This window comes from Medicago sativa, chromosome 8 (assembly GCF_051527215.1).
Source record: "Medicago sativa cultivar Bolivia chromosome 8, Bolivia_mono, whole genome shotgun sequence".
Classification (NCBI taxonomy): Eukaryota; Viridiplantae; Streptophyta; class Magnoliopsida; order Fabales; family Fabaceae; genus Medicago; species Medicago sativa.
In genome coordinates, this window is record NC_140756.1 from 1,533,005 (window position 1) to 1,605,093 (window position 72,089).

Genomic DNA, 72,089 nt, shown 5'->3' on the forward strand with positions numbered 1-72,089 from the left:
GTCCTAAATTAACGTGGAGATTTTCTTAACCTCCATTTTGGCCGAATTTTTAGAGAATGCAAAAATATCCCATGGAAGTCGTAGTTATGTTGTTTACCTATCCAACGGATTTTCTTAACCTCCATTTTGGCCAAATTTTTAGAGAATGCAAAAATATCCCATGGAAGTCGTAGTTATGTTGTTTACCTATCCAACGAATTGTCACATGCAAAGATTCAATGCAAATCGGCCACTTTATTGACTTCCTAGTAAAAAAGGGTCGAAAACGAGTAATATCCTAAAATAACGAGGAGATTTTCTTAACCTCCATTTTGGCCGAATTTTTAGAGAATGCAAAAATATCCCATTGAAGTCGTAGTTATGTTGTTTACCTATCCAACGAATTGTCACATGCTAAGATTCAATACAAACTAGCCACTTTATGGCCTTCCTAGTAAAAAAGGGTCGAAAACGAGTAATGTCCTAAATTAACGAGTAGATTTTCTTGACCTCCATTTTGGCCGAATTTTTAGAGAATGCAAAGATATCCCATTGAAGTCGTAGTTATGTTGTTTACCTATCCAACGAATTGTCACATGCTAAGATTCAATACAAACCGGCCACTTTATGGCCTTCCTAGTAAAAAAGGGTCGAAAACGAGTAATGTCCTAAATTAACGAGTAGATTTTCTTAACCTCCATTTTGGCCAAATTTTTAGAGAATGTAAAAATATCCCATGGAAGTCGTAGCTATGTTGTTTACCTATCCAACGAATTGTCACATGCTAAGATTCAATGCAAATCGGCCACATTATGGCCTTCCTAGTAAAAAAGGGTTGAGAACGAGTAATGTCGTAAATTAACGAGGAGATTTTCTTAACCTCCATTTTGGCCGAATTTTTAGAGAATGCAAAAATATCCCTTGGAAGTCGTAGTTATGTTGTTTACCTATCCAACGGATTTTCTTAACCTCCATTTTGGCCGAATTTTTAGAGAATGTAAAAATATCCCATGGAAGTCGTAGCTATGTTGTTTACCTATCCAACGAATTGTCATATGCTAAGATTCAATACAAACCGGCCACTTTATGGCCTTCCTAGTAAAAAAGGGTCGAAAACGAGTAATGTCCTAAATTAACGAGTAGATTTTTTTAACCTCCATTTTGGCCGAATTTTTAGAGAATGTAAAAATATCCCATGGAAGTCGTAGCTATGTTGTTTACCTATCCAACGAATTGTCATATGCTAAGATTCAATACAAACCGGCCACTTTATGGCCTTCCTAGTAAAAAAGGGTCGAAAACGAGTAATGTCCTAAATTAACGTGGAGATTTTCTTAACCTCCATTTTGGCCGAATTTTTAGAGAATGCAAAAATATCCCATGGAAGTCGTAGTTATGTTGTTTACCTATCCAACGGATTTTCTTAACCTCCATTTTGGCCAAATTTTTAGAGAATGCAAAAATATCCCATGGAAGTCGTAGTTATGTTGTTTACCTATCCAACGAATTGTCACATGCAAAGATTCAATGCAAATCGGCCACTTTATTGACTTCCTAGTAAAAAAGGGTCGAAAACGAGTAATATCCTAAAATAACGAGGAGATTTTCTTAACCTCCATTTTGGCCGAATTTTTAGAGAATGCAAAAATATCCCATTGAAGTCGTAGTTATGTTGTTTACCTATCCAACGAATTGTCACATGCTAAGATTCAATACAAACTGGCCACTTTATGGCCTTCCTAGTAAAAAAGGGTCGAAAACGAGTAATGTCCTAAATTAACGAGTAGATTTTCTTAACCTCCATTTTGGCCAAATTTTTAGAGAATGCAAAAATATCCCATAGAAGTCGTAGTTATGTTGTTTACCTATCCAACGAATTGTCACATGCTAAGATTCAATACAAACTGGCCACTTTATGGCCTTCCTAGTAAAAAAGGGTCGAAAACGAGTAATGTCCTAAATTAACGAGTAGATTTTCTTGACCTCCATTTTGGCCGAATTTTTAGAGAATGCAAAAATATCCCATAGAAGTCGTAGTTATGTTGTTTACCTATCCAAGAATTGTCACATGCAAAGATTCAATGCAAATCGGCCACTTTATTGACTTCCTAGTAAAAAAGGGTCGAAAACGAGTAATATCCTAAAATAACGAGGAGATTTTCTTAACCTTCATTTTGGCCGAATTTTTAGAGAATGCAAAAATATCCCATTGAAGTCGTAGTTATGTTGTTTACCTACCAACGAATTGTCACATGCTAAGATTCAATACAAACTGGCCACTTTATGGCCTTCCTAGTAAAAAAGGGTCGAAAACGAGTAATGTCCTAAATTAACGAGTAGATTTTCTTAACCTCCATTTTGGCCAAATTTTTAGAGAATGCAAAAATATCCCATAGAAGTCGTAGTTATGTTGTTTACCTATCCAACGAATTGTCACATGCTAAGATTCAATACAAACTGGCCACTTTATGGCCTTCCTAGTAAAAAAGGGTCGAAAACGAGTAATGTCCTAAATTAACGAGTAGATTTTCTTGACCTCCATTTTGGCCGAATTTTTAGAGAATGCAAAAATATCCCATAGAAGTCGTAGTTATGTTGTTTACCTATCCAAGAATTGTCACATGCTAAGATTCAATACAAACCGGCCACTTTATGGCCTTCCTAGTAAAAAAGGGTCGAAAACGAGTAATGTCCTAAATTAACGAGTAGATTTTCTTAACCTCCATTTTGACCAAATTTTTAGAGAATGTAAAAATATCCCATGGAAGTCGTAGCTATGTTGTTTACCTATCCAACGAATTGTCACATGCTAAGATTCAATGCAAATCGGCCACATTATGGCCTTCCTAGTAAAAAAGGGTTGAGAACGAGTAATGTCGTAAATTAACGAGGAGATTTTCTTAACCTCCATTTTGGCCGAATTTTTAGAGAATGCAAAAATATCCCTTGGAAGTCGTAGTTATGTTGTTTACCTATCCAACGGATTTTCTTAACCTCCATTTTGGCCGAATTTTTAGAGAATGTAAAAATATCCCATGGAAGTCGTACCTATGTTGTTTACCTATCCAACGAATTGTCATATGCTAAGATTCAATACAAACCGGCCACTTTATGGCCTTCCTAGTAAAAAAGGGTCGAAAACGAGTAATGTCCTAAATTAACGAGTAGATTTTCTTAACCTCCATTTTGGCCGAATTTTTAGAGAATGTAAAAATATCCCATGGAAGTCGTAGCTATGTTGTTTACCTATCCAACGAATTGTCATATGCTAAGATTCAATACAAACCGGCCACTTTATGGCCTTCCTAGTAAAAAAGGGTCGAAAACGAGTAATGTCCTAAATTAACGTGGAGATTTTCTTAACCTCCATTTTGGCCGAATTTTTAGAGAATGCAAAAATATCCCATGGAAGTCGTAGTTATGTTGTTTACCTATCCAACGGATTTTCTTAACCTCCATTTTGGCCAAATTTTTAGAGAATGCAAAAATATCCCATGGAAGTCGTAGTTATGTTGTTTACCTATCCAACGAATTGTCACATGCAAAGATTCAATGCAAATCGGCCACTTTATTGACTTCCTAGTAAAAAAGGGTCGAAAACGAGTAATATCCTAAAATAACGAGGAGATTTTCTTAACCTCCATTTTGGCCGAATTTTTAGAGAATGCAAAAATATCCCATTGAAGTCGTAGTTATGTTGTTTACCTATCCAACGAATTGTCACATGCTAAGATTCAATACAAACTAGCCACTTTATGGCCTTCCTAGTAAAAAAGGGTCGAAAACGAGTAATGTCCTAAATTAACGAGTAGATTTTCTTGACCTCCATTTTGGCCGAATTTTTAGAGAATGCAAAAATATCCCATTGAAGTCGTAGTTATGTTGTTTACCTATCCAACGAATTGTCACATGCTAAGATTCAATACAAACCGGCCACTTTATGGCCTTCCTAGTAAAAAAGGGTCGAAAACGAGTAATGTCCTAAATTAACGAGTAGATTTTCTTAACCTCCATTTTGGCCAAATTTTTAGAGAATGTAAAAATATCCCATGGAAGTCGTAGCTATGTTGTTTACCTATCCAACGAATTGTCACATGCTAAGATTCAATGCAAATCGGCCACATTATGGCCTTCCTAGTAAAAAAGGGTTGAGAACGAGTAATGTCGTAAATTAACGAGGAGATTTTCTTAACCTCCATTTTGGCCGAATTTTTAGAGAATGCAAAAATATCCCTTGGAAGTCGTAGTTATGTTGTTTACCTATCCAACGGATTTTCTTAACCTCCATTTTGGCCGAATTTTTAGAGAATGTAAAAATATCCCATGGAAGTCGTAGCTATGTTGTTTACCTATCCAACGAATTGTCATATGCTAAGATTCAATACAAACCGGCCACTTTATGGCCTTCCTAGTAAAAAAGGGTCGAAAACGAGTAATGTCCTAAATTAACGAGTAGATTTTTTTAACCTCCATTTTGGCCGAATTTTTAGAGAATGTAAAAATATCCCATGGAAGTCGTAGCTATGTTGTTTACCTATCCAACGAATTGTCATATGCTAAGATTCAATACAAACCGGCCACTTTATGGCCTTCCTAGTAAAAAAGGGTCGAAAACGAGTAATGTCCTAAATTAACGTGGAGATTTTCTGAACCTCCATTTTGGCCGAATTTTTAGAGAATGCAAAAATATCCCATGGAAGTCGTAGTTATGTTGTTTACCTATCCAACGGATTTTCTTAACCTCCATTTTGGCCAAATTTTTAGAGAATGCAAAAATATCCCATGGAAGTCGTAGTTATGTTGTTTACCTATCCAACGAATTGTCACATGCAAAGATTCAATGCAAATCGGCCACTTTATTGACTTCCTAGTAAAAAAGGGTCGAAAACGAGTAATATCCTAAAATAACGAGGAGATTTTCTTAACCTCCATTTTGGCCGAATTTTTAGAGAATGCAAAAATATCCCATTGAAGTCGTAGTTATGTTGTTTACCTATCCAACGAATTGTCACATGCTAAGATTCAATACAAACTGGCCACTTTATGGCCTTCCTAGTAAAAAAGGGTCGAAAACGAGTAATGTCCTAAATTAACGAGTAGATTTTCTTAACCTCCATTTTGGCCAAATTTTTAGAGAATGCAAATATATCCCATGGAAGTCGTAGCTATGTTGTTTACCTATCCAACAAATTGTCACCTGCTAAGATTCAATGCAAATCGGCCACATTATGGCCTTCCTAGTAAAAAAGGGTTGAGAACGAGTAATGTCGTAAATTAACGAGGAGATTTTCTTAACCTCCATTTTGGCCGAATTTTTAGAGAATGCAAAAATATCCCTTGGAAGTCGTAGTTATGTTGTTTACCTATCCAACGGATTTTCTTAACCTCCATTTTGGCCGAATTTTTAGAGAATGTAAAAATATCCCATGGAAGTCGTAGCTATGTTGTTTACCTATCCAACGAATTGTCATATGCTAAGATTCAATACAAACCGGCCACTTTATGGCCTTCCTAGTAAAAAAGGGTCGAATACGAGTAATGTCCTAAATTAACGAGTAGATTTTCTTAACCTCCATTTTGGCCGAATTTTTAGAGAATGTAAAAATATCACATGGAAGTCGTAGCTATGTTGTTTACCTATCCAACGAATTGTCATATGCTAAGATTCAATACAAACCGGCCACTTTATGGCCTTCCTAGTAAAAAAGGGTCGAAAACGAGTAATGTCCTAAAATAACGAGGAGATTTTCTTCACCTCCATTTTGGCCGAATTTTTAGAGAATGCAAAAATATCCCATGGAAGTCGTAGTTATGTTGTTTACCTATCCAACGAATTGTCACATGCTAAGATTCAATGCAAATCGGCCACATTATGGCCTTCCTAGTAAAAAAGGGTCAAAAACGAGTAATGTCCTAAATTAACGAGTAGATTTTCTTAACCTCCATTTTGGCCGAATTTTTAGAGAGTGTAAAAATATCACATGGAAGTCGTAGCTATGTTGTTTACCTATCCAACGAATTGTCATATGCTAAGATTCAATACAAACCGGCCACTTTATGGCCTTCCTAGTAAAAAAGGGTCGAAAACGAGTAATGTCCTAAAATAACGAGGGGATTTTCTTAACCTCCATTTTGGCCGAATTTTTAGAGAATGCAAAAATATCCCTTGGAAGTCGTAGTTATGTTGTTTACCTATCCAACGGATTTTCTTAACCTCCATTTTGGCCGAATTTTTAGAGAATGTAAAAATATCCCATGGAAGTCGTAGCTATGTTGTTTACCTATCCAACGAATTGTCATATGCTAAGATTCAATACAAACCGGCCACTTTATGGCCTTCCTAGTAAAAAAGGGTCGAAAACGAGTAATGTCCTAAATTAACGAGTAGATTTTCTTAACCTCCATTTTGGCCGAATTTTTAGAGAATGTAAAAATATCCCATGGAAGTCGTAGCTATGTTGTTTACCTATCCAACGAATTGTCATATGCTAAGATTCAATACAAACCGGCCACTTTATGGCCTTCCTAGTAAAAAAGGGTCGAAAACGAGTAATGTCCTAAATTAACATGGAGATTTTCTTAACCTCCATTTTGGCCGAATTTTTAGAGAATGCAAAAATATCCCATGGAAGTCGTAGTTATGTTGTTTACCTATCCAACGGATTTTCTTAACCTCCATTTTGGCCAAATTTTTAGAGAATGCAAAAATATCCCATGGAAGTCGTAGTTATGTTGTTTACCTATCCAACGAATTGTCACATGCAAAGATTCAATGCAAATCGGCCACTTTATTGACTTCCTAGTAAAAAAGGGTCGAAAACGAGTAATATCCTAAAATAACGAGGAGATTTTCTTAACCTCCATTTTGGCCGAATTTTTAGAGAATGCAAAAATATCCCATTGAAGTCGTAGTTATGTTGTTTACCTATCCAACGAATTGTCACATGCTAAGATTCAATACAAACTGGCCACTTTATGGCCTTCCTAGTAAAAAAGGGTCGAAAACGAGTAATGTCCTAAATTAACGAGTAGATTTTCTTGACCTCCATTTTGGCCGAATTTTTAGAGAATGCAAAAATATCCCATAGAAGTCGTAGTTATGTTGTTTACCTATCCAAGAATTGTCACATGCTAAGATTCAATACAAACCGGCCACTTTATGGCCTTCCTAGTAAAAAAGGGTCGAAAACGAGTAATGTCCTAAATTAACGAGTAGATTTTCTTAACCTCCATTTTGGCCAAATTTTTAGAGAATGTAAAAATATCCCATGGAAGTCGTAGCTATGTTGTTTACCTATCCAACGAATTGTCACATGCTAAGATTCAATGCAAATCGGCCACATTATGGCCTTCCTAGTAAAAAAGGGTTGAGAACGAGTAATGTCGTAAATTAACGAGGAGATTTTCTTAACCTCCATTTTGGCCGAATTTTTAGAGAATGCAAAAATATCCCTTGGAAGTCGTAGTTATGTTGTTTACCTATCCAACGGATTTTCTTAACCTCCATTTTGGCCGAATTTTTAGAGAATGTAAAAATATCCCATGGAAGTCGTAGCTATGTTGTTTACCTATCCAACGAATTGTCATATGCTAAGATTCAATACAAACCGGCCACTTTATGGCCTTCCTAGTAAAAAAGGGTCGAAAACGAGTAATGTCCTAAATTAACGAGTAGATTTTCTTAACCTCCATTTTGGCCGAATTTTTAGAGAATGTAAAAATATCCCATGGAAGTCGTAGCTATGTTGTTTACCTATCCAACGAATTGTCATATGCTAAGATTCAATACAAACCGGCCACTTTATGGCCTTCCTAGTAAAAAAGGGTCGAAAACGAGTAATGTCCTAAATTAACGTGGAGATTTTCTTAACCTCCATTTTGGCCGAATTTTTAGAGAATGCAAAAATATCCCATGGAAGTCGTAGTTATGTTGTTTACCTATCCAACGGATTTTCTTAACCTCCATTTTGGCCAAATTTTTAGAGAATGCAAAAATATCCCATGGAAGTCGTAGTTATGTTGTTTACCTATCCAACGAATTGTCACATGCAAAGATTCAATGCAAATCGGCCACTTTATTGACTTCCTAGTAAAAAAGGGTCGAAAACGAGTAATATCCTAAAATAACGAGGAGATTTTCTTAACCTCCATTTTGGCCGAATTTGTAGAGAATGCAAAAATATCCCATTGAAGTCGTAGTTATGTTGTTTACCTATCCAACGAATTGTCACATGCTAAGATTCAATACAAACTGGCCACTTTATGGCCTTCCTAGTAAAAAAGGGTCGAAAACGAGTAATGTCCTAAATTAACGAGTAGATTTTCTTGACCTCCATTTTGGCCGAATTTTTAGAGAATGCAAAAATATCCCATAGAAGTCGTAGTTATGTTGTTTACCTATCCAAGAATTGTCACATGCTAAGATTCAATACAAACCGGCCACTTTATGGCCTTCCTAGTAAAAAAGGGTCGAAAACGAGTAATGTCCTAAATTAACGAGTAGATTTTCTTAACCTCCATTTTGGCCAAATTTTTAGAGAATGTAAAAATATCCCATGGAAGTCGTAGCTATGTTGTTTACCTATCCAACGAATTGTCACATGCTAAGATTCAATGCAAATCGGCCACATTATGGCCTTCCTAGTAAAAAAGGGTTGAGAACGAGTAATGTCGTAAATTAACGAGGAGATTTTCTTAACCTCCATTTTGGCCGAATTTTTAGAGAATGCAAAAATATCCCTTGGAAGTCGTAGTTATGTTGTTTACCTATCCAACGGATTTTCTTAACCTCCATTTTGGCCGAATTTTTAGAGAATGTAAAAATATCCCATGGAAGTCGTAGCTATGTTGTTTACCTATCCAACGAATTGTCATATGCTAAGATTCAATACAAACCGGCCACTTTATGGCCTTCCTAGTAAAAAAGGGTCGAAAACGAGTAATGTCCTAAATTAACGAGTAGATTTTCTTAACCTCCATTTTGGCCGAATTTTTAGAGAATGTAAAAATATCCCATGGAAGTCGTAGCTATGTTGTTTACCTATCCAACGAATTGTCATATGCTAAGATTCAATACAAACCGGCCACTTTATGGCCTTCCTAGTAAAAAAGGGTCGAAAACGAGTAATGTCCTAAATTAACGTGGAGATTTTCTTAACCTCCATTTTGGCCGAATTTTTAGAGAATGCAAAAATATCCCATGGAAGTCGTAGTTATGTTGTTTACCTATCCAACGGATTTTCTTAACCTCCATTTTGGCCAAATTTTTAGAGAATGCAAAAATATCCCATGGAAGTCGTAGTTATGTTGTTTACCTATCCAACGAATTGTCACATGCAAAGATTCAATGCAAATCGGCCACTTTATTGACTTCCTAGTAAAAAAGGGTCGAAAACGAGTAATATCCTAAAATAACGAGGAGATTTTCTTAACCTCCATTTTGGCCGAATTTGTAGAGAATGCAAAAATATCCCATTGAAGTCGTAGTTATGTTGTTTACCTATCCAACGAATTGTCACATGCTAAGATTCAATACAAACTGGCCACTTTATGGCCTTCCTAGTAAAAAAGGGTCGAAAACGAGTAATGTCCTAAATTAACGAGTAGATTTTCTTGACCTCCATTTTGGCCGAATTTTTAGAGAATGCAAAAATATCCCATAGAAGTCGTAGTTATGTTGTTTACCTATCCAAGAATTGTCACATGCTAAGATTCAATACAAACCGGCCACTTTATGGCCTTCCTAGTAAAAAAGGGTCGAAAACGAGTAATGTCCTAAATTAACGAGTAGATTTTCTTAACCTCCATTTTGGCCAAATTTTTAGAGAATGTAAAAATATCCCATGGAAGTCGTAGCTATGTTGTTTACCTATCCAACGAATTGTCACATGCTAAGATTCAATGCAAATCGGCCACATTATGGCCTTCCTAGTAAAAAAGGGTTGAGAACGAGTAATGTCGTAAATTAACGAGGAGGTTTTCTTAAACTCCATTTTGGCCGAATTTTTAGAGAATGCAAAAATATCCCTTGGAAGTCGTAGTTATGTTGTTTACCTATCCAACGGATTTTCTTAACCTCCATTTTGGCCGAATTTTTAGAGAATGTAAAAATATCCCATGGAAGTCGTAGCTATGTTGTTTACCTATCCAACGAATTGTCATATGCTAAGATTCAATACAAACCGGCCACTTTATGGCCTTCCTAGTAAAAAAGGGTCGAAAACGAGTAATGTCCTAAATTAACGAGTAGATTTTTTTAACCTCCATTTTGGCCGAATTTTTAGAGAATGTAAAAATATCCCATGGAAGTCGTAGCTATGTTGTTTACCTATCCAACGAATTGTCATATGCTAAGATTCAATACAAACCGGCCACTTTATGGCCTTCCTAGTAAAAAAGGGTCGAAAACGAGTAATGTCCTAAATTAACGTGGAGATTTTCTTAACCTCCATTTTGGCCGAATTTTTAGAGAATGCAAAAATATCCCATGGAAGTCGTAGTTATGTTGTTTACCTATCCAACGGATTTTTTTAACCTCCATTTTGGCCAAATTTTTAGAGAATGCAAAAATATCCCATGGAAGTCGTAGTTATGTTGTTTACCTATCCAACGAATTGTCACATGCAAAGATTCAATGCAAATCGGCCACTTTATTGACTTCCTAGTAAAAAAGGGTCGAAAACGAGTAATATCCTAAAATAACGAGGAGATTTTCTTAACCTCCATTTTGGCCGAATTTTTAGAGAATGCAAAAATATCCCATTGAAGTCGTAGTTATGTTGTTTACCTATCCAACGAATTGTCACATGCTAAGATTCAATACAAACTGGCCACTTTATGGCCTTCCTAGTAAAAAAGGGTCGAAAACGAGTAATGTCCTAAATTAACGAGTAGATTTTCTTAACCTCCATTTTGGCCAAATTTTTAGAGAATGCAAATATATCCCATGGAAGTCGTAGCTATGTTGTTTACCTATCCAACGAATTGTCACATGCTAAGATTCAATGCAAATCGGCCACATTATGGCCTTCCTAGTAAAAAAGGGTTGAGAACGAGTAATGTCGTAAATTAACGAGGAGATTTTCTTAACCTCCATTTTGGCCGAATTTTTAGAGAATGCAAAAATATCCCTTGGAAGTCGTAGTTATGTTGTTTACCTATCCAACGGATTTTCTTAACCTCCATTTTGGCCGAATTTTTAGAGAATGTAAAAATATCCCATGGAAGTCGTAGCTATGTTGTTTACCTATCCAACGAATTGTCATATGCTAAGATTCAATACAAACCGGCCACTTTATGGCCTTCCTAGTAAAAAAGGGTCGAAAACGAGTAATGTCCTAAATTAACGAGTAGATTTTCTTAACCTCCATTTTGGCCGAATTTTTAGAGAATGTAAAAATATCACATGGAAGTCGTAGCTATGTTGTTTACCTATCCAACGAATTGTCATATGCTAAGATTCAATACAAACCGGCCACTTTATGGCCTTCCTAGTAAAAAAGGGTCGAAAACAAGTAATGTCCTAAAATAACGAGGAGATTTTCTTCACCTCCATTTTGGCCGAATTTTTAGAGAATGCAAAAATATCCCATGGAAGTCGTAGTTATGTTGTTTACCTATCCAACGAATTGTCACATGCTAAGATTCAATGCAAATCGGCCACATTATGGCCTTCCTAGTAAAAAAGGGTCAAAAACGAGTAATGTCCTAAATTAACGAGTAGATTTTCTTAACCTCCATTTTGGCCGAATTTTTAGAGAATGTAAAAATATCACATGGAAGTCGTAGCTATGTTGTTTACCTATCCAACGAATTGTCATATGCTAAGATTCAATACAAACCGGCCACTTTATGGCCTTCCTAGTAAAAAAGGGTCGAAAACGAGTAATGTCCTAAAATAACGAGGAGATTTTCTTAACCTCCATTTTGGCCGAATTTTTAGAGAATGCAAAAATATCCCATGGAAGTCGTAGTTATGTTGTTTACCTATCCAACGGATTTTTTTAACCTCCATTTTGGCCAAATTTTTAGAGAATGCAAAAATATCCCATGGAAGTCGTAGTTATGTTGTTTACCTATCCAACGAATTGTCACATGCAAAGATTCAATGCAAATCGGCCACTTTATTGACTTCCTAGTAAAAAAGGGTCGAAAACGAGTAATATCCTAAAATAACGAGGAGATTTTCTTATCCTCCATTTTGGCCGAATTTTTAGAGAATGCAAAAATATCCCATTGAAGTCGTAGTTATGTTGTTTACCTATCCAACGAATTGTCACATGCTAAGATTCAATACAAACTGGCCACTTTATGGCCTTCCTAGTAAAAAAGGGTCGAAAACGAGTAATGTCCTAAATTAACGAGTAGATTTTCTTAACCTCCATTTTGGCCAAATTTTTAGAGAATGCAAATATATCCCATGGAAGTCGTAGCTATGTTGTTTACCTATCCAACGAATTGTCACATGCTAAGATTCAATGCAAATCGGCCACATTATGGCCTTCCTAGTAAAAAAGGGTTGAGAACGAGTAATGTCGTAAATTAACGAGGAGATTTTCTTAACCTCCATTTTGGCCGAATTTTTAGAGAATGCAAAAATATCCCTTGGAAGTCGTAGTTATGTTGTTTACCTATCCAACGGATTTTCTTAACCTCCATTTTGGCCGAATTTTTAGAGAATGTAAAAATATCCCATGGAAGTCGTAGCTATGTTGTTTACCTATCCAACGAATTGTCATATGCTAAGATTCAATACAAACCGGCCACTTTATGGCCTTCCTAGTAAAAAAGGGTCGAAAACGAGTAATGTCCTAAATTAACGAGTAGATTTTCTTAACCTCCATTTTGGCCGAATTTTTAGAGAATGTAAAAATATCACATGGAAGTCGTAGCTATGTTGTTTACCTATCCAACGAATTGTCATATGCTAAGATTCAATACAAACCGGCCACTTTATGGCCTTCCTAGTAAAAAAGGGTCGAAAACAAGTAATGTCCTAAAATAACGAGGAGATTTTCTTCACCTCCATTTTGGCCGAATTTTTAGAGAATGTAAAAATATCACATGGAAGTCGTAGCTATGTTGTTTACCTATCCAACGAATTGTCATATGCTAAGATTCAATACAAACCGGCCACTTTATGGCCTTCCTAGTAAAAAAGGGTCGAAAACAAGTAATGTCCTAAAATAACGAGGAGATTTTCTTCACCTCCATTTTGGCCGAATTTTTAGAGAATGCAAAAATATCCCATGGAAGTCGTAGTTATGTTGTTTACCTATCCAACGAATTGTCACATGCTAAGATTCAATGCAAATCGGCCACATTATGGCCTTCCTAGTAAAAAAGGGTCAAAAACGAGTAATGTCCTAAATTAACGAGTAGATTTTCTTAACCTCCATTTTGGCCGAATTTTTAGAGAATGTAAAAATATCACATGGAAGTCGTAGCTATGTTGTTTACCTATCCAACGAATTGTCATATGCTAAGATTCAATACAAACCGGCCACTTTATGGCCTTCCTAGTAAAAAAGGGTCGAAAACGAGTAATGTCCTAAAATAACGAGGAGATTTTCTTAACCTCCATTTTGGCCGAATTTTTAGAGAATGCAAAAATATCCCATGGAAGTCGTAGTTATGTTGTTTACCTATCCAACGGATTTTTTTAACCTCCATTTTGGCCAAATTTTTAGAGAATGCAAAAATATCCCATGGAAGTCGTAGTTATGTTGTTTACCTATCCAACGAATTGTCACATGCAAAGATTCAATGCAAATCGGCCACTTTATTGACTTCCTAGTAAAAAAGGGTCGAAAACGAGTAATATCCTAAAATAACGAGGAGATTTTCTTATCCTCCATTTTGGCCGAATTTTTAGAGAATGCAAAAATATCCCATTGAAGTCGTAGTTATGTTGTTTACCTATCCAACGAATTGTCACATGCTAAGATTCAATACAAACTGGCCACTTTATGGCCTTCCTAGTAAAAAAGGGTCGAAAACGAGTAATGTCCTAAATTAACGAGTAGATTTTCTTAACCTCCATTTTGGCCAAATTTTTAGAGAATGCAAATATATCCCATGGAAGTCGTAGCTATGTTGTTTACCTATCCAACGAATTGTCACATGCTAAGATTCAATGCAAATCGGCCACATTATGGCCTTCCTAGTAAAAAAGGGTTGAGAACGAGTAATGTCGTAAATTAACGAGGAGATTTTCTTAACCTCCATTTTGGCCGAATTTTTAGAGAATGCAAAAATATCCCTTGGAAGTCGTAGTTATGTTGTTTACCTATCCAACGGATTTTCTTAACCTCCATTTTGGCCGAATTTTTAGAGAATGTAAAAATATCCCATGGAAGTCGTAGCTATGTTGTTTACCTATCCAACGAATTGTCATATGCTAAGATTCAATACAAACCGGCCACTTTATGGCCTTCCTAGTAAAAAAGGGTCGAAAACGAGTAATGTCCTAAATTAACGAGTAGATTTTCTTAACCTCCATTTTGGCCGAATTTTTAGAGAATGTAAAAATATCACATGGAAGTCGTAGCTATGTTGTTTACCTATCCAACGAATTGTCATATGCTAAGATTCAATACAAACCGGCCACTTTATGGCCTTCCTAGTAAAAAAGGGTCGAAAACAAGTAATGTCCTAAAATAACGAGGAGATTTTCTTCACCTCCATTTTGGCCGAATTTTTAGAGAATGCAAAAATATCCCATGGAAGTCGTAGTTATGTTGTTTACCTATCCAACGAATTGTCACATGCTAAGATTCAATGCAAATCGGCCACATTATGGCCTTCCTAGTAAAAAAGGGTCAAAAACGAGTAATGTCCTAAATTAACGAGTAGATTTTCTTAACCTCCATTTTGGCCGAATTTTTAGAGAATGTAAAAATATCACATGGAAGTCGTAGCTATGTTGTTTACCTATCCAACGAATTGTCATATGCTAAGATTCAATACAAACCGGCCACTTTATGGCCTTCCTAGTAAAAAAGGGTCGAAAACGAGTAATGTCCTAAAATAACGAGGAGATTTTCTTAACCTCCATTTTGGCCGAATTTTTAGAGAATGCAAAAATATCCCATGGAAGTCGTAGTTATGTTGTTTACCTATCCAACGGATTTTTTTAACCTCCATTTTGGCCAAATTTTTAGAGAATGCAAAAATATCCCATGGAAGTCGTAGTTATGTTGTTTACCTATCCAACGAATTGTCACATGCAAAGATTCAATGCAAATCGGCCACTTTATTGACTTCCTAGTAAAAAAGGGTCGAAAACGAGTAATATCCTAAAATAACGAGGAGATTTTCTTATCCTCCATTTTGGCCGAATTTTTAGAGAATGCAAAAATATCCCATTGAAGTCGTAGTTATGTTGTTTACCTATCCAACGAATTGTCACATGCTAAGATTCAATACAAACTGGCCACTTTATGGCCTTCCTAGTAAAAAAGGGTCGAAAACGAGTAATGTCCTAAATTAACGAGTAGATTTTCTTAACCTCCATTTTGGCCAAATTTTTAGAGAATGCAAATATATCCCATGGAAGTCGTAGCTATGTTGTTTACCTATCCAACGAATTGTCACATGCTAAGATTCAATGCAAATCGGCCACATTATGGCCTTCCTAGTAAAAAAGGGTTGAGAACGAGTAATGTCGTAAATTAACGAGGAGATTTTCTTAACCTCCATTTTGGCCGAATTTTTAGAGAATGCAAAAATATCCCTTGGAAGTCGTAGTTATGTTGTTTACCTATCCAACAGATTTTCTTAACCTCCATTTTGGCCGAATTTTTAGAGAATGTAAAAATATCCCATGGAAGTCGTAGCTATGTTGTTTACCTATCCAACGAATTGTCATATGCTAAGATTCAATACAAACCGGCCACTTTATGGCCTTCCTAGTTAAAAAGGGTCGAAAACGAGTAATGTCCTAAATTAACGAGTAGATTTTCTTAACCTCCATTTTGGCCGAATTTTTAGAGAATGTAAAAATATCACATGGAAGTCGTAGCTATGTTGTTTACCTATCCAACGAATTGTCATATGCTAAGATTCAATACAAACCGGCCACTTTATGGCCTTCCTAGTAAAAAAGGGTCGAAAACAAGTAATGTCCTAAAATAACGAGGAGATTTTCTTCACCTCCATTTTGGCCGAATTTTTAGAGAATGCAAAAATATCCCATGGAAGTCGTAGTTATGTTGTTTACCTATCCAACGAATTGTCACATGCTAAGATTCAATGCAAATCGGCCACATTATGGCCTTCCTAGTAAAAAAGGTTCAAAAACGAGTAATGTCCTAAATTAACGAGTAGATTTTCTTAACCTCCATTTTGGCCGAATTTTTAGAGAATGTAAAAATATCACATGGAAGTCGTAGCTATGTTGTTTACCTATCCAACGAATTGTCATATGCTAAGATTCAATACAAACCGGCCACTTTATGGCCTTCCTAGTAAAAAAGGGTCGAAAATGAGTAATGTCCTAAAATAACGAGGAGATTTTCTTAACCTCCATTTTGGCCGAATTTTTAGAGAATGCAAAAATATCCCATGGAAGTCGTAGTTATGTTGTTTACCTATCCAACGGATTTTTTTAACCTCCATTTTGGCCAAATTTTTAGAGAATGCAAAAATATCCCATGGAAGTCGTAGTTATGTTGTTTACCTATCCAACGAATTGTCACATGCAAAGATTCAATGCAAATCGGCCACTTTATTGACTTCCTAGTAAAAAAGGGTCGAAAACGAGTAATATCCTAAAATAACGAGGAGATTTTCTTAACCTCCATTTTGGCCGAATTTTTAGAGAATGCAAAAATATCTCATTGAAGTCGTAGTTATGTTGTTTACCTATCCAACGAATTGTCACATGCTAAGATTCAATACAAACTGGCCACTTTATGGCCTTCCTAGTAAAAAAGGGTCGAAAACGAGTAATGTCCTAAATTAACGAGTAGATTTTCTTAACCTCCATTTTGGCCAAATTTTTAGAGAATGCAAATATATCCCATGGAAGTCGTAGCTATGTTGTTTACCTATCCAACGAATTGTCACATGCTAAGATTCAATGCAAATCGGCCACATTATGGCCTTCCTAGTAAAAAAGGGTTGAGAACGAGTAATGTCGTAAATTAACGAGGAGATTTTCTTAACCTCCATTTTGGCCGAATTTTTAGAGAATGCAAAAATATCCCTTGGAAGTCGTAGTTATGTTGTTTACCTATCCAACGGATTTTCTTAACCTCCATTTTGGCCGAATTTTTAGAGAATGTAAAAATATCCCATGGAAGTCGTAGCTATGTTGTTTACCTATCCAACGAATTGTCATATGCTAAGATTCAATACAAACCGGCCACTTTATGGCCTTCCTAGTAAAAAAGGGTCGAAAACGAGTAATGTCCTAAATTAACGAGTAGATTTTCTTAACCTCCATTTTGGCCGAATTTTTAGAGAATGTAAAAATATCACATGGAAGTCGTAGCTATGTTGTTTACCTATCCAACGAATTGTCATATGCTAAGATTCAATACAAACCGGCCACTTTATGGCCTTCCTAGTAAAAAAGGGTCGAAAACAAGTAATGTCCTAAAATAACGAGGAGATTTTCTTCACCTCCATTTTGGCCGAATTTTTAGAGAATGCAAAAATATCCCATGGAAGTCGTAGTTATGTTGTTTACCTATCCAACGAATTGTCACATGCTAAGATTCAATGCAAATCGGCCACATTATGGCCTTCCTAGTAAAAAAGGGTCAAAAACGAGTAATGTCCTAAATTAACGAGTAGATTTTCTTAACCTCCATTTTGGCCGAATTTTTAGAGAATGTAAAAATATCACATGGAAGTCGTAGCTATGTTGTTTACCTATCCAACGAATTGTCATATGCTAAGATTCAATACAAACCGGCCACTTTATGGCCTTCCTAGTAAAAAAGGGTCGAAAACGAGTAATGTCCTAAAATAACGAGGAGATTTTCTTAACCTCCATTTTGGCCGAATTTTTAGAGAATGCAAAAATATCCCATGGAAGTCGTAGTTATGTTGTTTACCTATCCAACGAATTGTCACATGCTAAGATTCAATGCAAATCGGCCACATTATGGCCTTCTTAGTAAAAAGGGTCGAAAACGAGTAATGTCCTAAATTAACGAGGAGATTTTCTTGACCTCCATTTTGGCCGAATTTTTAGAGAATGCAAAAATATCCCATGGAAGTCGTAGTTATGTTGTTTACCTATCCAACGAATTGTCACATGCTAAGATTCAATGCAAATCGGCCACATTATGGCCTTCTTAGTAAAAAGGGTCGAAAACGAGTAATGTCCTAAATTAACGAGGAGATTTTCTTGACCTCCATTTTGGCCGAATTTTTAGAGAATGCAAAAATATCCCATGGAAGTCGTAGTTATGTTGTTTACCTATCCAACGAATTGTCACATGCTAAGATTCAATGCAAATCGGCCACATTATGGCCTTCCTAGTAAAAAAGGGTCAAAAACGAGTAATGTCCTAAATTAACGAGTAGATTTTCTTAACCTCCATTTTTGCCGAATTTTTAGAGAATGTAAAAATATCACATGGAAGTCGTAGCTATGTTGTTTACCTATCCAACGAATTGTCATATGCTAAGATTCAATACAAACCGGCCACTTTATGGCCTTCCTAGTAAAAAAGGGTCGAAAACGAGTAATGTCCTAAAATAACGAGGAGATTTTCTTAACCTCCATTTTGGCCGAATTTTTAGAGAATGCAAAAATATCCCATGGAAGTCGTAGTTATGTTGTTTACCTATCCAACGAATTGTCACATGCTAAGATTCAATGCAAATCGGCCACATTATGGCCTTCTTAGTAAAAAGGGTCGAAAACGAGTAATGTCCTAAATTAACGAGGAGATTTTCTTGACCTCCATTTTGGCCGAATTTTTAGAGAATGCAAAAATATCCCATGGAAGTCGTAGTTATGTTGTTTACCTATCCAACGAATTGTCACATGCTAAGATTCAATGCAAATCGGCCACATTATGGCCTTCCTAGTAAAAAGGGTTGAAAACGAGTAATGTCCTAAATTAACGAGGAGATTTTCTTGACCTCCATTTTGGCCGAATTTTTAGAGAATGCAAAAAAATCCCTTGGAAGTCGTAGTTATGTTGTTTACCTATCCAACGGATTTTCTTAACCTCCATTTTGGCCGAATTTTTAGAGAATGTAAAAATATCCCATGGAAGTCGTAGCTATGTTGTTTACCTATCCAACGAATTGTCATATGCTAAAATTCAATACAAACCGGCCACTTTATGGCCTTCCTAGTAAAAAAGGGTCGAAAACGAGTAATGTCCTAAAATAACGAGGAGATTTTCTTCACCTCCATTTTGGCCGAATTTTTAGAGAATGCAAAAATATCCCATGGAAGTCGTAGTTATGTTGTTTACCTATCCAACGAATTGTCACATGCTAAGATTCAATGCAAATCGGCCACATTATGGCCTTCCTAGTAAAAAAGGGTCAAAAACGAGTAATGTCCTAAATTAACGAGTAGATTTTCTTAACCTCCATTTTGGCCGAATTTTTAGAGAATGTAAAAATATCACATGGAAGTCGTAGCTATGTTGTTTACCTATCGAACGAATTGTCATATGCTAAGATTCAATACAAACCGGCCACTTTATGGCCTTCCTAGTAAAAAAGGGTCGAAAACGAGTAATGTCCTAAAATAACGAGGAGATTTTCTTAACCTCCATTTTGGCCGAATTTTTAGAGAATGCAAAAATATCCCATGGAAGTCGTAGTTATGTTGTTTACCTATCCAACGAATTGTCACATGCTAAGATTCAATGCAAATCGGCCACATTATGGCCTTCCTAGTAAAAAGGGTCGAAAACGAGTAATGTGCTAAATTAACGAGTGTCATACCCCAATTTTTGACCTAAGGCCCCACTGACACGCGTCACGTGACCCTAATCGATCTGATACTTCAGTTAAAATTTCGGCAGAGAGGTATTTTAAAATACCTCATATGTCGGTTCCGAGTCGGGCCCTCTTTCTCTCTATCATTTTTATTCTTTATTCTTTATTAATTAATTAATTTTAATTTTAATTTTAGTTTTTAGTTTTTTTATTTAGTCATTATTTCTTCAAAATTCATTTGTTATTTTCCTTTTTAGATAAATCCGTTTTTATTTACTTATTACCTAGAAAATAAAAATCAAAAAAATATGTATGTATTTATCCATTTCTTTATTTATTTATTAAGTGTTAAATTCAAAATGGTCTCAATCCAAAAAAAATAGTCTGTCACACGCTTCAAGCTAGCCAAGTACGTGTTCGTCGATCAGTCCAAATTCAGTTCGGAATATTTCCTCAATCGAAGTCCAAGTTCATTCACATGTTCATCCTCATCAACCCAGCAACGGCATTCTCGTTTCCTCCTCCCCAAGTCGCAGTACTTCTGCAGGTTTTAAACAAACCCTAAATTCCCAATCCTGCACTATAAATACACCTGCACACACACAGAAATAGGGGAGAACGGAAGCAAGGAGGATTGCAGACGCACACACGAGTAGGAGAGACGCAGGTACAGACACACGCACAAAATAGGCAGGCACAACAGAAGCAGACACGGTAACAACACCCAACACAGTAGCAGAATCAAATTCACCACCACAGGAAGCAGATCGAGCCATAATCCGAAACGGCAGCTGAACCAACAATCAACAAGTTCGACTCTGTACAAAGTTTTGTCCCAGTTTCGAATCAAGCCCATCTAGACGGTACAACGGTCGATCCAAACCAAAGAAGAGGGAAAGGTAGTTTCTTTTTGTCATTTGTGTCGTTTGTATATATATAGTTTGATTTACAAGGGTTTGAGAGTTACTGGTAAAAAAAAATCATAAAAAAAAACAGTAGGAAGAAGTATCCATTTCTCTTGTATTATCTTTTAGATCTAGAAACCTAGGGTTAGTATTTGGAAATTTTAGGTGTGGAAACAGAAATAGGGTACGAAATAGAGTAGGGATAGCGGAAAAAATATAAAAAAGAAGAGGTTCTTAAGCTTCCGGCGGCGGCGCCGCCACTCAGGGCCGGCCAACCGCCGCCACACTTCATCGAAGAAGAAACAAAGAAAGATGAGAGAGGATAGAGGAGAAGAGAGAGAAAGATCTGTCAAAATGAAAGAAAATTAGGGTTACACCCTATTTATACCCCTTTAAACCGGTTCGGTTCACCTGGAAACGGTCTAGGGTTGAACCGAACCGACCCCAACCCAATCTGCTTGGCCCATCGCCCCTTAACACTTTGAAGCCCAATTTCACTTGTTCTATTTCTTACACCACGTGCTTACTGCCTGCGCACCCCCCTCCTGTATTCGTCTTTTTATTTTTGATTATTCTTTCATGCATTTATTTAGATTCATTTCAGTTCATTTAAGTTTTAATTTTATCTCATGCATTTGTTTAGTTTATCTAGGGTTTTAATTTTACTTCATGCGTTTGTTTAGTTTACTCTAGTTTATATAGGTTTTAATTTCCTCATACATTTTGATTTCGTCTTGCGTTTTTATTATTATTAATTCTGGTGCATTTTTATTATTCTTATATTTGTTAGACTAGGCAACATATCTATCATTCATTTATCTATTGCATACATATTTATTTTATGTCATTTTATTTCTTGTCATATGGAATTTAGAATGTACATATAGGTTTGATGTAAATAATGCATATTTATTTTTTTCGCACATAATTTAGAATGTAAATATAGGCTTAATGTAATTTATTTATTTTTCTCGCAGACCATAGAATGTATTAATAGGTATTTGTGTAATAGTTAGGTGCATGTGTGCGTGTGTGGGTGTATGCTTTACTTTCATGCTCTAGCTTAGGTTAACGGTCTTTGTGGTGATCCAACGTCACCACAAAGTGCTACGCTTTATTTTCTTGCTCCGATAGTTTTAGTTTTTAGTATTATTATTCAAAAAAAAAAAAAACAAAAACAGAACACAAAAAAATATTTTTAAAATAAACCTTGATCTTAAATCAAGTGACGTCTCTTTTTATTTTCTTTCCTTAATTAAACTTCAATCAATTTAATCGTACTTCAAGTCATTTTTCTCTAATATAAAAAACACAAACAAATTCATTTTACCATTTGGCTTTTCCATTTTAAAACCTTTTTCAAACTAATAAAAAAAACACACAACCAATCAAACGTCAGTTTTTTTTTAACCCCGAACTACGAGGTTTTGATCCCTCACGGGTACGTAGGCAGAGGACTTTGTCCTTCCAAATCAATAAAATGTAGATAATTAGGTCCTCCTTTATTAATCATTTCAAATTCTTTTTTCTTCAAAAAATAAGCAAGTTATAGCACATTATTTAAATAAAACTAAAAGGTTCCCGTAGAGTACTACGGACATAAAGGGTGCTAACACCTTCCCTTTATGTAACCAACCCCCGGACCCCCAATTTAAATAAATTTTTTTCAAAGTCGTGAAATGAAAGTGAGTCAATAAGCTAATCAAATAGCCTTGATCTCCGAAAAATAACGCGACAGAAATGGCGACTTCACTGGGGAAAGTCCTAAGAGGGTTGAGCCTAACTTGGTCTTATTTAACTATTGTGCTATAACTTGCTTTGAAAAACAAAAATAAAAGATGGAAATACGTGTATATCTGTTCATCCTTCTTCTTTCTCCTTTCTAACGTGAGTGGTGAGATAAGTCCTACACCCGGACTTGAGTGAAATTTAAGATAGGACGGTGGTATAATCATAGTGCCTTGCCAAGAGTGAATTTTGGTTTGTGACACATGTGATAACCCCACTCAACTTAGGAATCTTGGAAGTATACTATGTTGGCATGAGTATTCGTGTTTGACATGTTATTTTCAAGTGACTGTCGAAAGTTGAGGACCTTTAGTTACCTTTAACCCCTCTCGGCCTTTTAGGACGTGGTGCGGTGGCTAATCATGAGTAATCTTGGTTTAGTTGACACGTGATACCACACTCAGACGAGACTTTCTTACGAATATTATTGGAACGGAAGTATTTCCGTAACCTGATAGTGTTCGGAAGTGGTTGATAACTCTGGGAACTTGGTAGAACCCGTGATACAGGTACATTTGAAAACCATAGTCCTCACCAATGGCGTTTTTTCCCTTGACTCCATCATTATGGGCCTAACCTCACTGTGTTTTCACCGTTTGTGTAACATATTCATGCATACATGCATTCATTCATAAAACCTTCTTTTTCATCATCAAAATATCGAAGGACTTATATGAACTTTTTTTTCTTTTGTAAACATCATAGATGGAAATTCCTACAAGAAACACTAGGAAGTATACTTTCCAGAAGCCAGATGTGGCTAAATTAAGGGAGCTAGGGAGGAAGGTAGCTAGCCAGGATGATTTTCGCGAACTTCATGGGAAACTGCTGGATATCCTCAAGGTAGATGTTACAAAAGGCGTCTTGGAGACTTTGGTTCAATTTTATGACCGTCATTGTCACTGTTTTACTTTCCCAGACTATCAGCTTGTCCCTACACTAGAAGAGTACTCTCATTTGATAGGTATAACCGTGCTTAACAAAGTACCTTTCAGCGGCCTTGAACCCAATCCCAAAGCCACAACCATTGCTAAAGCCCTCCATCTTGAAGCCTCCATCGTAAGAGATAATCTTATTGTCCAAACCAAAGGGGGTCCCTCAGGTTTCTCCACCGATTTCCTCTACGATCAGGCTTCCATTTTTGAACAGTCTGGCGCCAACCATGCCTTTTACTCTGTCTTAGCCTTACTTATCTATGGTCTTGTGCTTTTCCCGAACATTCCTAATTTTGTTGACATCCGTGCCATCCAAGTTTTTCTTACCAAAAACCCCGTCCCTACTCTTCTAGCAAACACCTACCATTCCATCCATGATCGAACTCTTGCAACTCGTGGAGCTATCCTTTGTTGTGCACCTTTACTCTACAAATGGTTCATCTCTCATCTACCTCAACCCCGCTCTTTCATAACCAACCTTGAAGGTACTCCCTGGTCTAAAAAAATCATGGCCTTGACAACAGCTGATATAGTTTGGTACCATCCAACCTGGGATGATGGGACAGTCATTATCAGATGTGGTGACTATCCCAATGTACCTCTCATTGGTATGGAGGGAGGAATTAGCTACAATCCCGTCCTTGCCCGACATCAATTGGGATACCCGATGAAGACACAACCAAGTAACCTTGCTTTAACCAATGAGTTCTACTGCAATGACGGTAATCACCTGGGTAAAAGGGAGGAATTTGTACAAGCTTGGCGGAGTATTCACAGACTTAACAGGAACCAACTGGGAAAAAGGGACAATTTTCTGCATGGATCTTACACTCAGTGGGTCATCAGTAAAGCTATCCAGAATCAGATGCCTTACACGGTACCGAGGCTCGTATCCGCAACAATTCCATCTTCATCATTACCTTTACCCTCTAAAACTCTGGGAGAGCACCAAGAACGATTGGCTGATAAAGACCGAGAAATTGCCACTTGGAAAAGGAAATATGACGAGGCTATGCTCATGATAGAAGATAAGAATGAAGAAATAAGGAAGCAGGAAAGTGTGATTCTCAAATTAGGGCAACAGATGATCGAGAGAAATGATCTACTCCAGGAGAAGGACAGGCTGCTTAAAAAGCATATCACTAAGAAGCAGCGTATGGATTCCATGGATTTGTTTGACGGTCCACATCCAGATTTCGAAGAGTAGTCTGCTATAGGAGTTCAAGAGTATTTTAGTTGTTTCACCACTTTATGTTATTTCCTAGCTTTTTTGTGATGTACTTTGGAGTCTATCCCTTGGCTCAGTTTTGTTAAAGGGGAATTATTTTAGTACTTTAATTAATTATTCAATAAATTTTCAGTTATGATGTTTACAAATTTGCTTTTATAAGTCCTTCGATAAATAAAAATGTGTCTATTTTTGCATAACATCATGCATCATTTTGCATTTCACAGTCTCAAATCCAAAGTCTCACACAAATTTTCTTTTCCAGAAAAAGGTTAGCTCGTTTCAAAAGGTGGCCCCACGTATCCTCTACAAGCCTACCCGCACTATCTACACTCGAGCAAACGTGAAAAAGAAGATGGATTTTCTCGAACAAGAAAACCAAGTGCTCCGTGGAGAAATAACAACCATGCAGACTAAGATGGACGAAATGGCTGAAGTGATGAAGACAATGGCGGAAGCACAGGTTCGAGCTCAAGCACAAGCTGAAGCGCAAGCTCAAGCATTAGCCCAAGCACAAGCTCAAGCTCAAGCACTAGCACAAGCTCAAGCACAGGCACAAGCACCACCGCCTCCTCCTCCAGTCAGAACTCAGGCCGAAACATCCGCCTCTGCTGCCGCCTCTACCCCTGGATGGACAATATGTGCAGATACTCCGATACACTCTGCTCCGCAACGTTCTGCGCCTCGGTTCTCGCCTTTCACTGCCGGCGAAATACTCCGTCCCATTGTGTGTGAAGCTTCAAGTTCTATGCCGGAAGGTCGTTCTTGGGGTGTGCCAGTTTGCCTCAGTGAAGTATTCCGCCCTATCATGACCGAGGTTCCGATGCCTGCAACTCATGTTCCTCCACCTCTAGTAGGAGCTCCTCCAGCAGCTATGACCTATTCGGCTCCGATGATGCATACCATTCCACAAGATGAAGAACCTATATACCATTCAGGGAACATGGAGAACTATGACAGAGTGAATGACTTGCAAGAAAAATACGATGAGATGCAACGAGAGATGAGAGCTCTCCATGGAAGGAAGATGTTTGGGAAGACTGCTTACGATCTATGTTTAGTGCCGGACGTCCAAGTACCCCACAAGTTCAAGGTACCGGAGTTCGAGAAGTATAAAGGGAACTCCTGTCCTGAGGAGCATCTAACAATGTATGTGAGAAGGATGTCTGCCTATGCCAAAGATGACAAAGTCCTTATCTATTTTTTCCAAGAAAGTTTGGCTAGTCCTGCCTCAAAGTGGTACATGAATCTGGACAAAACAAAGATTCAAACCTTCCGTGACCTGTGTGATGCTTTCGTAGAACAATACAGTTACAATGTGGATATGGCCCCAGACCGAAGTGATCTTCAGGCTATGACACAAGGGGACAAGGAAACGTTCAAAGAGTATGCCCAGCGATGGAGAGATGCTGCTGCCCAAGTCAGCCCGCGCGTAGAAGAGAAGGAGATGACCAAGCTCTTCTTAAAAACTCTCAGTCAGTTCTATTATGTAAACATGGTCGGAAGTACTCCCAATAACTTTGCTGAGATGGTTGCTACGGGTGTACGGTTGGAAGAAGGAGTCCGAGAAGGACGCTTAGTAAAAGAAGGGACATCTGCAAGTGGAACCAAGAAGTCTGGGAACCACCTCCCGAAAAAGAAAGAACAAGAGGTTAGTATGGTGGCTCATGGGAGGCCTCAATCAAATTATTTACCCTACCAACACGTTGCTGCCATCACGCCTGCTGCCAATACCATCTAACCACCAAATAGCCAACTCCAATTCCAACAATATCATCAACCACAATACCCTCAACAACATCCTCAACCATATCCTCAACAACCATATCTTCAACAACCATATCCCCAACAATACCATCATCCACAACCATATCCTCAACAACAACAATTCCTACAATATCCCCAACAACCATACCAACAATACCCACAACGACCATATCAACAACAACAGCCTCGACCACAGAATACCAAATTGCAAATTGACCCAATTCCCGTGACATATGCAGAGTTACTCCCAGGGTTGCTCAGTAAAAATTTGATTCAACTTAGAGCACCTCTTCCAGTGCCAGAGAAACCGCCAGCATGGTATAAACCTAACCAGACTTGTGCTTTCCATCAGGGGTCCCCAGGTCATAGTATTGAGGATTGTTATGCCATGAAGAATGCAGTTCAGAGGCTAATCAATGAAAAAAAGATAACCTTTACGGACTCAGCACCAAATGTTCGAACCAATCCGTTGCCAAACCATGGTGCCGCAACTGTCAACATGGTCGAAGATTGCCAGGAGACTCATTTCATCCTGAACGTCCAACACATCCGGACACCTTTGGTCCCTATACATGCCAAGATGTGTCAAGCGTCTCTCTTTGAACATGATCATGCCGCCTGTGAAGTGTGTCTTCTAGATCCTCAAGGTTGTCAGAAAGTAAAAGATGATATCCAAGGACTTTTAGACCAAGGAGAACTTGTTGTTGAAAGAAAGTGTGATGATGTATGTGTTATAACGTCGGAGGGGCCTTTGGAGATATTCTACGACAGTCGGAAGTCAGTTGCTGCTCCTTTAGTGATCTGTTTGCCTGGTCCGATGCCTTATGCTTCTGAGAAAGCCATTCCTTATAAGTACAATGCCACTATGATAGAGGATGGTCGTGAAGTTCCAATACCACCTTTGCCGTCTGTAGGAAATGTCGCTGAAGTCAGTAGAGTGCTAAGAAATGGGCGTATTGTTCCTGTGGTGCCCCCAAAGAAAGCTAGTGCTCCGGTAATCGAGGAGACCCAAGCTAAAGATCCCAGTGCAGTCAAAGATATTGGTCAGTCTAGTGGGACCAATGCAAATTCTGAGATTGATGAGATTCTTAAGCTAATCAAGAAGAGTGAGTATAAAGTGGTTGATCAATTGATGCAGACCCCATCAAAGATATCCATAATGTCTCTACTGTTGAATTCTGATGCTCATAAGGAGGCTCTAATGAAGGTCCTGGAACAAGCTTTTGTGGACTACGATGTGACTGTTGGTCAATTTGGAGGAATAGTGGGGAACATCACTGCATGCAACAATCTGAGTTTCAGTGATGAAGAGCTTCCGAAAGAAGGAAGGAACCATAATCTGGCTCTCCATATATCTGTGAACTGCAAGACAGATGTTTTGTCAAATGTGCTAGTAGATACTGGGTCGTCCTTAAACGTAATGGCCAAAACAACTTATGATCAACTTTCTTACAAGGGTACACCTTTGAGACGGAGTGATGTAATGGTGAAAGCTTTCGACGGTTCAAGGAAGAATGTTCATGGGGTGGTGGATCTGCCTATTACAATTGGTCCACATGTTTTTCAAATTACCTTTCAAGTGATGGACATCCAAGCATCGTACAGTTGTCTGTTGGGCCGGCCCTGGATTCATGAAGCTGGGGCAGTAACCTCTACATTGCATCAAAAGTTAAAATTTGTGCAGAATGGAAAGCTAGTAACTGTGGATGGTGAGGAAGCTTTGCTAGTGAGCCATTTGTCGTCTTTCTCTTTCATCGGGGCTGACAATGTTGAGGGGACATCATTCCAAGGACTCGCTGTGGAGGAAGAGAATACCAGGAAGAGTGGGGCATCTATTTCCTCTCTAAAAGATGCTCAGAATGTGATACAAGCTGGAGGGTCTGCAAGTTGGGGAAAGTTGATAGAATTGCCAGAGAACAAGCGCCGAGAAGGACTGGGTTTCTCCCCGTCAACTGATTTGCCCTGGAACGTCGTCGTGCCAACAAGAGGTACTTTTCACAGCGCTGGCTTTATCAATGCCCTGTCAGAAGCCAATGCTATCATAGAGGACAGCTCTGAGGGGATACCACAAAGTTTCGTGACTCACGGAGGGACTAGCCACAATTGGGTTGCTGTAGATGTTCCTTTTGTTGCTCACTTGTCCAAGTAATGCATTTGTTCGTTTTATGTTTTTTCAAAAAATCCTTTCGCCTCGCCCCAAGCGAAAGTGAATCTATCAAGGGCCATTTGCTTCAAAAATTATCATCAATTAAATAAAAATGTCGTTTTGTTCCCGACTTTTGTTTTATTTTTTTTCTTTTGTGCTTTTTTCTGAAAAATGGTAATACAAAAAACCAAAAAAATATGATCACCTTCGAAAAATCTGCATTTACTTATTTTCTAAAATCATCAATCATATCTGCAGATTAAACATCAATGAACTCTTTGAACAACATACCCCTATGATCTCTCCCAACTTTGAATCCCCTGTGTATGAGGCGGAAGAGGAAGAGAATGAAGAGATTCCCGACGAAATCTCTCGGCTACTTGAACGAGAAAGAAGAGCCATTCAGCCTTATGGGGAGGTAATAGAGGTCATCAACTTGGGTACTGAAGAAGACAAGAAAGAGGTCAAGATTGGGGCATCACTTGAAGCAAGTGTCAAGAAGCGAGTGATAGAACTTCTCAGAGAATATGTTGATATATTTGCTTGGTCGTACAAAGATATGCCCGGCCTGGATACTGATATTGTGGTGCACCGTCTGCCATTGAAGCCCGAATGTCCACCAGTCAAGCAGAAGTTGAGAAGAGCCCGTCCTGATATGGCCCTCAAGATTAAAGAAGAAGTACAGAAACAGATTGATGCAGGTTTCCTTGTCACATCAGAATACCCGCAGTGGCTTGCCAACATTGTGCCTGTTCCGAAGAAGGATGGTAAAGTCAGAATGTGTGTTGATTACCGTGATTTGAACAAAGCTAGTCCCAAAGACGATTTTCCACTACCTCACATTGATGTATTAGTTGACAACACTGCAAAGTCCAAAGTTTTCTCCTTCATGGATGGTTTTTCCGGTTACAATCAAATCAAAATGGCACCAGAAGATAGAGAGAAGACATCTTTCATTACCCCTTGGGGCACTTTTTGTTACAGAGTAATGCCGTTTGGGTTAATAAATGCAGGTGCTACTTATCAGAGAGGTATGACTACTCTCTTCCACGACATGATGCACAAAGAGATTGAGGTTTATGTAGATGATATGATTGTCAAGTCAGGTACTGAAGATGAACATGTCGAGCATCTGCTGAAGATGTTCTAACGACTGAGAAAGTATCAACTCCGTCTGAATCCTAACAAGTGCACCTTTGGCGTCAGATCCGGAAAGCTTTTGGGCTTCATTGTCAACCAGAAAGGTATTGAAGTAGATCCCGACAAGGTCATAGCTATCAGAGAGATGCCCGCTCCGCAAACAGAAAAACAAGTAAGAGGGTTTCTCGGACGACTGAATTACATTTCCCGTTTTATTTCTCATATGACTGCCACATGTGGGCCGATATTCAAGCTGCTCCGCAAAGAACAAGGTATCGTGTGGACAGAAGAGTGCCAGAAAGCCTTTGACAGCATCAAAGAGTATTTGCTAGAACCTCCAATCCTTATCCCTCCAGTTGAAGGAAGACCTCTGATTATGTACCTGACTGTGCTAGAAGATTCTATGGGTTGTGTACTCGGGCAACAAGATGAAACCAGAAGAAAGGAGCACGCTATTTATTACTTAAGCAAGAAGTTTACTGATTGTGAGTCTCGATATTCCATGCTTGAAAAGACATGTTGTGCTCTAGCTTGGGCTGCCAAACGCCTTCGTCACTATATGATTAATCATACTACTTGGTTGATTTCTAAAATGGATCCGATCAAGTACATCTTCGAGAAGGCTGCAGTAACAGGAAGAATCGCCCGGTGGCAGATGTTGTTATCTGAATATGACATCGAGTATCGTACCCAGAAAGCAATCAAAGGGAGTATCATTGCAGATCATTTAGCTCACCAACCAGTTGAGGATTATCAGCCTATCAAGTTTGACTTTCCTGATGAAGAGATCATGTATCTGAAAATGAAAGATTGTGATGAACCGTTATTCGGAGAGGGTCCAGGTCCTGAATCAAGATGGGGTCTCATATTTGACGGAGCTGTTAATGTGTATGGTAGCGGAATTGGGGCAATCATTATTACTCCTAAAGGTACACATATCCCCTTCACTGCCAGGCTGACATTTGACTGTACAAATAATATGGCAGAGTACGAAGCATGCATCATGGGTCTCGAAGAAGCTATTGATCTGAGAATCAAGATCCTCGACATTTATGGTGACTCAGCCCTCGTAATCAATCAAATCACAGGAGAATGGGAGACTCGCCACCCTGGCTTGGTCCCCTACAAAGACTATGCAAGACGATTATTGACCTTCTTCAACAAAGTCGAGCTGCACCACATTCCTCGTGATGAAAACCAGATGGCAGATGCTCTAGCTACCTTGTCTTCCATGTACCAAGTAAATCGTTGGAATGAAGTGCCATTGATCCGTATCAGACATCTTGAGAGACCTGCTCATGTATTTGCTACTGAAGAAGTTGTTGATGATAAGCCATGGTTCCATGATATCAAGTGTTTCCTTCAGAGTCAAGAGTATCCGCCCGGAGCTTCCAATAAAGACAAGAAGACACTAAGAAGACTGTCTGGCAATTTCTTCCTGAACGGGGACGTTTTGTATAAAAGAAACTTTGACATGGTGTTACTCAGATGTGTGGACAAGCGCGAGGCAGATTTATTGATGCATGAAATACACGAAGGCTCCTTCGGAACTCATTCTAGCGGGCACACAATGGCTAAGAAGTTATTGAGAGCGGGTTACTACTGGTTAACAATGGAAGCTGATTGTTACAAGCACGCCAGAAAATGTCATAAGTGTCAGATCTATGCCGATAAGATTCATGTGCCGCCAACTGCACTCAATGTTCTTTCGTCTCCCTGGCCTTTCTCTATGTGGGGCATTGACATGATTGGAAGGATTGAACCAAAAGCGTCAAACGGACACCGCTTCATTCTAGTGGCTATTGACTATTTCACCAAGTGGGTTGAAGCTGCATCCTATGCTAATGTGACTAAGCAAGTGGTGGTCAAGTTTATCAAGAATCATATCATCTGCCGTTACGGTGTCCCTAGCCGGATCATTACAGACAATGGGACGAATCTGAACAACAAGATGATGAAAGAGTTGTGTAATGATTTCAAGATCGAGCATCATAATTCTTCGCCTTACAGACCTCAAATGAATGGTGCTGTCGAAGCTGCAAATAAGAACATAAAGAAGATCGTCCAGAAGATGGTGGTGACTTATAAAGATTGGCATGAGATGCTTCCCTTTGCATTACACGGATATCGTACTTCCATACGCACGTCGACAGGGGCAACCCCCTTCTCTTTGGTATATGGTATGGAGGCTGTACTCCCCGTAGAAGTTGAGATTCCTTCAATGAGAGTTCTGATGGAAGCTGAGTTATCAGAGGCTGAATGGGTTCAAAGTAGATATGATCAATTAAATCTGATTGAGGAAAAGCGTATGACCGCCCTATGTCATGGTCAACTATATCAGAAGAGGATGAAGCAGGCTTTCGACAAGAAAGTTCGTCCCCGTGAATTCAAAGAAGGTGATCTTGTGCTCAAAAAGATTTTGACTTTCCAGCCCGACTCCAGGGGCAAGTGGACGCCTAATTATGAAGGTCCATATGTTGTCAAAAGAGCCTTCTCCGGTGGTGCCATGACTCTTCAAACCATGGATGGTGAAGAGCTTCCACGTACTGTGAACACGGATGCAGTCAAGAAATACTTTGTCTAAAAATCATAAGAACAGCTCGGTAAGTCGAAAACCCGAAAAGGGCGGCTTAGGCAAAAATGAGCGTCTCGGTGGACTGAAAACCCGAAAGGGCGGTCCAGGCAAAAATTAGAGACAATAAACAGAAAATCATTATCCTGATAAGCTGAAAACCCGAAAGGGCGACCTATGCAAAAGTTAAGGATTAAAAAAAAAAAAGAGACAAAGACAAAGTAACTGCATCCGATCTGGCACACCCACTTGGGGCATACCTGCTATCAAAGAATCTCCAATCTGAAGCGTCAAAAGCAGCGGGATTCAAAGTTGTTAGGGAAGATAGGGTTATGAAGTTCAAAGTACCTCTCCATTTTAAATTACCATTTTTCCAAATTTTGTAAATATCTATGGAGTCGCGCCTTTAGCGGACCACCATTCAATCAATAAAATTTGAGCCTTTGCCTTTTACTTGGAATTCTCATTTATTTCATTTTTCCAAAATTTCTTCTATTTCTTTGATGATAATATTTTGAAGCAAAATTCTTAAAACTTTTTTCACATCTCTAAAAGGCATAAACGAATAAGTGCATTATAAAGCTCGAGAGTAAAAGAAGTGTGCATCGACACTCCCCTCAAGGGTGGTTAAATCCTACTAAAACGGGCATATGGCTAGACACTGTGGGAAGCCTTCAAAAAAAAAAAAAAAATCAAGCTCGCTAAGTCGAAAACCTGAAAAGGCGACTTAGGCAATAGAGAGCGTCCCGGTGGACTGAAAACCCGAAAGGGCGGTCCAGGCAAAAATTAGGGGCACAAAAAAAAGGAATATATTCCCGGTGGATTGAAAACCCGAAAGGGCGATCCAGGCAAAAGTTAGGGATTTTAAAAAAAAAAAAAAAAAAAAAAAAAAGGGGAAAAGGCACGACGACTAAAAACGCCAATAGAAGAGCATTCTGTGTCGGCTTACAAAATGGCGATTTCTTTCCAGGCTTGTAATGGGTTCTTCCCCCTAGAAGGCATCAGTTATTACTTTGTCCCCAATGAGGTCATCTCCAAGGAAGTTTGCCGAGTGTTCAGTACTGCATGGTCCATTTCCCACCTTACCAGTCCTGTCTCATTTCATCGAGTCGTCTTTCATACAATCATACAAGTTACATTCATGCATCCATACAATCATACATTCATACAATCATACATAAATACCTTCACTTATTCATACATGCATACATATCATATACGCAATATCAATTCATACATGATTGCATTGGTCACCAGAATCTTGTTTCGGTCATGTCTTTTCAATTTGGCCTCTATTTATCATCGTGTCAAGCCGCAAGTTTCTACACACGAACGTCTGACATTTACCTTCTCGTCATCAAAAGTATCATCCCCAGTGTGCCTGGTCAGGAGATGTCACCCGTCAGTGTCAAGTGGCCAGTCCTAAACAACGGACAGCTTGAGTCTATTTTTTATCTTGTGTCAAGTGGCAAGTCCTAAACAACGGACAGCTTGAGTCTATTTTTTATCTTGTGTCAAGTGGCAAGTCCTAAACAACGGACAGCTTGAGTCTACATTTTATCTTGTGTCAAGTGGCAAGTCCTAAACAACGGGCAGCTTGAGTCTACATTTTATCTTATTTCAAGTGGCAAGTCCTAAACAACGGACAGCTTGGGTCTATCTTTTATCTTGTGTCAAGTGGCAAGTCCTAAACAACGGACAGCTTGAGTCTACCTTTACCTTTTTTCAAGTGGCAAGTCCTAAACAACGGACAGCTTGAGTCTATCTTTATCTTGCTTCAAGTGGCGAGTCCTAAACAACGGACAGCTTGAGTCTATCTTTTATCTTGTTTCAAGTGGCGAGTCCTAAACAACGGACAGCTTGAGTCTACATTTTATCTTGTTTCAAGTGGCAAGTCCTAGACAACAGACAGCTTGAGTTTATCTTTATCTTGTTTCAAGTGGCGAGTCCTAAACAACGGACAGCTTGAGTCTATCTTTTATCTTGTTTCAAGTGGCGAGTCCTAAACAACGGACAGCTTGAGTTTACCTTTATCTTGTTTCAAGTGGCAAGTCCTAAACAACGGACAGCTTGAGTCTACCTTTCGTCATGTTTCAGTTTGAAATCACATTTTATTTTCTTCAAGTGTCATCCCCAATTTAGCCGTTCAAGTGATGTCGCTAAAAAGTTTCCTTTCATTTGTCTTCATACCAAACCAATACGGTAATAGACAATCTTCCCCCAGTGAAACTACATTCCCCCTAGCGGAGTCGGATCCCATTCTTCAACGAATTTGGGTATCCCGTTGTTGTTTCCCGCCTCAGTCAAGTCATATTTGTCGTCCTGCATTCATACAAGCATTTCACAATCATTCATAGCATCTTAGGTCCAAAATTGGTGTACTTTGTATTTAAGTCTCTTCGGTCCGATCGAATTAAAGATTTCATCTTCAAATCTCCGGACGAAGAAACTTAAATAGGGGCATCTGTCATACCCCAATTTTTGACCTAAGGCCCCACTGACACGCGTCACGTGACCCTAATCGATCTGATACTTCAGTTAAAATTTCGGCAGAGAGGTATTTTAAAATACCTCATATGTCGGTTCCGAGTCGGGCCCTCTTTCTCTCTATCATTTTTATTCTTTATTCTTTATTAATTAATTAATTTTAATTTTAATTTTAGTTTTTAGTTTTTTTATTTAGTCATTATTTCTTCAAAATTCATTTGTTATTTTCCTTTTTAGATAAATCCGTTTTTATTTACTTATTACCTAGAAAATAAAAATCAAAAAAATATGTATGTATTTATCCATTTCTTTATTTATTTATTAAGTGTTAAATTCAAAATGGTCTCAATCCAAAAAAAATAGTCTGTCACACGCTTCAAGCTAGCCAAGTACGTGTTCGTCGATCAGTCCAAATTCAGTTCGGAATATTTCCTCAATCGAAGTCCAAGTTCATTCACATGTTCATCCTCATCAACCCAGCAACGGCATTCTCGTTTCCTCCTCCCCAAGTCGCAGTACTTCTGCAGGTTTTAAACAAACCCTAAATTCCCAATCCTGCACTATAAATACACCTGCACACACACAGAAATAGGGGAGAACGGAAGCAAGGAGGATTGCAGACGCACACACGAGTAGGAGAGACGCAGGTACAGACACACGCACAAAATAGGCAGGCACAACAGAAGCAGACACGGTAACAACACCCAACACAGTAGCAGAATCAAATTCACCACCACAGGAAGCAGATCGAGCCATAATCCGAAACGGCAGCTGAACCAACAATCAACAAGTTCGACTCTGTACAAAGTTTTGTCCCAGTTTCGAATCAAGCCCATCTAGACGGTACAACGGTCGATCCAAACCAAAGAAGAGGGAAAGGTAGTTTCTTTTTGTCATTTGTGTCGTTTGTATATATATAGTTTGATTTACAAGGGTTTGAGAGTTACTGGTAAAAAAAAATCATAAAAAAAAACAGTAGGAAGAAGTATCCATTTCTCTTGTATTATCTTTTAGATCTAGAAACCTAGGGTTAGTATTTGGAAATTTTAGGTGTGGAAACAGAAATAGGGTACGAAATAGAGTAGGGATAGCGGAAAAAATATAAAAAAGAAGAGGTTCTTAAGCTTCCGGCGGCGGCGCCGCCACTCAGGGCCGGCCAACCGCCGCCACACTTCATCGAAGAAGAAACAAAGAAAGATGAGAGAGGATAGAGGAGAAGAGAGAGAAAGATCTGTCAAAATGAAAGAAAATTAGGGTTACACCCTATTTATACCCCTTTAAACCGGTTCGGTTCACCTGGAAACGGTCTAGGGTTGAACCGAACCGACCCCAACCCAATCTGCTTGGCCCATCGCCCCTTAACACTTTGAAGCCCAATTTCACTTGTTCTATTTCTTACACCACGTGCTTACTGCCTGCGCACCCCCCTCCTGTATTCGTCTTTTTATTTTTGATTATTCTTTCATGCATTTATTTAGATTCATTTCAGTTCATTTAAGTTTTAATTTTATCTCATGCATTTGTTTAGTTTATCTAGGGTTTTAATTTTACTTCATGCGTTTGTTTAGTTTACTCTAGTTTATATAGGTTTTAATTTCCTCATACATTTTGATTTCGTCTTGCGTTTTTATTATTATTAATTCTGGTGCATTTTTATTATTCTTATATTTGTTAGACTAGGCAACATATCTATCATTCATTTATCTATTGCATACATATTTATTTTATGTCATTTTATTTCTTGTCATATGGAATTTAGAATGTACATATAGGTTTGATGTAAATAATGCATATTTATTTTTTTCGCACATAATTTAGAATGTAAATATAGGCTTAATGTAATTTATTTATTTTTCTCGCAGACCATAGAATGTATTAATAGGTATTTGTGTAATAGTTAGGTGCATGTGTGCGTGTGTGGGTGTATGCTTTACTTTCATGCTCTAGCTTAGGTTAACGGTCTTTGTGGTGATCCAACGTCACCACAAAGTGCTACGCTTTATTTTCTTGCTCCGATAGTTTTAGTTTTTAGTATTATTATTCAAAAAAAAAAAACAACAAAAACAGAACACAAAAAAATATTTTTAAAATAAACCTTGATCTTAAATCAAGTGACGTCTCTTTTTATTTTCTTTCCTTAATTAAACTTCAATCAATTTAATCGTACTTCAAGTCATTTTTCTCTAATATAAAAAACACAAACAAATTCATTTTACCATTTGGCTTTTCCATTTTAAAACCTTTTTCAAACTAATAAAAAAAACACACAACCAATCAAACGTCAGTTTTTTTTTAACCCCGAACTACGAGGTTTTGATCCCTCACGGGTACGTAGGCAGAGGACTTTGTCCTTCCAAATCAATAAAATGTAGATAATTAGGTCCTCCTTTATTAATCATTTCAAATTCTTTTTTCTTCAAAAAATAAGCAAGTTATAGCACATTATTTAAATAAAACTAAAAGGTTCCCGTAGAGTACTACGGACATAAAGGGTGCTAACACCTTCCCTTTATGTAACCAACCCCCGGACCCCCAATTTAAATAAATTTTTTTCAAAGTCGTGAAATGAAAGTGAGTCAATAAGCTAATCAAATAGCCTTGATCTCCGAAAAATAACGCGACAACGAGGAGATTTTCTTGACCTCCATTTTGGCCGAATTTTTAGAGAATGCAAAAATATCCAATGGAAGTCGTAGTTATGTTGTTTACCTATCCAACGAATTGTCACATGCTAAGATTCAATGCAAATCGGCCACATTATGGCCTTCCTAGTAAAAAGGGTTGAAAACGAGTAATGTCCTAAATTAACGAGGAGATTTTCTTGACCTCCATTTTGGCCGAATTTTTAGAGAATGCAAAAAAATCCCTTGGAAGTCGTAGTTATGTTGTTTACCTATCCAACGGATTTTCTTAACCTCCATTTTGGCCGAATTTTTAGAGAATGTAAAAATATCCCATGGAAGTCGTAGCTATGTTGTTTACCTATCCAACGAATTGTCATATGCTAAGATTCAATACAAACCGGCCACTTTATGGCCTTCCTAGTAAAAAAGGGTCGAAAACGAGTAATGTCCTAAATTAACGAGTAGATTTTCTTAACCTCCATTTTGGCCGAATTTTTAGAGAATGTAAAAATATCACATGGAAGTCGTAGCTATGTTGTTTACCTATCCAACGAATTGTCATATGCTAAGGTTCAATACAAACCGGCCACTTTATGGCCTTCCTAGTAAAAAAGGGTCGAAAACGAGTAATGTCCTAAAATAACGAGGAGATTTTCTTAACCTCCATTTTGGCCGAATTTTTAGAGAATGCAAAAATATCCCATGGAAGTCGTAGTTATGTTGTTTACCTATCCAACGAATTGTCACATGCTAAGATTCAATGCAAATCGGCCACATTATGGCCTTCCTAGTAAAAAGGGTCGAAAACGAGTAATGTCCTAAATTAACGAGGAGATTTTCTTGACCTCCATTTTGGCCGAATTTTTAGAGAATGCAAAAATATCCCATGGAAGTCGTAGTTATGTTGTTTACCTATCCAACGAATTGTCACATGCTAAGATTCAATGCAAATCGGCCACATTATGGCCTTCCTAGTAAAAAGGGTTGAAAACGAGTAATGTCCTAAATTAACGAGGAGATTTTCTTGACCTCCATTTTGGCGAAATTTTTAGAGAATGCAAAAAAATCCCTTGGAAGTCGTAGTTATGTTGTTTACCTATCCAACGGATTTTCTTAACCTCCATTTTGGCCGAATTTTTAGAGAATGTAAAAATATCCCATGGAAGTCGTAGCTATGTTGTTTACCTATCCAACGAATTGTCATATGCTAAGATTCAATACAAACCGGCCACTTTATGGCCTTCCTAGTAAAAAAGGGTCGAAAACGAGTAATGTCCTAAATTAACGAGTAGATTTTCTTAACCTCCATTTTGGCCGAATTTTTAGAGAATGTAAAAATATCACATGGAAGTCGTAGCTATGTTGTTTACCTATCCAACGAATTGTCATATGCTAAGATTCAATACAAACCGGCCACTTTATGGCCTTCCTAGTAAAAAAGGGTCGAAAACGAGTAATGTCCTAAAATAACGAGGAGATTTTCTTAACCTCCATTTTGGCCGAATTTTTAGAGAATGCAAAAATATCCCATGGAAGTCGTAGTTATGTTGTTTACCTATCCAACAAATTGTCACATGCTAAGATTCAATGCAAATCGGCCACATTATGGCCTTCCTAGTAAAAAGGGTCGAAAACGAGTAATGTCCTAAATTAACGAGGAGATTTTCTTGACCTCCATTTTGGCCGAATTTTTAGAGAATGCAAAAATATCCCATGGAAGTCGTAGTTATGTTGTTTACCTATCCAACGAATTGTCACATGCTAAGCTCAATGCAAATCGGCCACATTATGGCCTTCCAAGTAAAAAAGGGTCGAAAACGAGTAATGTCCTAAATTAACGAGGAGATTTTCTTGACCTCCATTTTGGCCGAATTTTTAGAGAATGCAAAAATATCCCATGGAAGTCGTAGTTATGTTGTTTACCTATCCAAGAATTGTCACATGCTAAGATTCAATACAAACCGGCCACTTTATGGCCTTCCTAGTAAAAAAGGGTCGAAAACGAGTAATGTCCTAAATTAACGAGTAGATTTTCTTTACCTCCATTTTGGCCGAATTTATAGAGAATGTAAAAATATCCCATGAAAGTCGTAGCTATGTTGTTTACCTATCCAACGAATTGTCACATGCTAAGATTCAATACAAACCGGCCACTTTATGGCCTTCCTAGTAAAAAAAAGGGTCGAAAACGAGTAATGTCCTAAATTAACGAGGAGATTTTCTTAACCTCCATTTTGGCCGAATTTTTAGAGAATGAAAAATATCCCATGGAAGTCGTAGCTATGTTGTTTACCTATCCAACGAATTGTCATATGTTAAGATTCAATACAAATCGGCCACTTTATGGCCTTCCTAGTAAAAAAGGGTCGAAAACGAGTAATGTCCTGAATTAACGAGGAGATTTTCGTTACCTCCATTTTAGCCGAATTTTTAGAGAATGAAATAATATCCCATGGAAGTCGTAGTTATGTTGTTTACCTATCCAACGAATTGTCACATGCTAAGATTCAATGCAAATCGGCCACTTTATTGACTTCCTAGTAAAAAAGGGTCGAAAACGAGTAATGTCCTAAATTAACGAGTAGATTTTCTTAACCTCCATTTTGGCCGAATTTTTAGAGAATGTAAAAATATCCCATGGTCCAACGAATTGTCATATGCTATGATTCAATACAAACCGGCCACTTTATGGCCTTCCTAGTAAAAAAGGGTCGAAAACGAGTAATGTCCTAAATTAACGAGGAGATTTTCTAAACCTCCATTTTGGCCGAATTTTTAGAGAATGCAAAAATATCCCATGGAAGTCGTAGTTATGTTGTTTGCCTATCCAACGAATTGTCACATGCAAAGATTCAATGCAAATCGGCCACTTTATTGACTTCGTAGTAAAAAAGGGTCGAAAACGAGTAATGTCCTAAAATAACGAGGAGATTTTCTTAACCTCCATTTTGGCCGAATTTTTAGAGAATGCAAAAATATCCCATGGAAGTCGTAGTTATGTTGTTTACCTATCCAACGAATTGTCACATGCTAAGATTCAATGCAAATCGGCCACATTATGGCCTTCCTAGTAAAAAGGGTCGAAAACGAGTAATGTCCTAAATTAACGAGGAGATTCTCTTGACCTCCATTTTGGCCGAATTTTTAGAGAATGCAAAAATATCCCATGGAAGTCGTAGTTATGTTGTTTACCTATCCAACGAATTGTCACATGCTAAGCTCAATGCAAATCGGCCACATTATGGCCTTCTAAGTAAAAAAGGGTCGAAAACGAGTAATGTCCTAAATTAACGAGGAGATTTTCTTGACCTCCATTTTGGCCGAATTTTTAGAGAATGCAAAAATATCCCATGGAAGTCGTAGTTATGTTGTTTACCTATCCAAGAATTGTCACATGCTAAGATTCAATACAAACCAGCCACTTTATGGCCTTCCTAGTAAAAAAGGGTCGAAAACGAGTAATGTCCTAAATTAACGAGTAGATTTTCTTTACCTCCATTTTGGCCGAATTTATAGAGAATGTAAAAATATCCCATGGAAGTCGTAGCTATGTTGTTTACCTATCCAACGAATTGTCACATGCTAAGATTCAATACAAACCGGCCACTTTATGGCCTTCCTAGTAAAAAAGGGTCGAAAACGAGTAATGTCCTAAATTAACGAGTAGATTTTCTTAACCTCCATTTTGGCCGAATTTTTAGAGAATGTAAAAATATCCCATGGTCCAACGAATTGTCATATGCTATGATTCAATACAAACCGGCCACTTTATGGCCTTCCTAGTAAAAAAGGGTCGAAAACGAGTAATGTCCTAAATTAACGAGGAGATTTTCTAAACCTCCATTTTGGCCGAATTTTTAGAGAATGCAAAAATATCCCATGGAAGTCGTAGTTATGTTGTTTGCCTATCCAACGAATTGTCACATGCAAAGATTCAATGCAAATCGGCCACTTTATTGACTTCGTAGTAAAAAAGGGTCGAAAACGAGTAATGTCCTAAAATAACGAGGAGATTTTCTTAACCTCCATTTTGGCCGAATTTTTAGAGAATGCAAAAATATCCCATGGAAGTCGTAGTTATGTTGTTTACCTATCCAACGAATTGTCACATGCTAAGATTCAATGCAAATCGGCCACATTATGGCCTTCCTAGTAAAAAGGGTCGAAAACGAGTAATGTCCTAAATTAACGAGGAGATTCTCTTGACCTCCATTTTGGCCGAATTTTTAGAGAATGCAAAAATATCCCATGGAAGTCGTAGTTATGTTGTTTACCTATCCAACGAATTGTCACATGCTAAGCTCAATGCAAATCGGCCACATTATGGCCTTCTAAGTAAAAAAGGGTCGAAAACGAGTAATGTCCTAAATTAACGAGGAGATTTTCTTGACCTCCATTTTGGCCGAATTTTTAGAGAATGCAAAAATATCCCATGGAAGTCGTAGTTATGTTGTTTACCTATCCAAGAATTGTCACATGCTAAGATTCAATACAAACCAGCCACTTTATGGCCTTCCTAGTAAAAAAGGGTCGAAAACGAGTAATGTCCTAAATTAACGAGTAGATTTTCTTTACCTCCATTTTGGCCGAATTTATAGAGAATGTAAAAATATCCCATGGAAGTCGTAGCTATGTTGTTTACCTATCCAACGAATTGTCACATGCTAAGATTCAATACAAACCGGCCACTTTATGGCCTTCCTAGTAAAAAAGGGTCGAAAACGAGTAATGTCCTAAATTAACGAGGAGATTTTCTAAACCTCCATTTTGGCCGAATTTTTAGAGAATGCAAAAATATCCCATGGAAGTCGTAGTTATGTTGTTTGCCTATCCAACGAATTGTCACATGCAAAGATTCAATGCAAATCGGCCACTTTATTGACTTCGTAGTAAAAAAGGGTCGAAAACGAGTAATGTCCTAAAATAACGAGGAGATTTTCTTAACCTCCATTTTGGCCGAATTTTTAGAGAATGCAAAAATATCCCATGGAAGTCGTAGTTATGTTGTTTACCTATCCAACGAATTGTCACATGCTAAGATTCAATGCAAATCGGCCACATTATGGCCTTCCTAGTAAAAAGGGTCGAAAACGAGTAATGTCCTAAATTAACGAGGAGATTCTCTTGACCTCCATTTTGGCCGAATTTTTAGAGAATGCAAAAATATCCCATGGAAGTCGTAGTTATGTTGTTTACCTATCCAACGAATTGTCACATGCTAAGCTCAATGCAAATCGGCCACATTATGGCCTTCTAAGTAAAAAAGGGTCGAAAACGAGTAATGTCCTAAATTAACGAGGAGATTTTCTTGACCTCCATTTTGGCCGAATTTTTAGAGAATGCAAAAATATCCCATGGAAGTCGTAGTTATGTTGTTTACCTATCCAAGAATTGTCACATGCTAAGATTCAATACAAACCAGCCACTTTATGGCCTTCCTAGTAAAAAAGGGTCGAAAACGAGTAATGTCCTAAATTAACGAGTAGATTTTCTTTACCTCCATTTTGGCCGAATTTATAGAGAATGTAAAAATATCCCATGGAAGTCGTAGCTATGTTGTTTACCTATCCAACGAATTGTCACATGCTAAGATTCAATACAAACCGGCCACTTTATGGCCTTCCTAGTAAAAAAAGGGTCGAAAACGAGTAATGTCCTAAATTAACGAGGAGATTTTCTTAACCTCCATTTTGGCCGAATTTTTAGAGAATGAAAAATATCCCATGGAAGTCGTAGCTATGTTGTTTACCTATCCAACGAATTGTCATATGCTAAGATTCAATACAAATCGGCCACTTTATGGCCTTCCTAGTAAAAAAGGGTCGAAAACGAGTAATGTCCTGAATTAACGAGGAGATTTTCGTAACCTCCATTTTGGCCGAATTTTTAGAGAATGAAATAATATCCCATGGAAGTCGTAGTTATGTTGTTTACCTATCCAACGAATTGTCACATGCTAAGATTCAATGCAAATCGGCCACTTTATTGACTTCCTAGTAAAAAAGGGTCGAAAACGAGTAATGTCCTAAATTAACGAGTAGATTTTCTTAACCTCCATTTTGGCCGAATTTTTAGAGAATGTAAAAATATCCCATGGTCCAACGAATTGTCATATGCTATGATTCAATACAAACCGGCCACTTTATGGCCTTCCTAGTAAAAAAGGGTCGAAAACGAGTAATGTCCTAAATTAACGTGGAGATTTTCTAAACCTCCATTTTGGCCGAATTTTTAGAGAATGCAAAAATATCCCATGGAAGTCGTAGTTATGTTGTTTTCCTATCCAACAAATTGTCACATGCAAAGATTCAATGCAAATCGGCCACTTTATTGACTTCGTAGTAAAAAAGGGTCGAAAACGAGTAATGTCCTAAAATAACGAGGAGATTTTCTTAACCTCCATTTTGGCCAAATTTTTAGAGAATGCAAAAATATCCCATGGAAGTCGTAGTTTTGTTGTTTCCCTATCCAACGAATTGTCACATGCTAAGATTCAATGCAAATCGGCCACATTATGGCCTTCCTAGTAAAAAGGGTCGAAAACGAGTAATGTCCTAAATTAACGAGGAGATTTTCTTGACCTCCATTAAGGCCGAATTTTTAGAGAATGAAAAAATATCCCATGGAAGTCGTAGTTATGTTGTTTACCTATCCAACGAATTGTCACATGCTAAGCTCAATGCAAATCGGCCACATTATGGCCTTCCAAGTAAAAAAGGGTCGAAAACGAGTAATGTCCTAAATTAACGAGGAGATTTTCTTGACCTCCATTTTGGCCGAATTTTTAGAGAATGCAAAAATATCCCATGGAAGTCGTAGTTATGTTGTTTACCTATCCAAGAATTGTCACATGCTAAGATTCAATACAAACCGGCCACTTTATGGCCTTCCTAGTAAAAAAGGGTCGAAAACGAGTAATGTCCTAAATTAACGAGTAGATTTTCTTTACCTCCATTTTGGCCGAATTTATAGAGAATGTAAAAATATCCCATGGAAGTCGTAGCTATGTTGTTTACCTATCCAACGAATTGTCACATGCTAAGATTCAATACAAACCGGCCACTTTATGGCCTTTCTAGTAAAAAAAGGGTCGAAAACGAGTAATGTCCTAAATTAACGAGGAGATTTTCTTAACCTCCATTTTGGCCGAATTTTTAGAGAATGAAAAATATCCTATGGAAGTCGTAGCTATGTTGTTTACCTATCCAACGAATTGTCATATGCTAAGATTCAATACAAATCGGCCACTTTATGGCCTTCCTAGTAAAAAAGGGTCGAAAACGAGTAATGTCCTGAATTAACGAGGAAATTTTCGTAACCTCCATTTTGGCCGAATTTTTAGAGAATGAAATAATATCCCATGGAAGTCGTAGTTATGTTGTTTACCTATCCAACGAATTGTCACATGCTAAGATTCAATGCAAATCGGCCACTTTATTGACTTCCTAGTAAAAAAGGGTCGAAAACGAGTAATGTCCTAAATTAACGAGTAGATTTTCTTAACATCCATTTTGGCCGAATTTTTAGAGAATGTAAAAATATCCCATGGTCCAACGAATTGTCATATGCTATGATTCAATACAAACCGGCCACTTTATGGCCTTCCTAGTAAAAAAGGGTCGAAAACGAGTAATGTCCTAAATTAACGAGTAGATTTTCTTAACCTTCATTTTGGCCGAATTTTTAGAGAATGTAAAAATATCCCATGGTCCAACGAATTGTCATATGCTATGATTCAATACAAACCGGCCACTTTATGGCCTTCCTAGTAAAAAAGGGTCGAAAACGAGTAATGTCCTAAATTAACGTGGAGATTTTCTAAACCTCCATTTTGGCCGAATTTTTAGAGAATGCAAAAATATCCCATGGAAGTCGTAGTTATGTTGTTTCCCTATCCAACGAATTGTCACATGCTAAGATTCAATGCAAATCGGCCACATTATGGCCTTCCTAGTAAAAAGGGTCGAAAACGAGTAATGTCCTAAATTAACGAGGAGATTTTCTTGACCTCCATTTAGGCCGAATTTTTAGAGAATGCAAAAATATCCCATGGAAGTCGTAGTTATGTTGTTTACCTATCCAACGAATTGTCACATGCTAAGCTCAATGCAAATCGGCCACATTATGGCCTTCCAAGTAAAAAAGGGTCGAAAACGAGTAATGTCCTAAATTAACGAGGAGATTTTCTTGACCTCCATTTTGGCCGAATTTTTAGAGAATGCAAAAATATCCCACGGAAGTCGTAGTTATGTTTTTTACCTATCCAAGATTTGTCACATGCTAAGATTCAATACAAACCGGCCACTTTATGGCCTTCCTAGTAAAAAAGGGTCGAAAACGAGTAATGTCCTAAATTAACGAGTAGATTTTCTTTACCTCCATTTTGGCCGAATTTATAGAGAATGTAAAAATATCCCATGGAAGTCGTAGCTATGTTGTTTACCTATCCAACGAATTGTCACATGCTAAGATTCAATACAAACCGGCCACTTTATGGCCTTTCTAGTAAAAAAAGGGTCGAAAACGAGTAATGTCCTAAATTAACGAGTAGATTTTCTTTACCTCCATTTTGGCCGAATTTATAGAGAATGTAAAAATATCCCATGGAAGTTGTAGCTATGTTGTTTACCTATCCAACGAATTGTCACATGCTAAGATTCAATACAAACCGCCCACTTTATGGCCTTTCTAGTAAAAAAAGGGTCGAAAACGAGTAATGTCCTAAATTAACGAGGAGATTTTCTTAACCTCCATTTTGGCCGAATTTTTAGAGAATGAAAAATATCCCATGGAAGTCGTAGCTATGTTGTTTACCTATCCAACGAATTGTCATATGCTAAGATTCAATACAAATCGGCCACTTTATGGCCTTCCTAGTAAAAATGGGTCGAAAACGAGTAATGTCCTGAATTAACGAGGAAATTTTCGTAACCTCCATTTTGGCCGAATTTTTAGAGAATGAAATAATATCCCATGGAAGTCGTAGTTATGTTGTTTACCTATCCAACGAATTGTCACATGCTAAGATTCAATGCAAATCGGCCACTTTATTGACTTCCTAGTAAAAAAGGGTCGAAAACGAGTAATGTCCTAAATTAACGAGTAGATTTTCTTAACCTCCATTTTGGCCGAATTTTTAGAGAATGTAAAAATATCCCATGGTCCAACGAATTGTCATATGCTATGATTCAATACAAACCGGCCACTTTATGGCCTTCCTAGTAAAAAAGGGTCGAAAACGAGTAATGTCCTAAATTAACGAGTAGATTTTCTTAACCTTCATTTTGGCCGAATTTTTAGAGAATGTAAAAATATCCCATGGTCCAACGAATTGTCATATGCTATGATTCAATACAAACCGGCCACTTTATGGCCTTCCTAGTAAAAAAGGGTCGAAAACGAGTAATGTCCTAAATTAACGTGGAGATTTTCTAAACCTCCATTTTGGCCGAATTTTTAGAGAATGCAAAAATATCCCATGGAAGTCGTAGTTATGTTGTTTCCCTATCCAACGAATTGTCACATGCTAAGATTCAATGCAAATCGGCCACATTATGGCCTTCCTAGTAAAAAGGGTCGAAAACGAGTAATGTCCTAAATTAACGAGGAGATTTTCTTGACCTCCATTTAGGCCGAATTTTTAGAGAATGCAAAAATATCCCATGGTCCAACGAATTGTCATATGCTATGATTCAATACAAACCGGCCACTTTATGGCCTTCCTAGTAAAAAAGGGTCGAAAACGAGTAATGTCCTAAATTAACGAGTAGATTTTCTTAACCTTCATTTTGGCCGAATTTTTAGAGAATGTAAAAATATCCCATGGTCCAACGAATTGTCATATGCTATGATTCAATACAAACCGGCCACTTTATGGCCTTCCTAGTAAAAAAGGGTCGAAAACGAGTAATGTCCTAAATTAACGTGGAGATTTTCTAAACCTCCATTTTGGCCGAATTTTTAGAGAATGCAAAAATATCCCATGGAAGTCGTAGTTATGTTGTTTCCCTATCCAACGAATTGTCACATGCTAAGATTCAATGCAAATCGGCCACATTATGGCCTTCCTAGTAAAAAGGGTCGAAAACGAGTAATGTCCTAAATTAACGAGGAGATTTTCTTGACCTCCATTTAGGCCGAATTTTTAGAGAATGCAAAAATATCCCATGGTCCAACGAATTGTCATATGCTATGATTCAATACAAACCGGCCACTTTATGGCCTTCCTAGTAAAAAAGGGTCGAAAACGAGTAATGTCCTAAATTAACGAGTAGATTTTCTTAACCTTCATTTTGGCCGAATTTTTAGAGAATGTAAAAATATCCCATGGTCCAACGAATTGTCATATGCTATGATTCAATACAAACCGGCCACTTTATGGCCTTCCTAGTAAAAAAGGGTCGAAAACGAGTAATGTCCTAAATTAACGTGGAGATTTTCTAAACCTCCATTTTGGCCGAATTTTTAGAGAATGCAAAAATATCCCATGGAAGTCGTAGTTATGTTGTTTCCCTATCCAACGAATTGTCACATGCTAAGATTCAATGCAAATCGGCCACATTATGGCCTTCCTAGTAAAAAGGGTCGAAAACGAGTAATGTCCTAAATTAACGAGGAGATTTTCTTGACCTCCATTTAGGCCGAATTTTTAGAGAATGCAAAAATATCCCATGGAAGTCGTAGTTATGTTGTTTACCTATCCAACGAATTGTCACATGCTAAGCTCAATGCAAATCGGCCACATTATGGCCTTCCAAGTAAAAAAGGGTCGAAAACGAGTAATGTCCTAAATTAACGAGGAGATTTTCTTGACCTCCATTTTCGCCGAATTTTTAGAGAATGCAAAAATATCCCACGGAAGTCGTAGTTATGTTGTTTACCTATCCAAGAATTGTCACATGCTAAGATTCAATACAAACCGGCCACTTTATGGCCTTCCTAGTAAAAAAGGGTCGAAAACGAGTAATGTCCTAAATTAACGAGTAGATTTTCTTTACCTCCATTTTGGCCGAATTTATAGAGAATGTAAAAATATCCCATGGAAGTCGTAGCTATGTTGTTTACCTATCCAACGAATTGTCACATGCTAAGATTCAATACAAACCGGCCACTTTATGGCCTTTCTAGTAAAAAAAGGGTCGAAAACGAGTAATGTCCTAAATTAACGAGGAGATTTTCTTAACCTCCATTTTGACCGAATTTTTAGAGAATGAAAAATATCCCATGGAAGTCGTAGCTATGTTGTTTACCTATCCAACGAATTCTCATATGCTAAGATTCAATACAAATCGGCCACTTTATGGCCTTCCTAGTAAAAAAGGGTCGAAAACGAGTAATGTCCTGAATTAACGAGGAGATTTTCGTAACCTCCATTTTGGCCGAATTTTTAGAGAATGAAATAATATCCCATGGAAGTCGTAGTTATGTTGTTTACCTATCCAACGAATTGTCACATGCTAAGATTCAATGCAAATCGGCCACTTTATTGACTTCCTAGTAAAAAAGGGTCGAAAACGAGTAATGTCCTAAATTAACGAGTAGATTTTCTTAACCTCCATTTTGGCCGAATTTTTAGAGAATGTAAAAATATCCCATGGTCCAACGAATTGTCATATGCTATGATTCAATACAAACCGGCCACTTTATGGCCTTCCTAGTAAAAAAGGGTCGAAAACGAGTAATGTCCTAAATTAACGAGTAGATTTTCTTAACCTCCATTTTGGCCGAATTTTTAGAGAATGTAAAAATATCCCATGGTCCAACAAATTGTCATATGCTATGATTCAATACAAACCGGCCACTTTATGGCCTTCCTAGTAAAAAAGGGTCGAAAACGAATAATGTCCTAAATTAACGTGGAGATTTTCTAAACCTCCATTTTGGCCGAATTTTTAGAGAATGCAAAAATATCCCATGGAAGTCGTAGTTATGTTGTTTGCCTATCCAACGAATTGTCACATGCAAAGATTCAATGCAAATCGGCCACTTTATTGACTTCGTAGTAAAAAAGGGTCGAAAACGAGTAATGTCCTAAAATAACGAGGAGATTTTCTTAACCTCCATTTTGGCCAAATTTTTAGAGAATGCAAAAATATCCCATGGAAGTCGTAGTTATGTTGTTTCCCTATCCAACGAATTGTCACATGCTAAGATTCAATGCAAATCGGCCACATTATGGCCTTCCTAGTAAAAAGGGTCGAAAACGAGTAATGTCCTAAATTAACGAGGAGATTTTCTTGACCTCCATTTAGGCCGAATTTTTAGAGAATTCAAAAATATCCCATGGAAGTCGTAGTTATGTTGTTTACCTATCCAACGAATTGTCACATGCTAAGCTCAATGCAAATCGGCCACATTATGGCCTTCCAAGTAAAAAAGGGTCGAAAACGAGTAATGTCCTAAATTAACGAGGAGATTTTCTTGACCTCCATTTTGGCCGAATTTTTAGAGAATGCAAAAATATCCCACGGAAGTCGTAGTTATGTTGTTTACCTATCCAAGAATTGTCACATGCTAAGATTCAATACAAACCGGCCACTTTATGGCCTTCCTAGTAAAAAAGGGTCGAAAACGAGTAATGTCCTAAATTAACGAGTAGATTTTCTTTACCTCCATTTTGGCCGAATTTATAGAGAATGTAAAAATATCCCATGGAAGTCGTAGCTATGTTGTTTACCTATCCAACGAATTGTCACATGCTAAGATTCAATACAAACCGGCCACTTTATGGCCTTTCTAGTAAAAAAAGGGTCGAAAACGAGTAATGTCCTAAATTAACGAGGAGATTTTCTTAACCTCCATTTTGGCCGAATTTTTAGAGAATGAAAAATATCCCATGGAAGTCGTAGCTATGTTGTTTACCTATCCAACGAATTGTCATATGCTAAGATTCAATACAAATCGGCCACTTTATGGCCTTCCTAGTAAAAAAGGGTCGAAAACGAGTAATGTCCTGAATTAACGAGGAGATTTTCGTAACCTCCATTTTGGCCGAATTTTTAGAGAATGAAATAATATCCCATGGAAGTCGTAGTTATGTTGTTTACCTATCCAACGAATTGTCACATGCTAAGATTCAATACAAACCGGCCACTTTATGGCCTTCCTAGTAAAAAAGGGTCGAAAACGAGTAATGTCCTAAATTAACGAGTAGATTTTCTTTACCTCCATTTTGGCCGAATTTATAGAGAATGTAAAAATATCCCATGGAAGTCGTAGCTATGTTGTTTACCTATCCAACGAATTGTCACATGCTAAGATTCAATACAAACCGGCCACTTTATGGCCTTTCTAGTAAAAAAAGGGTCGAAAACGAGTAATGTCCTAAATTAACGAGGAGATTTTCTTAACCTCCATTTTGGCCGAATTTTTAGAGAATGAAAAATATCCCATGGAAGTCGTAGCTATGTTGTTTACCTATCCAACGAATTGTCATATGCTAAGATTCAATACAAATCGGCCACTTTATGGCCTTCCTAGTAAAAAAGGGTCGAAAACGAGTAATGTCCTGAATTAACGAGGAAATTTTCGTAACCTCCATTTTGGCCGAATTTTTAGAGAATGAAATAATATCCCATGGAAGTCGTAGTTATGTTGTTTACCTATCCAACGAATTGTCACATGCTAAGATTCAATGCAAATCGGCCACTTTATTGACTTCCTAGTAAAAAAGGGTCGAAAACGAGTAATGTCCTAAATTAACGAGTAGATTTTCTTAACCTCCATTTTGGCCGAATTTTTAGAGAATGTAAAAATATCCCATGGTCCAACGAATTGTCATATGCTATGATTCAATACAAACCGGCCACTTTATGGCCTTCCTAGTAAAAAAGGGTCGAAAACGAGTAATGTCCTAAATTAACGAGTAGATTTTCTTAACCTCCATTTTGGCCGAATTTTTAGAGAATGTAAAAATATCCCATGGTCCAACGAATTGTCATATGCTATGATTCAATACAAACCGGCCACTTTATGGCCTTCCTAGTAAAAAAGGGTCGAAAACGAGTAATGTCCTAAATTAACGTGGAGATTTTCTAAACCTCCATTTTGGCCGAATTTTTAGAGAATGCAAAAATATCCCATGGAAGTCGTAGTTATGTTGTTTGCCTATCCAACGAATTGTCACATGCAAAGATTCAATGCAAATCGGCCACTTTATTGACTTCGTAGTAAAAAAGGGTCGAAAACGAGTAATGTCCTAAAATAACGAGGAGATTTTCTTAACCTCCATTTTGGCCAAATTTTTAGAGAATGCAAAAATATCCCATGGAAGTCGTAGTTATGTTGTTTCCCTATCCAACGAATTGTCACATGCTAAGATTCAATGCAAATCGGCCACATTATGGCCTTCCTAGTAAAAAGGGTCGAAAACGAGTAATGTCCTAAATTAACGAGGAGATTTTCTTGACCTCCATTTAGGCCGAATTTTTAGAGAATGCAAAAATATCCCATGGAAGTCGTATTTATGTTGTTTACCTATCCAACGAATTGTCACATGCTAAGCTCAATGCAAATCGGCCACATTATGGCCTTCCAAGTAAAAAAGGGTCGAAAACGAGTAATGTCCTAAATTAACGAGGAGATTTTCTTGACCTCCATTTTGGCCGAATTTTTAGAGAATGCAAAAATATCCCACAGAAGTCGTAGTTATGTTGTTTACCTATCCAAGAATTGTCACATGCTAAGATTCAATACAAACCGGCCACTTTATGGCCTTCCTAGTAAAAAAGGGTCGAAAACGAGTAATGTCCTAAATTAACGAGTAGATTTTCTTTACCTCCATTTTGGCCGAATTTATAGAGAATGTAAAAATATCCCATGGAAGTCGTAGCTATGTTGTTTACCTATCCAACGAATTGTCACATGCTAAGATTCAATACAAACCGGCCACTTTATGGCCTTCCTAGTAAAAAAGGGTCGAGAACGAGTAATGTCCTAAATTAACGAGTAGATTTTCTTAACCTCCATTTTGGCCGAATTTTTAGAGAATGTAAAAATATCCCATGGTCCAACGAATTGTCATATGCTATGATTCAATACAAACCGGCCACTTTATGGCCTTCCTAGTAAAAAAGGGTCGAAAACGAGTAATGTCCTAAATTAACGAGTAGATTTTCTTTACCTCCATTTTGGCCGAATTTATAGAGAATGTAAAAATATCCCATGGAAGTCGTAGCTATGTTGTTTACCTATCCAACGAATTGTCACATGCTAAGATTCAATACAAACCGGCCACTTTATGGCCTTCCTAGTAAAAAAGGGTCGAAAACGAGTAATGTCCTAAATTAACGAGTAGATTTTCTTAACCTCCATTTTGGCCGAATTTTTAGAGAATTTAAAAATATCCCATGGTCCAACGAATTGTCATATGCTATGATTCAATACAAACCGGCCACTTTATGGCCTTCCTAGTAAAAAAGGGTCGAAAACGAGTAATGTCCTAAATTAACGTGGAGATTTTCTAAACCTTCATTTTGGCCGAATTTTTAGAGAATGCAAAAATATCCCATGGAAGTCGTAGTTATGTTGTTTGCCTATCCAACGAATTGTCACATGCAAAGATTCAATGCAAATCGGCCACTTTATTGACTTCGTAGTAAAAAAGGGTCGAAAACGAGTAATGTCCTAAAATAACGAGGAGATTTTCTTAACCTCCATTTTGGCCAAATTTTTAGAGAATGCAAAAATATCCCATGGAAGTCGTAGTTATGTTGTTTCCCTATCCAACAAATTGTCACATGCTAAGATTCAATGCAAATCGGCCACATTATGGCCTTCCTAGTAAAAAGGGTCGAAAACGAGTAATGTCCTAAATTAACGAGGAGATTTTCTTGACCTCCATTTAGGCCGAATTTTTAGAGAATGCAAAAATATCCCATGGAAGTCGTATTTATGTTGTTTACCTATCCAACGAATTGTCACATGCTAAGCTCAATGCAAATCGGCCACATTATGGCCTTCCAAGTAAAAAAGGGTCGAAAACGAGTAATGTCCTAAATTAACGAGGAGATTTTCTTGACCTCCATTTTGGCCGAATTTTTAGAGAATGCAAAAATATCCCACGGAAGTCGTAGTTATGTTGTTTACCTATCCAAGAATTGTCACATGCTAAGATTCAATACAAACCGGCCACTTTATGGCCTTCCTAGTAAAAAAGGGTCGAAAACGAGTAATGTCCTAAATTAACGAGTAGATTTTCTTTACCTCCATTTTGGTCGAATTTATAGAGAATGTAAAAATATCCCATGGAAGTCGTAGCTATGTTGTTTACCTATCCAACGAATTGTCACATGCTAAGATTCAATACAAACCGGCCACTTTATGGCCTTCCTAGTAAAAAAGGGTCGAAAACGAGTAATGTCCTAAATTAACGAGTAGATTTTCTTAACCTCCATTTTGGCCGAATTTTTAGAGAATGTAAAAATATCCCATGGTCCAACGAATTGTCATATGCTATGATTCAATACAAACCGGCCACTTTATGGCCTTCCTAGTAAAAAAGGGTCGAAAACGAGTAATGTCCTAAATTAACGTGGAGATTTTCTAAACCTCCATTTTGGCCGAATTTTTAGAGAATGCAAAAATATCCCATGGAAGTCGTAGTTATGTTGTTTTCCTATCCAACGAATTGTCACATGCAAAGATTCAATGCAAATCGGCCACTTTATTGACTTCGTAGTAAAAAAGGGTCGAAAACGAGTAATGTCCTAAAATAACGAGGAGATTTTCTTAACCTCCATTTTGGCCAAATTTTTAGAGAATGCAAAAATATCCCATGGAAGTCGTAGTTATGTTGTTTCCCTATCCAACGAATTGTCACATGCTAAGATTCAATGCAAATCGGCCACATTATGGCCTTCCTAGTAAAAAGGGTCGAAAACGAGTAATGTCCTAAATTAACGAGGAGATTTTCTTGACCTCCATTTAGGCCGAATTTTTAGAGAATGCAAAAATATCCCATGGAAGTCGTAGTTATGTTGTTTACCTATCCAACGAATTGTCACATGCTAAGCTCAATGCAAATCGGCCACATTATGGCCTTCCAAGTAAAAAAGGGTCGAAAACGAGTAATGTCCTAAATTAACGAGGAGATTTTCTTGACCTCCATTTTGGCCGAATTTTTAGAGAATGCAAAAATATCCCACGGAAGTCGTAGTTATGTTGTTTACCTATCCAAGAATTGTCACATGCTAAGATTCAATACAAACCGGCCACTTTATGGCCTTCCTAGTAAAAAAGGGTCGAAAACGAGTAATGTCCTAAATTAACGAGTAGATTTTCTTTACCTCCATTTTGGCCGAATTTATAGAGAATGTAAAAATATCCCATGGAAGTCGTAGCTATGTTGTTTACCTATCCAACGAATTGTCACATGCTAAGATTCAATACAAACCGGCCACTTTATGGCCTTTCTAGTAAAAAAAGGGTCGAAAACGAGTAATGTCCTAAATTAACGAGGAGATTTTCTTAACCTCCATTTTGGCCGAATTTTTAGAGAATGAAAAATATCCCATGGAAGTCGTAGCTATGTTGTTTACCTATCCAACGAATTCTCATATGCTAAGATTCAATACAAATCGGCCACTTTATGGCCTTCCTAGTAAAAAAGGGTCGAAAACGAGTAATGTCCTGAATTAACGAGGAGATTTTCGTAACCTCCATTTTGGCCGAATTTTTAGAGAATGAAATAATATCCCATGGAAGTCGTAGTTATGTTGTTTACCTATCCAACGAATTGTCACATGCTAAGATTCAATACAAACCGGCCACTTTATGGCCTTCCTAGTAAAAAAGGGTCGAAAACGAGTAATGTCCTAAATTAACGAGTAGATTTTCTTTACCTCCATTTTGGCCGAATTTATAGAGAATGTAAAAATATCCCATGGAAGTCGTAGCTATGTTGTTTACCTATCCAACGAATTGTCACATGCTAAGATTCAATACAAACCGGCCACTTTATGGCCTTTCTAGTAAAAAAAGGGTCGAAAACGAGTAATGTCCTGAATTAACGAGGAAATTTTCGTAACCTCCATTTTGGCCGAATTTTTAGAGAATGAAATAATATCCCATGGAAGTCGTAGTTATGTTGTTTACCTATCCAACGAATTGTCACATGCTAAGATTCAATGCAAATCGGCCACTTTATTGACTTCCTAGTAAAAAAGGGTCGAAAACGAGTAATGTCCTAAATTAACGAGTAGATTTTCTTAACCTCCATTTTGGCCGAATTTTTAGAGAATGTAAAAATATCCCATGGTCCAACGAATTGTCATATGCTATGATTCAATACAAACCGGCCACTTTATGGCCTTCCTAGTAAAAAAGGGTCGAAAACGAGTAATGTCCTAAATTAACGAGTAGATTTTCTTAACCTCCATTTTGGCCGAATTTTTAGAGAATGTAAAAATATCCCATGGAAGTCGTAGCTATGTTGTTTACCTATCCAACGAATTGTCACATGCTAAGATTCAATACAAACCGGCCACTTTATGGCCTTCCTAGTAAAAAAGGGTCGAGAACGAGTAATGTCCTAAATTAACGAGTAGATTTTCTTAACCTCCATTTTGGCCGAATTTTTAGAGAATGTAAAAATATCCCATGGTCCAACGAATTGTCATATGCTATGATTCAATACAAACCGGCCACTTTATGGCCTTCCTAGTAAAAAAGGGTCGAAAACGAGTAATGTCCTAAATTAACGAGTAGATTTTCTTTACCTCCATTTTGGCCGAATTTATAGAGAATGTAAAAATATCCCATGGAAGTCGTAGCTATGTTGTTTACCTATCCAACGAATTGTCACATGCTAAGATTCAATACAAACCGGCCACTTTATGGCCTTCCTAGTAAAAAAGGGTCGAAAACGAGTAATGTCCTAAATTAACGAGTAGATTTTCTTAACCTCCATTTTGGCCGAATTTTTAGAGAATGTAAAAATATCCCATGGTCCAACGAATTGTCATATGCTATGATTCAATACAAACCGGCCACTTTATGGCCTTCCTAGTAAAAAAGGGTCGAAAACGAGTAATGTCCTAAATTAACGTGGAGATTTTCTAAACCTCCATTTTGGCCGAATTTTTAGAGAATGCAAAAATATCCCATGGAAGTCGTAGTTATGTTGTTTGCCTATCCAACGAATTGTCACATGCAAAGATTCAATGCAAATCGGCCACTTTATTGACTTCGTAGTAAAAAAGGGTCGAAAACGAGTAATGTCCTAAAATAACGAGGAGATTTTCTTAACCTCCATTTTGGCCAAATTTTTAGAGAATGCAAAAATATCCCATGGAAGTCGTAGTTATGTTGTTTCCCTATCCAACAAATTGTCACATGCTAAGATTCAATGCAAATCGGCCACATTATGGCCTTCCTAGTAAAAAGGGTCGAAAACGAGTAATGTCCTAAATTAACGAGGAGATTTTCTTGACCTCCATTTAGGCCGAATTTTTAGAGAATGCAAAAATATCCCATGGAAGTCGTATTTATGTTGTTTACCTATCCAACGAATTGTCACATGCTAAGCTCAATGCAAATCGGCCACATTATGGCCTTCCAAGTAAAAAAGGGTCGAAAACGAGTAATGTCCTAAATTAACGAGGAGATTTTCTTGACCTCCATTTTGGCCGAATTTTTAGAGAATGCAAAAATATCCCACGGAAGTCGTAGTTATGTTGTTTACCTATCCAAGAATTGTCACATGCTAAGATTCAATACAAACCGGCCACTTTATGGCCTTCCTAGTAAAAAAGGGTCGAAAACGAGTAATGTCCTAAATTAACGAGTAGATTTTCTTAACCTCCATTTTGGCCGAATTTTTAGAGAATGTAAAAATATCCCATGGAAGTCGTAGCTATGTTGTTTACCTATCCAACGAATTGTCACATGCTAAGATTCAATACAAACCGGCCACTTTATGGCCTTCCTAGTAAAAAAGGGTCGAGAACGAGTAATGTCCTAAATTAACGAGTAGATTTTCTTAACCTCCATTTTGGCCGAATTTTTAGAGAATGTAAAAATATCCCATGGTCCAACGAATTGTCATATGCTATGATTCAATACAAACCGGCCACTTTATGGCCTTCCTAGTAAAAAAGGGTCGAAAACGAGTAATGTCCTAAATTAACGAGTAGATTTTCTTTACCTCCATTTTGGCCGAATTTATAGAGAATGTAAAAATATCCCATGGAAGTCGTAGCTATGTTGTTTACCTATCCAACGAATTGTCACATGCTAAGATTCAATACAAACCGGCCACTTTATGGCCTTCCTAGTAAAAAAGGGTCGAAAACGAGTAATGTCCTAAATTAACGAGTAGATTTTCTTAACCTCCATTTTGGCCGAATTTTTAGAGAATGTAAAAATATCCCATGGTCCAACGAATTGTCATATGCTATGATTCAATACAAACCGGCCACTTTATGGCCTTCCTAGTAAAAAAGGGTCGAAAACGAGTAATGTCCTAAATTAACGTGGAGATTTTCTAAACCTCCATTTTGGCCGAATTTTTAGAGAATGCAAAAATATCCCATGGAAGTCGTAGTTATGTTGTTTGCCTATCCAACGAATTGTCACATGCAAAGATTCAATGCAAATCGGCCACTTTATTGACTTCGTAGTAAAAAAGGGTCGAAAACGAGTAATGTCCTAAAATAACGAGGAGATTTTCTTAACCTCCATTTTGGCCAAATTTTTAGAGAATGCAAAAATATCCCATGGAAGTCGTAGTTATGTTGTTTCCCTATCCAACAAATTGTCACATGCTAAGATTCAATGCAAATCGGCCACATTATGGCCTTCCTAGTAAAAAGGGTCGAAAACGAGTAATGTCCTAAATTAACGAGGAGATTTTCTTGACCTCCATTTAGGCCGAATTTTTAGAGAATGCAAAAATATCCCATGGAAGTCGTATTTATGTTGTTTACCTATCCAACGAATTGTCACATGCTAAGCTCAATGCAAATCGGCCACATTATGGCCTTCCAAGTAAAAAAGGGTCGAAAACGAGTAATGTCCTAAATTAACGAGGAGATTTTCTTGACCTCCATTTTGGCCGAATTTTTAGAGAATGCAAAAATATCCCACGGAAGTCGTAGTTATGTTGTTTACCTATCCAAGAATTGTCACATGCTAAGATTCAATACAAACCGGCCACTTTATGGCCTTCCTAGTAAAAAAGGGTCGAAAACGAGTAATGTCCTAAATTAACGAGTAGATTTTCTTAACCTCCATTTTGGCCGAATTTTTAGAGAATGTAAAAATATCCCATGGTCCAACGAATTGTCATATGCTATGATTCAATACAAACCGGCCACTTTATGGCCTTCCTAGTAAAAAAGGGTCGAAAACGAGTAATGTCCTAAATTAACGAGTAGATTTTCTTTACCTCCATTTTGGCCGAATTTATAGAGAATGTAAAAATATCCCATGGAAGTCGTAGCTATGTTGTTTACCTATCCAACGAATTGTCACATGCTAAGATTCAATACAAACCGGCCACTTTATGGCCTTCCTAGTAAAAAAGGGTCGAAAACGAGTAATGTCCTAAATTAACGAGTAGATTTTCTTAACCTCCATTTTGGCCGAATTTTTAGAGAATGTAAAAATATCCCATGGTCCAACGAATTGTCATATGCTATGATTCAATACAAACCGGCCACTTTATGGCCTTCCTAGTAAAAAAGGGTCGAAAACGAGTAATGTCCTAAATTAACGTGGAGATTTTCTAAACCTCCATTTTGGCCGAATTTTTAGAGAATGCAAAAATATCCCATGGAAGTCGTAGTTATGTTGTTTGCCTATCCAACGAATTGTCACATGCAAAGATTCAATGCAAATCGGCCACTTTATTGACTTCGTAGTAAAAAAGGGTCGAAAACGAGTAATGTCCTAAAATAACGAGGAGATTTTCTTAACCTCCATTTTCGCCAAATTTTTAGAGAATGCAAAAATATCCCATGGAAGTCGTAGTTATGTTGTTTCCCTATCCAACAAATTGTCACATGCTAAGATTCAATGCAAATCGGCCACATTATGGCCTTCCTAGTAAAAAGGGTCGAAAACGAGTAATGTCCTAAATTAACGAGGAGATTTTCTTGACCTCCATTTAGGCCGAATTTTTAGAGAATGCAAAAATATCCCATGGAAGTCGTATTTATGTTGTTTACCTATCCAACGAATTGTCACATGCTAAGCTCAATGCAAATCGGCCACATTATGGCCTTCCAAGTAAAAAAGGGTCGAAAACGAGTAATGTCCTAAATTAACGAGGAGATTTTCTTGACCTCCATTTTGGCCGAATTTTTAGAGAATGCAAAAATATCCCACGGAAGTCGTAGTTATGTTGTTTACCTATCCAAGAATTGTCACATGCTAAGATTCAATACAAACCGGCCACTTTATGGCCTTCCTAGTAAAAAAGGGTCGAAAACGAGTAATGTCCTAAATTAACGAGTAGATTTTCTTTACCTCCATTTTGGCCGAATTTATAGAGAATGTAAAAATATCCCATGGAAGTCGTAGCTATGTTGTTTACCTATCCAACGAATTGTCACATGCTAAGATTCAATACAAACCGGCCACTTTATGGCCTTCCTAGTAAAAAAGGGTCGAAAACGAGTAATGTCCTAAATTAACGAGTAGATTTTCTTAACCTCCATTTTGGCCGAATTTTTAGAGAATGTAAAAATATCCCATGGTCCAACGAATTGTCATATGCTATGATTCAATACAAACCGGCCACTTTATGGCCTTCCTAGTAAAAAAGGGTCGAAAACGAGTAATGTCCTAAATTAACGTGGAGATTTTCTAAACCTCCATTTTGGCCGAATTTTTAGAGAATGCAAAAATATCCCATGGAAGTCGTAGTTATGTTGTTTTCCTATCCAACGAATTGTCACATGCAAAGATTCAATGCAAATCGGCCACTTTATTGACTTCGTAGTAAAAAAGGGTCGAAAACGAGTAATGTCCTAAAATAACGAGGAGATTTTCTTAACCTCCATTTTGGCCAAATTTTTAGAGAATGCAAAAATATCCCATGGAAGTCGTAGTTATGTTGTTTCCCTATCCAACGAATTGTCACATGCTAAGATTCAATGCAAATCGGCCACATTATGGCCTTCCTAGTAAAAAGGGTCGAAAACGAGTAATGTCCTAAATTAACGAGGAGATTTTCTTGACCTCCATTTAGGCCGAATTTTTAGAGAATGCAAAAATATCCCATGGAAGTCGTAGTTATGTTGTTTACCTATCCAACGAATTGTCACATGCTAAGCTCAATGCAAATCGGCCACATTATGGCCTTCCAAGTAAAAAAGGGTCGAAAACGAGTAATGTCCTAAATTAACGAGGAGATTTTCTTGACCTCCATTTTGGCCGAATTTTTAGAGAATGCAAAAATATCCCACGGAAGTCGTAGTTATGTTGTTTACCTATCCAAGAATTGTCACATGCTAAGATTCAATACAAACCGGCCACTTTATGGCCTTCCTAGTAAAAAAGGGTCGAAAACGAGTAATGTCCTAAATTAACGAGTAGATTTTCTTTACCTCCATTTTGGCCGAATTTATAGAGAATGTAAAAATATCCCATGGAAGTCGTAGCTATGTTGTTTACCTATCCAACGAATTGTCACATGCTAAGATTCAATACAAACCGGCCACTTTATGGCCTTTCTAGTAAAAAAAGGGTCGAAAACGAGTAATGTCCTAAATTAACGAGGAGATTTTCTTAACCTCCATTTTGGCCGAATTTTTAGAGAATGAAAAATATCCCATGGAAGTCGTAGCTATGTTGTTTACCTATCCAACGAATTCTCATATGCTAAGATTCAATACAAATCGGCCACTTTATGGCCTTCCTAGTAAAAAAGGGTCGAAAACGAGTAATGTCCTGAATTAACGAGGAGATTTTCGTAACCACCATTTTGGCCGAATTTTTAGAGAATGAAATAATATCCCATGGAAGTCGTAGTTATGTTGTTTACCTATCCAACGAATTGTCACATGCTAAGATTCAATACAAACCGGCCACTTTATGGCCTTCCTAGTAAAAAAGGGTCGAAAACGAGTAATGTCCTAAATTAACGAGTAGATTTTCTTTACCTCCATTTTGGCCGAATTTATAGAGAATGTAAAAATATCCCATGGAAGTCGTAGCTATGTTGTTTACCTATCCAACGAATTGTCACATGCTAAGATTCAATACAAACCGGCCACTTTATGGCCTTTCTAGTACAAAAAGGGTCGAAAACGAGTAATGTCCTGAATTAACGAGGAAATTTTCGTAACCTCCATTTTGGCCGAATTTTTAGAGAATGAAATAATATCCCATGGAAGTCGTAGTTATGTTGTTTACCTATCCAACGAATTGTCACATGCTAAGATTCAATGCAAATCGGCCACTTTATTGACTTCCTAGTAAAAAAGGGTCGAAAACGAGTAATGTCCTAAATTAACGAGTAGATTTTCTTAACCTCCATTTTGGCCGAATTTTTAGAGAATGTAAAAATATCCCATGGTCCAACGAATTGTCATATGCTATGATTCAATACAAACCGGCCACTTTATGGCCTTCCTAGTAAAAAAGGGTCGAAAACGATTAATGTCCTAAATTAACGAGTAGATTTTCTTAACCTCCATTTTGGCCGAATTTTTAGAGAATGTAAAAATATCCCATGGTCCAACGAATTGTCATATGCTATGATTCAATACAAACCGGCCACTTTATGGCCTTCCTAGTAAAAAAGGGTCGAAAACGAGTAATGTCCTAAATTAACGTGGAGATTTTCTAAACCTCCATTTTGGGCGAATTTTTAGAGAATGCAAAAATATCCCATGGAAGTCGTAGTTATGTTGTTTTCCTATCCAACGAATTGTCACATGCAAAGATTCAATGCAAATCGGCCACTTTATTGACTTCGTAGTAAAAAAGGGTCGAAAACGAGTAATGTCCTAAAATAACGAGGAGATTTTCTTAACCTCCATTTTGGCCAAATTTTTAGAGAATGCAAAAATATCCCATGGAAGTCGTAGTTATGTTGTTTCCCTATCCAACGAATTGTCACATGCTAAGATTCAATGCAAATCGGCCACATTATGGCCTTCCTAGTAAAAAGGGTCGAAAACGAGTAATGTCCTAAATTAACGAGGAGATTTTCTTGACCTCCATTTAGGCCGAATTTTTAGATAATGCAAAAATATCCCATGGAAGTCGTAGTTATGTTGTTTACCTATCCAACGAATTGTCACATGCTAAGCTCAATGCAAATCGGCCACATTATGGCCTTCCAAGTAAAAAAGGGTCGAAAACGAGTAATGTCCTAAATTAACGAGGAGATTTTCTTGACCTCCATTTTGGCCGAATTTTTAGAGAATGCAAAAATATCCCACGGAAGTCGTAGTTATGTTGTTTACCTATCCAAGAATTGTCACATGCTAAGATTCAATACAAACCGGCCACTTTATGGCCTTCCTAGTAAAAAAGGGTCGAAAACGAGTAATGTCCTAAATTAACGAGTAGATTTTCTTTACCTCCATTTTGGCCGAATTTATAGAGAATGTAAAAATATCCCATGGAAGTCGTAGCTATGTTGTTTACCTATCCAACGAATTGTCACATGCTAAGATTCAATACAAACCGGCCACTTTATGGCCTTTCTAGTAAAAAAAGGGTCGAAAACGAGTAATGTCCTAAATTAACGAGGAGATTTTCTTAACCTCCATTTTGGCCGAATTTTTAGAGAATGAAAAATATCCCATGGAAGTCGTAGCTATGTTGTTTACCTATCCAACGAATTGTCATATGCTAAGATTCAATACAAATCGGCCACTTTATGGCCTTCCTAGTAAAAAAGGGTCGAAAACGAGTAATGTCCTGAATTAACGAGGAGATTTTCGTAACCTCCATTTTGGCCGAATTTTTAGAGAATGAAATAATATCCCATGGAAGTCGTAGTTATGTTGTTTACCTATCCAACGAATTGTCACATGCTAAGATTCAATGCAAATCGGCCACTTTATTGACTTCCTAGTAAAAAAGGGTCGAAAACGAGTAATGTCCTAAATTAACGAGTAGATTTTCTTAACCTCCATTTTGGCCGAATTTTTAGAGAATGTAAAAATATCCCATGGTCCAACGAATTGTTATATGCTATGATTCAATACAAACCGGCCACTTTATGGCCTTCCTAGTAAAAAAGGGTCGAAAACGAGTAATGTCCTAAATTAACGTGGAGATTTTCTAAACCTCCATTTTGGCCGAATTTTTAGAGAATGCAAAAATATCCCATGGAAGTCGTAGTTATTTTGGTTGCCTATCCAACGAATTGTCACATGCAAAGATTCAATGCAAATCGGCCACTTTATTGACTTCGTAGTAAAAAAGGGTCGAAAACGAGTAATGTCCTAAAATAACGAGGAGATTTTCTTAACCTCCATTTTGGCCGAATTTTTAGAGAATGCAAAAATATCCCATGGAATTCATAGTTATGTTGTTTACCTATCCAACGAATTGTCACATGCTAAGATTCAATGCAAATCGGCCACTTTATTGACTTCCTAGTAAAAAAGGGTCGAAAACGAGTAATGTCCTAAATTAACGAGTAGATTTTCTAAACCTCCATTTTGGGCGAATTTTTAGAGAATGCAAAAATAACCCATGGAAGTCGTAGTTATGTTGTTTTCCTATCCAACGAATTGTCACATGCAAAGATTCAATGCAAATCGGCCACTTTATTGACTTCGTAGTAAAAAAGGGTCGAAAACGAGTAATGTCCTAAAATAACGAGGAGATTTTCTTAACCTCCATTTTGGCCAAATTTTTAGAGAATGCAAAAATATCCCATGGAAGTCGTAGTTATGTTGTTTCCCTATCCAACGAATTGTCACATGCTAAGATTCAATGCAAATCGGCCACATTATGGCCTTCCTAGTAAAAAGGGTCGAAAACGAGTAATGTCCTAAATTAACGAGGAGATTTTCTTGACCTCCATTTAGGCCGAATTTTTAGAGAATGCAAAAATATCCCATGGAAGTCGTAGTTATGTTGTTTACCTATCCAACGAATTGTCACATGCTAAGCTCAATGCAAATCGGCCACATTATGGCCTTCCAAGTAAAAAAGGGTCGAAAACGAGTAATGTCCTAAATTAACGAGGAGATTTTCTTGACCTCCATTTTGGCCGAATTTTTAGAGAATGCAAAAATATCCCACGGAAGTCGTAGTTATGTTGTTTACCTATCCAAGAATTGTCACATGCTAAGATTCAATACAAACCGGCCACTTTATGGCCTTCCTAGTAAAAAAGGGTCGAAAACGAGTAATGTCCTAAATTAACGAGTAGATTTTCTTTACCTCCATTTTGGCCGAATTTATAGAGAATGTAAAAATATCCCATGGAAGTCGTAGCTATGTTGTTTACCTATCCAACGAATTGTCACATGCTAAGATTCAATACAAACCGGCCACTTTATGGCCTTTCTAGTAAAAAAAGGGTCGAAAACGAGTAATGTCCTAAATTAACGAGGAGATTTTCTTAACCTCCATTTTGGCCGAATTTTTAGAGAATGAAAAATATCCCATGGAAGTCGTAGCTATGTTGTTTACCTATCCAACGAATTGTCATATGCTAAGATTCAATACAAATCGGCCACTTTATGGCCTTCCTAGTAAAAAAGGGTCGAAAACGAGTAATGTCCTGAATTAACGAGGAGATTTTCGTAACCTCCATTTTGGCCGAATTTTTAGAGAATGAAATAATATCCCATGGAAGTCGTAGTTATGTTGTTTACCTATCCAACGAATTGTCACATGCTAAGATTCAATGCAAATCGGCCACTTTATTGACTTCCTAGTAAAAAAGGGTCGAAAACGAGTAATGTCCTAAATTAACGAGTAGATTTTCTTAACCTCCATTTTGGCCGAATTTTTAGAGAATGTAAAAATATCCCATGGTCCAACGAATTGTTATATGCTATGATTCAATACAAACCGGCCACTTTATGGCCTTCCTAGTAAAAAAGGGTCGAAAACGAGTAATGTCCTAAATTAACGTGGAGATTTTCTAAACCTCCATTTTGGCCGAATTTTTAGAGAATGCAAAAATATCCCATGGAAGTCGTAGTTATTTTGGTTGCCTATCCAACGAATTGTCACATGCAAAGATTCAATGCAAATCGGCCACTTTATTGACTTCGTAGTAAAAAAGGGTCGAAAACGAGTAATGTCCTAAAATAACGAGATTTTCTTAACCTCCATTTTGGCCGAATTTTTAGAGAATGCAAAAATATCCCATGGAATTCATAGTTATGTTGTTTACCTATCCAACGAATTGTCACATGCTAAGATTCAATGCAAATCGGCCACTTTATTGACTTCCTAGTAAAAAAGGGTCGAAAACGAGTAATGTCCTAAATTAACGAGTAGATTTTCTTAACCTCCATTTTGGCCGAATTTTTAGAGAATGTAAAAATATCCCATGGTCCAACGAATTGTCATATGCTATGATTCAATACAAACCGGCCACTTTATGGCCTTCCTAGTAAAAAAGGGTCGAAAACGAGTAATGTCCTAAATTAACGAGTAGATTTTCTTAACCTCCATTTTGGCCGAATTTTTAGAGAATGTAAAAATATCCCATGGTCCAACGAATTGTCATATGCTATGATTCAATACAAACCGGCCACTTTATGGCCTTCCTAGTAAAAAAGGGTCGAAAACGAGTAATGTCCTAAATTAACGAGGAGATTTTCGTAACCTCCATTTTGGCCGAATTTTTAGAGAATGAAATAATATCCCATGGAAGTCGTAGTTATGTTGTTTACCTATCCAACGAATTGTCACATGCTAAGATTCAATGCAAATCGGCCACTTTATTGACTTCCTAGTAAAAAAGGGTCGAAAACGAGTAATGTCCTAAATTAACGAGTAGATTTTCTTAACCTCCATTTTGGCCGAATTTTTAGAGAATGTAAAAATATCCCATGGTCCAACGAATTGTTATATGCTATGATTCAATACAAACCGGCCACTTTATGGCCTTCCTAGTAAAAAAGGGTCGAAAACGAGTAATGTCCTGAATTAACGAGGAGATTTTCGTAACCTCCATTTTGGCCGAATTTTTAGAGAATGAAATAATATCCCATGGAAGTCGTAGTTATGTTGTTTACCTATCCAACGAATTGTCACATGCTAAGATTCAATGCAAATCGGCCACTTTATTGACTTCCTAGTAAAAAAGGGTCGAAAACGAGTAATGTCCTAAATTAACGAGTAGATTTTCTTAACCTCCATTTTGGCCGAATTTTTAGAGAATGTAAAAATATCCCATGGTCCAACGAATTGTTATATGCTATGATTCAATACAAACCGGCCACTTTATGGCCTTCCTAGTAAAAAAGGGTCGAAAACGAGTAATGTCCTAAATTAACGTGGAGATTTTCTAAACCTCCATTTTGGCCGAATTTTTAGAGAATGCAAAAATATCCCATGGAAGTCGTAGTTATTTTGGTTGCCTATCCAACGAATTGTCACATGCAAAGATTCAATGCAAATCGGCCACTTTATTGACTTCGTAGTAAAAAAGGGTCGAAAACGAGTAATGTCCTAAAATAACGAGATTTTCTTAACCTCCATTTTGGCCGAATTTTTAGAGAATGCAAAAATATCCCATGGAATTCATAGTTATGTTGTTTACCTATCCAACGAATTGTCACATGCTAAGATTCAATGCAAATCGGCCACTTTATTGACTTCCTAGTAAAAAAGGGTCGAAAACGAGTAATGTCCTAAATTAACGAGTAGATTTTCTTAACCTCCATTTTGGCCGAATTTTTAGAGAATGTAAAAATATCCCATGGTCCAACGAATTGTCATATGCTATGATTCAATACAAACCGGCCACTTTATGGCCTTCCTAGTAAAAAAGGGTCGAAAACGAGTAATGTCCTAAATTAACGAGTAGATTTTCTTAACCTCCATTTTGGCCGAATTTTTAGAGAATGTAAAAATATCCCATGGTCCAACGAATTGTCATATGCTATGATTCAATACAAACCGGCCACTTTATGGCCTTCCTAGTAAAAAAGGGTCGAAAACGAGTAATGTCCTAAATTAACGAGGAGATTTTCGTAACCTCCATTTTGGCCGAATTTTTAGAGAATGAAATAATATCCCATGGAAGTCGTAGTTATGTTGTTTACCTATCCAACGAATTGTCACATGCTAAGATTCAATGCAAATCGGCCACTTTATTGACTTCCTAGTAAAAAAGGGTCGAAAACGAGTAATGTCCTAAATTAACGAGTAGATTTTCTTAACCTCCATTTTGGCCGAATTTTTAGAGAATGTAAAAATATCCCATGGTCCAACGAATTGTTATATGCTATGATTCAATACAAACCGGCCACTTTATGGCCTTCCTAGTAAAAAAGGGTCGAAAACGAGTAATGTCCTAAATTAACGTGGAGATTTTCTAAACCTCCATTTTGGCCGAATTTTTAGAGAATGCAAAAATATCCCATGGAAGTCGTAGTTATTTTGGTTGCCTATCCAACGAATTGTCACATGCAAAGATTCAATGCAAATCGGCCACTTTATTGACTTCGTAGTAAAAAAGGGTCGAAAACGAGTAATGTCCTAAAATAACGAGGAGATTTTCTTAACCTCCATTTTGGCCGAATTTTTAGAGAATGCAAAAATATCCCATGGAAGTCATAGTTATGTTGTTTACCTATCCAACGAATTGTCACATGCTAAGATTCAATGCAAATCGGCCACTTTATTGACTTCCTAGTAAAAAAGGGTCGAAAACGAGTAATGTCCTAAATTAACGAGTAGATTTTCTTAACCTCCATTTTGGCCGAATTTTTAGAGAATGTAAAAATATCCCATAGTCCAACGAATTGTCATATGCTATGATTCAATACAAACCGGCCACTTTATGGCCTTCCTAGTAAAAAAGGGTCGAAAACGAGTAATGTCCTAAATTAACGAGTAGATTTTCTTAACCTCCATTTTGGCCGAATTTTTAGAGAATGTAAAAATATCCCATGGTCCAACGAATTGTCATATGCTATGATTCAATACAAACCGGCCACTTTATGGCCTTCCTAGTAAAAAAGGGTCGAAAACGAGTAATGTCCTAAATTAACGTGGAGATTTTCTAAACCTCCATTTTGGCCGAATTTTTAGAGAATGCAAAAACATCCCATGGAAGTCGTAGTTATGTTGTTTGCCTATCCAACGAATTTTCACATGCAAAGATTCAATGCAAATCGGCCACTTTATTGACTTCGTAGTAAAAAAGGGTCGAAAACGAGTAATGTCCTAAATTAACGTGGAGATTTTCTAAACCTCCATTTTGGCCGAATTTTTAGAGAATGCAAAAATATCCCATGGAAGTCGTAGTTATGTTGTTTGCCTATCCAACGAATTGTCACATGCAAAGATTCAATGCAAATCGGCCACTTTATTGACTTCGTAGTAAAAAAGGGTCGAAAACGAGTAATGTCCTAAAATAACGAGGAGATTTTCTTAACCTCCATTTTGGCCAAATTTTTAGAGAATGCAAAAATATCCCATGGAAGTCGTAGTTATGTTGTTTCCCTATCCAACGAATTGTCACATGCTAAGATTCAATGCAAATCGGCCACATTATGGCCTTCCTAGTAAAAGGGTCGAAAACGAGTAATGTCCTAAATTAACGAGGAGATTTTCTTGACCTCCATTTAGGCCGAATTTTTAGAGAATGCAAAAATATCCCATGGAAGTCGTAGTTATGTTGTTTACCTATCCAACGAATTGTCACATGCTAAGCTCAATGCAAATCGGCCACATTATGGCCTTCCAAGTAAAAAAGGGTCGAAAACGAGTAATGTCCTAAATTAACGAGGAGATTTTCTTGACCTCCATTTTGGCCGAATTTTTAGAGAATGCAAAAATATCCCACGGAAGTCGTAGTTATGTTGTTTACCTATCCAAGAATTGTCACATGCTAAGATTCAATACAAACCGGCCACTTTATGGCCTTCCTAGTAAAAAAGGGTCGAAAACGAGTAATGTCCTAAATTAACGAGTAGATTTTCTTTACCTCCATTTTGGCCGAATTTATAGAGAATGTAAAAATATCCCATGGAAGTCGTAGCTATGTTGTTTACCTATCCAACGAATTGTCACATGCTAAGATTCAATACAAACCGGCCACTTTATGGCCTTTCTAGTAAAAAAAGGGTCGAAAACGAGTAATGTCCTAAATTAACGAGGAGATTTTCTTAACCTCCATTTTGGCCGAATTTTTAGAGAATGAAAAATATCCCATGGAAGTCGTAGCTATGTTGTTTACCTATCCAACGAATTGTCATATGCTAAGATTCAATACAAATCGGCCACTTTATGGCCTTCCTAGTAAAAAAGGGTCGAAAACGAGTAATGTCCTGAATTAACGAGGAGATTTTCGTAACCTCCATTTTGGCCGAATTTTTAGAGAATGAAATAATATCCCATGGAAGTCATAGTTATGTTGTTTAGCTATCCAACGAATTGTCACATGCTAAGATTCAATGCAAATCGGCCACTTTATTGACTTCCTAGTAAAAAAGGGTCGAAAACGAGTAATGTCCTAAATTAACGAGTAGATTTTCTTAACCTCCATTTTGGCCGAATTTTTAGAGAATGTAAAAATATCCCATGGTCCAACGAATTGTTATATGCTATGATTCAATACAAACCGGCCACTTTATGGCCTTCCTAGTAAAAAAGGGTCGAAAACGAGTAATGTCCTAAATTAACGTGGAGATTTTCTAAACCTCCATTTTGGCCGAATTTTTAGAGAATGCAAAAATATCCCATGGAAGTCGTAGTTATTTTGGTTGCCTATCCAACAAATTGTCACATGCAAAGATTCAATGCAAATCGGCCACTTTATTGACTTCGTAGTAAAAAAGGGTCGAAAACGAGTAATGTCCTAAAATAACGAGGAGATTTTCTTAACCTCCATTTTGGCCGAATTTTTAGAGAATGCAAAAATATCCCATGGAAGTCATAGTTATGTTGTTTACCTATCCAACGAATTGTCACATGCTAAGATTCAATGCAAATCGGCCACATTATGGCCTTCCTAGTAAAAAGGGTCGAAAACGAGTAATGTCCTAAATTAACGAGGAGATTTTCTTGACCTCCATTTTGGCCGAATTTTTAGAGAATGCAAAAATATCCCATGGAAGTCGTAGTTATGTTGTTTACCTATCCAACGAATTGTCACATGCTAAGCTCAATGCAAATCGGCCACATGATGGCCTTCCAAGTAAAAAAGGGTCGAAAACGAGTAATGTCCTAAATTAACGAGGAGATTTTCTTGACCTCCATTTTGGCCGAATTTTTAGAGAATGCAAAAATATCCCATGGAAGTCGTAGTTATGTTGTTTACCTATCCAAGAATTGTCACATGCTAAGATTCAATACAAACCGGCCACTTTATGGCCTTCCTAGTAAAAAAGGGTCGAAAACGAGTAATGTCCTAAATTAACGAGTAGATTTTCTTTACCTCCATTTTGGCCGAATTTATAGAGAATGTAAAAATATCCCATGGAAGTCGTAGCTATGTTGTTTACCTATCCAACGAATTGTCACATGCTAAGATTCAATACAAACCGGCCACTTTATGGCCTTCCTAGTAAAAAAAGGGTAGAAAACGAGTAATGTCCTAAATTAACGAGGAGATTTTCTTAACCTCCATTTTGGCCGAATTTTTAGAGAATGAAAAATATCCGATGGAAGTCGTAGCTATGTTGTTTACCTATCCAACGAATTGTCATATGCTAAGATTCAATACAAATCGGCCACTTTATGGCCTTCCTAGTAAAAAAGGGTCGAAAACGAGTAATGTCCTGAATTAACGAGGAGATTTTCGTAACCTCCATTTTGGCCGAATTTTTAGAGAATGAAATAATATCCCATGGAAGTCGTAGTTATGTTGTTTACCTATCCAACGAATTGTCACATGCTAAGATTCAATGCAAATCGGCCACTTTATTGACTTCCTAGTAAAAAAGGGTCAAAAACGAGTAATGTCCTAAAATAACGAGGAGATTTTCTTAACCTCCATTTTGGCCGAATTTTTAGAGAATGCAAAAATATCCCATGGAAGTCGTAGTTATGTTGTTCACCTATCCAACGAATTGTCACATGCAAAGATTCAATGCAAATCGGCCACTTTATTGACTTCCTAGTAAAAAAGGGTCGAAAACGAGTAATGTCCTAAAATAACGAGGAGATTTTCTTAACCTCCATTTTGGCCGAATTTTTAGAGAATGCCAAAATATCCCATAGAAGTCGTAGTTATGTTGTTTACCTATCCAACGAATTGTCACAAGCTAAGATTCAATGCAAATCGGCAACATTATGGCCTTCCTAGTAAAAAAGGGTCGAAAACGAGTAATGTCCTAAATTAACGAGGAGATTTTCTTGACCTCCATTTTGGCCGAATTTTTAGAGAATGCAAAAATATCCCATGGAAGTCATAGTTATGTTGTTTACCTATCCAACGAATTGTCACATGCTAAGATTCAATGCAAATCGGCCACATTATGGCCTTCCTAGTAAAA

At 37.5% G+C, this 72,089-nt stretch overlaps 2 protein-coding genes across 2 annotated transcripts; both read left to right on the top strand.

Annotated features, from left to right (window-relative positions):
• Nucleotides 1–23,294: 23,294 nt before the first annotated feature.
• On the top strand, nucleotides 23,295–24,731 carry LOC146896216 (uncharacterized). The gene has a single exon (XM_085732889.1). The coding sequence runs from the start codon at nucleotides 23,295–23,297 to the stop codon at nucleotides 24,729–24,731; it is 1,437 nt and encodes a 478-aa protein (XP_085589015.1).
• Nucleotides 24,732–25,089: 358 nt separating this feature from the next.
• Nucleotides 25,090–29,815, top strand: LOC146896217 (uncharacterized). The gene is made up of 4 exons (XM_085732891.1): nucleotides 25,090–26,489; nucleotides 26,652–28,664; nucleotides 28,924–29,561; nucleotides 29,679–29,815. The coding sequence occupies exons 1-4, from the start codon at nucleotides 25,108–25,110 to the stop codon at nucleotides 29,813–29,815; spliced, it is 4,170 nt and encodes a 1,389-aa protein (XP_085589017.1). The 5' UTR covers nucleotides 25,090–25,107.
• The last annotated feature ends 42,274 nt before the right edge of the window (nucleotides 29,816–72,089 follow it).

Bases quoted from the DNA above. Each gene is read 5' to 3' on its own strand.
- LOC146896216 (XM_085732889.1), top strand. From the start codon at position 23,295: ATGGAAATTCCTACAAGAAACACTAGGAAGTATACTTTCCAGAAGCCA.
- LOC146896217 (XM_085732891.1), top strand. From the start codon at position 25,108: ATGGATTTTCTCGAACAAGAAAACCAAGTGCTCCGTGGAGAAATAACA. The intron at 28,665-28,923 runs GTAATGCATTTG...TCATATCTGCAG, and splicing joins TTTGTTGCTCACTTGTCCAA to ATTAAACATCAATGAACTCT. The intron at 29,562-29,678 runs GTTTTTCCGGTT...TAATAAATGCAG, and splicing joins AGTTTTCTCCTTCATGGATG to GTGCTACTTATCAGAGAGGT.